General features: G+C 33.8%; 2 long non-coding RNA genes across 9 annotated transcripts; one reads left to right on the top strand and one right to left on the bottom strand.

Moving 5' to 3' along the window:
• Window positions 1-14,537: 14,537 nt before the first annotated feature.
• On the bottom strand, window positions 14,538-36,397 carry LOC148598978 (uncharacterized). 8 transcript variants are annotated; one of them, XR_015918519.1, is made up of 8 exons: window positions 36,318-36,397; window positions 35,227-35,279; window positions 34,819-34,890; window positions 25,910-26,121; window positions 23,139-23,275; window positions 18,230-18,388; window positions 15,746-16,811; window positions 14,538-14,647 (listed from the first exon to the last, which is right to left on the bottom strand). It is a non-coding gene; the product is annotated as an uncharacterized LOC148598978 (long non-coding RNA). The 8 variants fall into 8 exon arrangements; XR_015918516.1 differs by adding an exon at window positions 35,520-35,551 and having other exon boundaries at window positions 14,538-16,811; window positions 36,318-36,394; XR_015918513.1 differs by having other exon boundaries at window positions 14,538-16,811.
• Window positions 36,398-46,878: 10,481 nt separating this feature from the next.
• On the top strand, window positions 46,879-56,636 carry LOC148598977 (uncharacterized). Its single transcript, XR_015918728.1, has 3 exons — window positions 46,879-46,928; window positions 52,874-52,990; window positions 54,358-56,636. It is a non-coding gene; the product is annotated as an uncharacterized LOC148598977 (long non-coding RNA).
• The last annotated feature ends 4,312 nt before the right edge of the window (window positions 56,637-60,948 follow it).

Raw genomic sequence — 60,948 nt, 5'->3', positions numbered from 1 at the left:
CGCTAAAATCAGCAATTCCGTTGATCGAAATCCTACTTTTAAATTTTGATAGCCATGTCTTTGTTGAAACAAATGGGAACTCATCAACAAATTTTGCCAGTCCTACCCTTAAGGATCAAACGAACTTCACTTACGTAAGATCGAGGGGCAATTCTTCAAAAGGAAAGGCATAGATCCCTTAGAAGCCAAACCTTCCCGTGTCTACTTGTTTTTGGTTAGTCGCATGTTCGTATGTTCAATCAAGATAACTGTTATAAAGACGAAACCAGTGGTCGATTTCATAAAAAGCCGTAAACGTTAAAATGATCGCAAGTTATGGCGTCATCATAGAAATATACAATACATATTCAGTGTCATAGTATATCGGAAATATGGGTATGAGGGGTTTCTCGAGGCTTTGCCGTACGATTTACCCCCGTTTCGCGCCGAGTAACCTATATTTCCGATATGCTACGACACTGGTTTTGCATTGTGTTTATCCTGCAAATAAAAAAAAACATTGGTTTTTTTGTCTATTCTATGTAAAATCGCCTTTTTATGTGGTTTACAAAAAGTACCACTATTGCACCTCTAATGACGCAGCGCGAAGTAATATCTCAGCGACAGTATGAGTATGCAAATCCGTGCGAGTCTGCCAATTCACTTTAAAATAATAAATTCGGGAGAAAATGCTTTCTGTATTTGTAACCTTAATATCTTTATAATTGTAAATGATTTTAAAAGCATGAAAAATGATTCCTATATTACAACACTACGGTTGCGGGGCTGAGTTATTCCCTTTTTGCGTAACCGGCGACGCACTTATCTGAAGAAATTGTTGACAATGGGCGCTGAAATGAGTTAATAAATTTATGATTTTTTTTTTTTTTTGTACATCGTGAAAAATCACGTATCACAATAATATAAATGAAAAAGGTAACTGTTTTACACCTGGATAAAAATGTCAACAAGTCTTGTCAAACGCTTTTACTGTATCATTACGTCACGAAACGAGTCATTCATGCATGGAATCCGGTGGTTGATGCATGTAAACATTAAGATTCTGGATGTTCAACATCGGCGACCAGTCCATGTTAAATTGCGATTCAGGCTCCGTTTCACTGTCGGAAGACATTTGTGGACAACTACCGGTCGTCTGATGTGAAATGCGGAACGAGAGGGATAGACCAGCATAGCTATAGGGTTACAAAATAACACACAAAATACTCAGACACCATTTATACACCAGTCATCACATAAAAACAAGTTACGATTTCAATTTTCAAACTATTTATTTCTAATGAGGAGAAATATTACATGCAGAAAACGTACAAAATGTATGACAGATATTCTCAGCGATATCGACACGGAGGCCGCCATATTGTTTACAGTTTCCAAGGCAAAAAAAGTAGTTCCCATGTTATTCTAAAAATAACTGCCCAATATCGATTTACAATATTGGACATGCAATACTGGCAGAAAATGCGTTCCTTGCAGCATAAAATAGTATTGTGGTTCAATACCTCTGATCAATGACACACTTAAAAGTTACATGACAGTGTAATTATAGGGTATGTAAATCTCGTTATGTGACGATTCACGAGAATGGGTCCTAGTCTACCATTCAAAAGCATAGAGGTTTGTCATTTAGAGAGCTTTGAGTTCAGTGTTAAGCGCCCAAATCTTTCTGTGTAAAAAAAATACCGATAAAAATGACAAATAGCTATTTCTACATGAAAAATGTAGCAATAAAAAACATAACCTAGAAGAATTGCATTGTTATACAGCGTTTCGAGTACCCGTAAATAAACATAACATACAGATCGGTCTTCGGTTTTCAATACGTAGATGCATCGGAAATTCCGGTAAAGGAAATGAAACTAGAACGAGACTTACACACCCTAATCTAAAGCAAAAGAAACAGAAAAAAACACATTCAACATACTGACATAAACAAATGGAAATGTCATACATGGAAATCTGGCGGCAATGGGCAACTCATTAATATAAGAGTTCTCTAGTTTTGTTTAAATATGTGACGAATAACGAAAGTAAGTCCACAACTTTATACGCAATAAAGCATTACTAACACAGAAAAATACACCCCTGTACTAAACCAAATTCCGGAGAAAGGCTCATAGAAATTCACTATCAATGGAAACAATTTATGCTCCACTACTCGCTGGCCTATTCCTGCCATCTTTTGAGTCTGACTTTACAGCTGATCTGATCTAAAAAAAAAAATGTAGGAACGTTTTTTAGCCAGACCCTGTTATCTCAATTTATATGTGGATAACGAGTTGTCTTTAAACCATCCTAGTTTTGAGGATCTATTCCAACGAACATTAATTTAAGGACAACGCATACACATTAAAAATAGCCTTATATATTGACCTACACTTATAGATCGATGGAAAATGAAACGAATCCTAAAGTTAAGCCTAAAAAAGTTTCATTTTCGACTGAACGGATTTCAGCAAACATATTTCTGTCATAATGTGGCCGTTGTGTGACCTAATTTTCTATTATATCCAAAAACACATAGAGATTGATGTTAAAGGAAAAACTAATGACCAAACTATATACGACAAACGCGGTTCAACTTTCTCTGGGGAAACATTCCATCAGCACTTGCGCATGGAGTATTACATTTCACAATTCATGCCAGAACTTAACGAAACCTCGCGGACTTTTTGTATCGTGATATACTTCTAACAAATATGCTTCAGGAACAGAGTTATGTTGCTACAAGTTTAAAGTCTTCATTATGAAAGTTGCATGGTCGTTACCATGAAATCGTGTATCATTACGGTGTATCCATCTGCACCATGAAAACCGCTTTGTTAACCGTGTCATATTTTTCTTTATTCTTTCATGTACCCCAGACTTGACATTTTATAAGCAATCCAGCGTATGTTTCTATAAAATCATAGGATGCCTTCCCTACCAGTGAACCAGGTCTATTCACACAATTTTTAGTGGAGTTCAGGTGTCTTACTTTTGTTTTTTTGTACGTGTTTTTTTGGTTATTTCACTTTTGTGTGTGTGTGTGTTTATGTTCCTTGTCTTGTTTTTTATCCATCTATTGAAATATATTCTTTTGGTGTCTGCTTAAATATTTGTTCCCTTAATTACTCTTTTAAAAAATTTAAAAACAACTATTACATGCCCCGTAAACACACAAAATTACCATAGGAAAATGTCCTAGATACATGTACTAGACCAAACTTCAACAGGGAAATATAATCCATGTCCGATCACGATGTAGATAAGCGACGAACCTGAAAAGGGAGACAAAGTGCAAGTCATCGTGAGAAACAATATATCAAATGTCTAAGCATTCTCTTCAGTTGATGCTGAGAAATCTGTTCCAAAAATTTCCATTATGCATGACAAAAAAAATCTACCAAGTCGATTGGTAAACAGGCATGTGCAGAGATAAGCAACGAATCTGAATAAGAGAGACACGGTACAAATCATCATGAGAAAACAATATACCAAATGACCAGGCAATCCCTTCGGTTAAAGCTGCGAAATCTGTTACGAAAATTCCCATTATGCAGCACCTAAAAACCACTAAGTCGATTGGTAAAACAGGAAACGGAGAAGAAAAAGGAAGACACGGTACAAGTCACCAATTAGAAACCAATATATCAAATATCTACGCATTTCCTTTGGTGAAGCTAAGAAATCTGTTACAAACATTTTCATTATGCAACACCTTAAAACTACAAAGTCGCTTGGTAAACAGGAAGTAGAGAAGCAACGAACCTGGAAAGCCGAGACACGGTACAATTCATCATAAAAAACGATATACTAAACATGTAAGCATTCCCATCAGTAGAAGCTGAAAATCTGTTACAAATATATGTAACGAGTGGACTGACGGGCCAACGGTCGGGCTAGGCATTTGCAATATTTAAATGATTGGGTGTACAAAAACATATTCGTGTACAGCAGGTATAAATTCTGCACGAATTGCAATGGATTATTGGGACCTCATGCTTTGACGTGATATCAAGGTTAAGTATTGTTATCGTTAAAACGATAAAGCGAGTTTAATGAAAATGCGATTCATGCCTCACTGATTCCGGAGTTAAATCCGATTTTCGACAAACCTTTATAATATTCAAGTAATTCACCTGTTGAGTCATTATCAACGTTCACGAATGGAGAACGGTCCTCAAAGAATAAAATGCATACAGTTCAGCATTTTCAACCTGAACAACACCGAATGTTCAAAAAGAAAAAAATGACAAGGTCCGTTAATGAAGAGCACTCGATATCGACTGATCCCTCAACCTGAGACAGTTTACGTCGATTCAGCTCGAGCTTGGAAAAAAGTTATTCCGTGGACTCTTAGTAACTTTTGTTCTTATTACTGCTTCGCTCTACATACTGAGAGTTTTATTTCGTTTTGTTTTTCTTTAAAAGTAGGGTGTAATTTTTTGAAGTTCAGAAACAAATTATTTTGTCATGTAACTGCTTTGTATTAAATTGTACTCATAGGTAAAGTCGCCTTTAACATTTGCAATAATACTATTGTGTAGGCCAACTATGATATGTAAGTTTTGTCTCCGTCAAGGGCAATGCACAGGGGTTATGTTAAGTTAAATGAGTATGTAGATTTCGCAAACGCTTAATCTACATATATGATAAGCTGGCGTGTATCGTACATATTCTTAAAAGCAACAATGGGGATTTTTATTTACGTACATACATGTATATAGCATTTACGACGTTATTACAATGTTTGTTTGACTAACGAGTTTGTATCATTCGCCCTTCCAGGAGGCACTATGTGGTAGCTCAATTTTTGTCGAAAAAAAAAGCTGTCAAGTAGAAAATCCTATTTTTCCCCTAGAGGTTTGATGAAGACATATGTATACATTTAATCCGTGGAAGTACACCTATAAAATATTTCGTAAAATATCGAGCACTTGAGATTGGTCGCGAGAGTCAGTATGACAAAGAAAAAAACAAATGCAATGAGACATTGATTAAAACAAGGAGCTAGATATTGACAATCGAAAGGGCTAAACCTAGAAATAAGACACTGCGAATTCAGAAATTGAACTAACACCGAACCTCAAGGGGAAATATATATATAGGAAGAGTTTCCGATACATTGTTAGTTCCTTAAGTTGACCAGTTTATAACATTACGAAAAGGGACTAAAATATTTCGAATACCTCGAATTGCTTATTTACTATTTACTATTAGATGTATCACATCGGGCTAAGTATTAATTCTCTTACTTTAAGCGTTTTCAGAGGGAGCAGTAGTACGAAGTGTAGGAGTCAAGGTCATAAGCGAGAATATGTAACATAAAATTATAGCAATCGCTTGAAACCAAAATGTCTGTGTTCTTTTTCATTTGCACATGCTTATTAATAATGTCAATGAGTTACTTCTTTTATCCTGAGTTAAACAGTTAAAGGTGTCGATTATTTTGTCGGGTTCTTATAAGGTTTGATAATCCTTTGTCATTTCGCAACGTTAAGACCTTGTTCGGTTATAAATGAGATGGGATCCTGTAGAATTCTATAATTATATATATAATTTATTCTGATAAAACCGATGTAGTATAAAGGTATGCAGAAAAACATATTATTACAAATTGCATTGAGTTGTACAGTTGCGGAGGGAAATACAATCAGTTTTTTTAGAGGTCAGAGAGAATCCAGAGTGTCATTTATAATTCTAATGAATTTGCACAATTTTTGTAGTTTTGATTGCTGTTTTTTGATTCATAACAGCACTAAATTTTAAAATATTACATTTTAATATTCGTTGGATCATATTGTGTTATACATTTCAGTGGTACCACGGGAAAGTGAGTTTACATAAGGCTTTGTCTGTTACCAGAGCGGTCGGTTCACGACTGATACCAGTCAAAATTTTTCGACATCTGTTACTGGGTGACTTATTTTCGTGTGGTTTAACGTATGTGAGGATTGGGCTTCCTGACTTCCCTTATCGCTGTTACCTTAAACCACCGTAACGTCCATCGTAGCAAATTAACGGTTTGTTCCATCTTGCCAGATTTCGTCATTCCGCTTAATGCAGCCGTTTTGTCAACACAGCATTTCACATTTTATTAAATCTTTAATTATCAGCTCACGATTATTATATGTTTATCGTCACTTTTATGACAGTTATTACAGATTTAGTCCAACCTGTGTTTATTTTTAGGAACCATTAGAGCTCAACTTTCAAATGGACTGATACAACTAGTTCTTGTGGCAGCACCTTTGTTCGCGCTTTTTGGCAAATAAAATTTACCGAAATCAGATGTTCAATAAATATTGAAAGAGATATGTTTCATTTTAATTATACTTTAAAATGTCAAAAAAGGCATATACCTGTTTTCATTTATAACATATCAAAGTGGTTGTGACACAGGTAAGCTGTTCCTCGATAACAAAAAAATACACATACATTACCACAAGTTAAATCTTAAGTTCGTATTACAAGAAAAAAATCAAAGCACCAAAGGTGCTGAAACTCGGAAGTCGGTTGGCGTGCAACCTGCAAAATAGGTTCCCGATGTTTATTTTTTAAGCAATGTGCTAGAGTGCCGGTCATGACATGGACTAAGGTTTGAGAATGTTTTGTTGTTGAACCCATATTTCCCTTGCAACCTGCAGCAAAACAAAACGAAGGTGTACACAAATATCTTGAAAATAAGATTATTGCATTTGTTTATGTTCTTGAGACCTTAAACTTGAAAAAAAGTCTGCTGATGTTGTTGATTGTGACGCTTCTTGATAAAATGATTTTGATTATAATACCATTCACCGGGCATAGTTAAAATCCAACACCACCCAAAGAGAGATAACTCCAATTAAATTGTATTGGCTTTTAACTATCTTCTTTAAAATTACTACGCGGCCAAGCGAAAAAATAGTTTGGCGTCTCGATTTGCCAGTTCGACAATATTTAGCTGAAAATTAACACATGAAATGTTTGAAATATCATTCATTTGGGATATCGGTGAAATATTTAAAGTCTAAAAGAGAATCACACATTAATTTGGAGAAAGCAGTTCCGTCCGTGACGTTATCTGCCGGAAGCCCTTTTGTCATTCCTATACTTATAATACTCGAAGCCACTGACGTGACTTCCGAGTAATGGTGTGATTAATAAAAGTATCGAACGCTAATATGATGCGCTTTATCTCGGAGGGCCGTTATCAAGTTAAAAGTTAATAGTGATTGATAGTGAATGGCCACAAGTTCAATGTCGAATTAAAAACAATGTACCAACAAATCAATTAATTCAAATTGAACCATCAATTTAAATTATCGGTTACCACTCAGTAATGGCGACCAAAAATACTACAATGCCACAAAGTAAATTGTATCTCAAATGCACCATGAGATACACAAATGCGTAAAAGTAATCAAGGGAACCAAGATTATAGCGGTAATCAAAAGAATGTAATCCTGGGACAAAGACCAGACATGGAAAACAGACATACACAACAAAGAACACAAAGCAACTAAAATCATACATACAAAGTAACAAATGCAAATGAGCAACTCGGGCTCCACTAAAAACTGGGAGCATGGACCAGGTGCACCGGTAGGGTAAGCGTCCTCTGCTTTTCTAGAAACACCCGTCGAGTTGCTCCAAAAAGTCTGCGTAGTTTCGGCAAGCTTTGGCATAACGTATGATTTGTGATATGAACACTCCATACGCAGGTGCTGCAGGGATGTTGCCACAGATGAAAGGAAAATTGACAATTCTGAATGAAAAGTCATCACGTTTGTCGTAATTGGTATTGGTCAATAGTTTTCCTTTACCATCGATTTCTAAGTGTAGGTCAAGATATGAGGCTGACTTCACAGTGTCTGTAGTATCCTTTATCTCAAGTTCTTTGGGGTAGATACGATGTATCAAATCACCGAAATTAGGATTATTTAAAGATAATACGTCATCTATATAGCGGACTCTGAGATTAAAGGATCTAGCTAAACGATATTCTTTCTTTCGGATCAGATCAGCTATAAAGTCAGCCGCATAAGAGTGAAGGAATAGGTCAGCAAGTAAAGGAGCACAATTTGTTCCCATTGGAATTCCGACCGTTTGTTGAAAAACACGTCCCCCACACTGGACAAATATGTTGTTGATTAAAAATTCCAGCATTTTGTAAACATCTCCCTCTGTATATTTGGAAGATGATTTGGAATTTTTTCTTACAAAGTATGAGGAATCTCTACCAAGAACTATATATTTGTATCTGGGTGTACCATCTTTTTGGAAAAACAACGATGTAACATGTTTTATAAGTCGGAATTTTAACTGAGTATGGGGAATAGAAGTATACAATATATATATTATAGGTTTTAATGCTGTTATATTCAGATAATAGTCGTGAACTGATTGTCTCCAAAAGATCTTTGGAATTTTTCAGGATCCACATTGAATTAATATCACTACGGGAGTAACAAGTGTTGTGATAGGACTGCAGACCCTCTCTGACAGTTGTGAGTATAGAAGATACAAGTTTTGAAAAAGGTTTGGTGGAACATTTTGCAGATCCAGCTATGACACGTTGTTTGTATGGATTCTTGTGGAGTTTAGGAATCCTGTACATAGACGGTAAATCACAATTATCGTCCTTGGTAGAAAGACCAAAAGAGGATAGCACAGATTTGTGGTTTTCCACAATCACTTTGGAGAGTGTGGTAGCAATATAGGTCTTATCACTGCTATTATTTTCTACGTCTACCTCTGATAATAAACAATGGATGTAAAACGTTTTGCAGACAAAAACAATGTTGTTTTGGGATTTGTCTGCTGGTACAACATATTTGTCATGTATAGTAGACAATGTTTTTGCTACATCGGGGTCTTTGAAAACTGATGTTACCTTGGCACTCATTGATCTACTTAAAACTTTTATTCGTTTCAAAATCAAAGACCTCACGGCCTTTAACCACTCTGACAGAGAATCATTGTCTTCTTGTTCTCGTTTTATCCATTTTCTTGCATAGTCCTCCACGGCATCCATAAGAACATTAAAGTTACAATTCCAATTTATGGAGCGTGGTTCACGGTACTTGGGACCTTTAGAAAGGATATAACCCAGAGATTCATTTTCGATGATGGTTAAATCTCCCGTAACGACGTGACCGGAAGGACCATATTTGAATGGAGAGTTTTTGCAAGAACAGTCAGGTGGTTTAGCCTTGAAGTCCTCAATCTCGAGGTTTTGCAATAGCCTTTTTATAATTGAAAATTTTGGATGCAATGGGTGAAGTATAGGAATATGAAATAATTGGTATGGATTTGTCTTTGAAATATGGGGGAATTTTGTTGGTAACGTTTTGTGATGGAGGATGTCAGCCAAAGTAATTGCATCTATACCTTTGTTGACAAACGGTAGTGGAAGAAATGATCGTTTTTCTTCATCTTGACTTGACAATTCCGTCGTGGGATGCACAGACACAAATCATCCCTAAAGAGCGATTTATGCCAAATTGACAGCACAGTTTATTGTAAGTGATTTAAACACACTCCTTCCGTTGACTGATTGTTGGTAGATAATTAAGTTGGAACCCTTCCCAACTTGATCGGTTTTAGAACATGCAATTTTGATTTTCACTGAATTGTCAATGAAAGCAAGATTCGAAGAATAATTTCTGGATTTTAGCAATAAGTAGTGGCGTGAGGGGTTAGTTACATGGGTTTCCTGTGTCATATATATAATAAAGAGGGACTTGTAGCAAGTCTTGTCTCTCTGCTTCATAGTCAACGCTACATGTATTCCGCCTGGCTTTCCATCTACGGACTGTTGAATTCATCTAATGTTGTGTCTGTCAGGTAAGACCTGGAAGCTTCATACAAAGTATTTTAACATCATCAGTCATACCATCTCTCATTGAATGAACGATGTGCAGAGTAAGAAAACTATCTTCGCTTTTGATGGGTCTATCCCAAAGCTCCTCGAAAAGATGGTCAATGAATGGAAGAAAATAGGGATCGTTTCCAATTCTGATTAGGGTTCGCTGCCGGAACATTCACACGGTTTTGCTGTCTTGAAGCTCATCGAAGGACAAAGGGAATCACTTCTACACTGTTTCCGATCACAACCGATCGTTTATATATAGAGTCCCACTCAGTGTCAATATCTCGCTTTTCCTGCAATAAAGATACAACGACCTTTCTTCTGAAACTGCTTGGATCAAATCAAAGTCCTTGTTTTGAAGAATTGTAGATAACCGAACATGTTGTACCACAACCAAACCAACGATAAAGTCAAACTTTGTGTTTGAGCAGTAGTAGATACGTGTCTTAGCATCACTATCTCGTTGCAGATAATCCAAAGAGCTAACAACAACAGGAAATGCGAGATCGCATCCATGGATATTTGGTACGCCATGATGACTGAAAACTTCTGTTCCCACTACGGATACTTCTGCAAAAACAAAATGTCCCGTTCCGTACAAAAGCAATTCTGTTCAACGTCGACCTAATTTTGTCAACAGTTCCATTGTTGAAGTCATCTTTCTTTATCATGTCAGTAGATGTTTTCCCTAGGTCGAAATAGCTAGGCCCAGGAAAAGACTCAATTTTCATTAGTTGAGCGGCTTGTAGATGTAGCCATAGAAATTGAAATATCTTTATCGACACTGGAAGTGTCAATAATTTCGTCGGCTTTGGAAGCATCAGTGGATTTATAGATGACTTCTTAAAATAACTGTCGATGTTTCGTTGCATTATCAATTTTACATGTAAATCGTATGAAGTCCTGAACAAAACTGTTCAAGACTGAAGTGAGAAGAATAAGTGCATTTCGTGTGGTCAAAATTGACCATTGATACTTTTTTATGTCTTCATTACACATGGCCGGCATAAATATTTATGATAGGGGCAACAGTACATAAATGATATATATATTTTTTTTTATTTTTTTACCAAAGTATGTGAAAGCTAGAGCTTCCGCCTAGCTACGCGCCTGAAAATTTTTACCGAAGTATGCAGCATTACACAATTTGAACGCTATAGACAAAACTCCAGGATTCATTCCTTATGATAGACTTGGAAGTACCCTTCGGGTCAAATGTAGCTTTTAAAATCGAGATTATGGTTGTGTCAACACACAGGTCCCACGCAATAACTGAATGAATCAATAATACTCAAATTGTATTATCAGCATCACTAGTGTAGTTGTCCCGAATGAGTGTATTGTCTCCAATAACCGTGTTGTATGATTTCAGAAAATGTTATCTTGACTTTTAAGTAAAAAGAAATGATCCACCTTCACAGCATTTCTGTTAATTGGAATTCTATTATGTGTTTTCGTGTCGTTATTTGACTTTTTAGTTTCTTTTGAAGAAGTGTCATGGTTCTGTCACCATTGCCAGAGGCGGATCCAGGATTTGAGTTTAGGGGGCGTTAATTAAATTAAATGCCATGCAAAGCAAGGCAAAAATGTTATGGGGTGAACTTTGTGGTGAATTTTTTTTTTCTTACCGATTTAGGGGGGGGGCGTCCTTGGATCCGCGCCTGATTGCTTTTATTACTTTACTTGTCGGGGCCGTACAGAGCTTACTTAAAGTTGTATTTACACGTATTAACCCTTGAAGTTTTAACTGTTTTTAGGGTTTATACGATGGCAAATTTGTTGTGTTAAATCATGTATTTTCCTTTGTCTATCACAGAAAATTCTGTTTGATCTGAAAGAATAATCAAGGGAATCAATATTCTAGAGAAAATCATGGCATGCTTAAAGATGGTTTAACTAAAGGTGAATATTACTCTCACGTCATTAAAATGACTCATTGGTCCATAAAAAAGTACATAATAATTATAATTACTCAATTGATATTTAAACGCGTTTAGATAAAATATGTTTATAATGATTCTTATAGGTGTTTCTTATAGATATTTTTTCAAGGAAACTGAATAACGTACTCCTTACAATATTATACATTGTTAAGATGTTTTTTCTCTATCTGGGTTTCTCATAAGTTTTGTTACAAAAAAGCAGGTGATCTAAAGGATAATATACATATTTATTCCCTTCGAAAAAAAATAAGCCTCTTATGGCAAGCATTTCAAAATTACTTAAATGTATTGAGACGAAAACGTTAGTCTTCAGTGTAAACATTCTAATTTTCTTTGCAGTTACTGTATTTTATCACAAACTAAATGCTCGTACATTATAATTCATTTAAACAGCGAAAAATGTTATTGAGCCTTTTGAATCTTGTATTTGATTTATACAATTTGTACAAAATTACAGTTAACGTTTTGATATTTGAACGATTCCAAGTTTATGAATAGGACAAATAAGTGCGATAGGAAAAACGGGTTCATTTGATATTTGACTTTATTAAATACTTGTTTTTTCTAAAAATTATCACATATAATGTTTTTGTTATACAGAAAGCGTGAAAATTAGCACCCGTGAAATACATTACCGTGTATTAAAAATGTCATTTGTTAGAACCTGATAATCTTAATTAACAACCTTGGTATAAGCTATGTGGTCATCATAAGAAACATTAAGAACAGCCACATTGAACAAAAAATATTTCCTAAAGGTCAAAGTTCAAGGTCAATTGTCACCAATTCTGGTATTTAACACATCAACTTGAGGTTGTATCTACCCACATGCCAAATATCAAGTCTATCTTGAAAGAAAAATAAGTTAAAAAGAAAAAGCGTTGACATGATTTAAAATAGGCAGGTGGAGGAACAGGCAGATTGAAAGTACTAGGGCATCCGCAATATTTTGATACTAAATATGATTTTTGTAGGTTTTTACTTTACAGGAGCGTAGCTCCCCATATGGCAACACGCACGTCTGTGCACAACGGAGGAAAAAAAACAGTCTTCTATCAATCTCTTCGTAATGATGTTTATTCTGTAACATTGCAATTCCATTCACCATATATGGCGTTAAGAACTGATCTGTGGTAGCTGCATCATCTAGCAAAGCTGTTGTCCCTGAGTCACCTTACCCATATATTTCAAGTCTACGAGACTCTCAGTTAAATTCGGCCCAAGTTAAGATGAAATTACTAACAACAGAATGGAAAGATGTGAACAATTGTGCTTTCCCACCAAGGTAGACTTTTTTAAATATTCACGGAGTTGATTTCCAATGTAAAAATAATTTAAAAATGTGTCATTTTAATGATTTTACCCCATTCCACCACCTGAGGCACACAACCCAGTTGCTCTGTGGGCAGAGCGCCCTAGCCCCCGGCCAGGGTTCTGAGCGCTATTTAGTCGCCTTTTACACCCGGACCCGCACGGGGCATCTACGATGGACAATGACAGATTAGCAGCACTTGCGTTGATGCATATCCACTGGGAATTTCCAGTAGATTTAGGCAAAGTGATGGAGAAGTTTGTTTCTGCCAAGACACGGAGAGCAGATTTTGGACAGTCCTAAGTAACCAAATAATATTTGTACTTTGAGATACTCTTCTTAGGGGCCTGAAGACTTTTGGTAACACCCTAAAGTAATCAAATTGTCCGTCAATCTCACTGCCCTTCGTGCGATAACTCGAAAATAGAGAAATTTCTTTTAAAAAATGGTTATTCCAGCAGTAGTTTTTAGGTCTCATGAAATGGCGAGAATACAGGATTTTGCACCATCTACCCCAGAGCTTCTGGGGGCCTTGAGCGGCCCCAGACCCCGGCCGTAAGGCCACCTCTTCGAGGTGGGCAGGGTTGCTTCCCGACCCTGCGTGCATATCATTTAAAGCCAGCTACGCCCCCTGGTTTATATCTTCTCCAATAATTTTCTTTACCCTTTAAGAATAAAAAAAACAAAAAATAAACACAAACACAGGAGGTAAAAAACACCGATTTCTCAATTTCACACATCCACCAAATCTTGGTTACTTCCTTTTATTGTCATATTTTAAATGCCCAGCATGAACTGCTTTCTATTTACTATATAAGGGTGCATTTAATTTAATAGAAACAAGTCAGCTTGTAGAAAGTGTTATTTAAGGAAATACAGGGCATTGAAATGTGTTAAAACAAAGAGTCAAATATAAATCCTTGGTTAAAATTCAGGGTCAAATACTTTTTTCAGTCATTATTAGAACTTACGCATTTGCTATGTTTGATAGAGTTAAATACACACAGCTGAAAGACATTGGCTTAGATAAGGGTAATTACAGACTAAAGACATTGGCTTAGATAGGGGCAATTACAGACTAAAGACATTGGCTTAGATAGGGGCAATTACAGACTAAAGACATTGGCTTAGATAGGGGCAATTACAGACTAAAGACAATGGCTTAGATAGGGGCAATTACAGACTTTATACCTAATTTTGGATCTTCTTTTGCATGTCTCAGCCATTAAAACCATTTTTCAAGGGAAATTCTACAAAACAAAATGGCGGTCATATCTACACCTTCTTTAATTTTTTTTCAAAAATAATGTTTTGCAATTATAAGTTACTTATAGGACAATACCAGATGCACTTAAGTTTATATGTAAATTGCCAATATCACTTTCAGACGGTTTTGCGTGGTTTTCTCGTGGACAGCCTCTTAAGTGTTTTCTTTAAATACAACAACAACAAATAATATTTTATTAAAGTGTTCCCATCGTTTACATTACATGTTACACATCAATAAAAGAACATAGTTATCATAAGAGATGCCAGCCGATAACAGCTTACAAGACACTACAAAAAAAACAAACCACAGAAAGCAGATAAAAATGTTATATACTATAACACTTAAAACATTATACTAAATGAATGCATATTTTCGTCTATAAAACATTTTATGTACACAACTGGCTGTAATTGGAACCATTTATATATTTGATATTAAAATTCAAGTTTGTTATCGATATCTAAAAGGTATAAGTCCTTATTAAAGCCACAGGCATTGGTGAATAAATCGTCTCATAAATCTGAGTAAAAATTACATTCAAACAACAAGTGTTTCTCATCTTCAATACTATTATTGTTACAATACATACATAAACATTTCAACTTTGAGTTGCATTGAGCCAGATCTGAACAATGACAAATACAAAAAGATAAGAGAACATTTTAGAATTCCTCAATTCATTCGTTATAGTGTATCCATCTGCACCATGAAAACTGATTTATTCAACGGGTCATAGTTTTCCTTCCCACGTTTGTCTACCCGGACTTGACTTTTTATGAGCAACTCGGTGGGTGTTTCTAGAAAAACAGAGGACGCTTACCCTACCGGTGCACCTGGTCCATGTCTCAGTTTTTAGTGGAGTCCGAGTTGTTCATTTGCTTTTGTTACTTTGTATGTATGATTTTCGTTACTATATGTTCTTTGTTGTGTATGTCTGTTTTCCATGTCTGGTCTTTGTCCCTGGATTACATTCTTTTGATTACGGCTATAACCTTGGTTCCCTTGATTAATTTTTAAATCGTTGAAGAAAATTTTGATAACAATAGAACATTTTTTAAGTCCTGTTACTTCTATTTGCTATCGTTTTCTTGTCAGATAAAAGATAACTTGTATCACTGAGGGTGGAGTTTAAAAGTATAGAACAAAAATAGAACAAAGAACGGTTTCTAGATAACTACTGCAAATAATTTACATAAATAGGTGTTTTTAGTACTGTGCTGAGAAGTAAAAGCTTTGAAAGTGCTACTATATGTCTGAAAAGGAAATTATGTAAATGTGTACTGTTGAAGACAGCTAAGAGCTGGGAAAATGGTTTCATATCATAATACAAATTGTTGACATTTCCACGGTGAAATAACTGGTTTTATCTACAATACTTTACTTACACACTTCTTAGATTAGGACCAGTAAGAAATCCATTAGAAATCAAGTACATCTTGTTTCCTGTTAAAGCCCTGAAGGTACGAGAACACAATTGATATTCCCACAGAGCCTTTTTCAAATAAAAAAAATATACTGCTTCAAATAAAATGAAATTTTGGGAGCTGAATAAAACATCTTAAATTACCTCAAACTTCCATATAAAATAATAACTTTTATCAACATTTTTCAATTTTAGCTACCTAAACACAGAGACCACTCAAATTTGACCCAGAAAGGTTTTCAAAAGTAAAACAAGAGGCTCCCTGGAGCCTGAATTTCCCACTTGGTTGAATTTTGTCTTTCAAGGGTAGTACATTGAAGAAGAATTTCTATCATAGTTTTCAAGATATTAGCTGAAAACTGTAAACAAAAAAAAAAACAAAACAAAAAAAAACTCATTTTTCCCTTTTCAAGGGCAATAACTATTACAAGGAATTGTCTGACAAATTGAAAAAGGGCAATAACTCCAACATAGCTGAACTGATTAAAATGAAAATTTAACCACAGATAGATCTCATCATGCTGAACACTTTTCTCATGTCAGAATTAGGCTAAACTTAACGGTTTTAGATATACATCCGAAAAACTACTGTCTTACCCTTATGTTCTATTTTTAGTAACAGCAGCATGTTTTTCAACAGATCAGAAATCCACACAGCATTTCTATGCAAGATACCCCAAGGAACATTCATACCAAGTTTGGTTCAAATTGGTCAAGTAGTGTCAGAGGAGAAGTTTTGAAAAATTGTTAACAACGATGACGACGACGGACGCCTTTGGAAAGGTGAGCTAAAAATTGACCTTATTGACCTCACCAAAGCACACCTATACGAAATTGTTTTTAATTCAACACATTTATTAAATTATTTTCATTTTTCTTCTTTCATTTGAACCGAAGAAACTAAAGGTAAGGTTGTCTAAATAATTTTCTTGAAAAAATATCCTATTAAAATAGGAACTATATTCCTATACAATGCAAAGCTAAGGGCAGATAAATGTGATCTCGCACCTATTCGTTGTGGTTAAGTTCTGAAATTCAAAATAAAGAAGATTTTTCACAATTTTGATATATGTGCTATCATTCTGACAAGTCAAATCTAACAACTTTTGATCCAGCAAGTTGGATTCAAACACACCCATCATGATCCACCTTCTTATACCAGAAAAATGCAAAAATCTGAAAATGACCACTCATTTAAAAACTGCTCTAATTTTTTGTAAACAAAAGATTTTCTCAAAAACTAAAGTGGTAATTATTCTTAGATAATTATGTTATCAGAAATCAAATGTTTTTAACAAAAAAAACTAGTAAGAAAATTAGAATGAATACCTGATTCTTAATATGGTTAAGATATGGGAAAAAAATACAATAAATAAAAGTGAAATTTAAAGTACTTCTTTGATATAAAAAAATATAAAATTTTAATAAAAAAATTAAAGAAATGATACACAAACCAGAGACAATTCACAAATTGCTGACAAAATGATTATCTCTCTGTAAATAAATATTTTTCACAACAGCTGATTTGACCAAATACCCAAAGGCTCAGGATTTAGAAGTTCACAACTTGTTGGCCTTGCTCTACAGGACATTTGCATAATCCTATTTGAACTAATTTATTTGATAAAAGAAATAAATGACTTCATCCTGAGCCTTTCTAAGACTAAACAAACATCAACAGCATAAGACATTCCAATCTAAATTGTCAAAAGAACTGAAAAGTATATAATGTGGCCCTTAGAAAGCAAATATCACATCAAAATTTGGTGCCAAAACGGACTGCAAAAATATTCCAAAATGTTTGCTGATGATAATTCTCCACACAACAAATTTAAATTTGGTCTGAAGAGGAGGTCTACACCTGCTAATTCTCCACACAACAAAAGTAAAACTGGTCTGAAGAGGAAGTCTACACCTGATAATTCTTCACACAACAAAGGTAAAACTGGTCTGAAGAGAAGGTCTACACCTGCTAACTCTCCACACAACAAATGTAAAACTGGTCTGAAGAGGAGGTTTACACCTGGTAATTCTCAACACAACAAAGGTAAAACTGGTCTGAAGAGGAGGTCTAAACCTGGTAATTCTCCACAAAACAAAGGTAAAACTGGTCTGAAGAGGAGGTCTACACCTGCTAATTCTACACACAAAAAAGGTAAAACTGGTCTTCAGAGAAGGTCTACATCTGCTAATTCTCCACACAAAAAAGGTAAAACTGGTCTGAAGAGGAAGTCTACACCTGATAATTCTTCACACAACAAAGGTAAAACTAGTCTGAAGAGAAGGTCTACACCTGCTAACTCTCCACACAACAAATGTAAAACTGGTCTGAAGAGGAGGTCTACACCTAAGAATGTTGGATGGTACAAGAAGTCATACTCCATGGTTGAAATGTTTTGTGTTTGAGAATGCAGTTTCATCAGATGAAAATAATTCAAAAACTTACATCCCAATGAATTTGGCAGGTCACCAACAAGATGGTACACATATTGAAACTGACACAGAAGAACCACATACCATTGGCAACGACAGCTGATTCCAGTCAGGAAATGATGATGATCCTACTGTTGACAATTAGTGAAAGATGATCTTGTGACCATGTCAACTGAAAAGAGACGAGACACAGACAACATTCAGTTCAAATTCTGGCATCATTGATGAAGAACAGATGTTTTCTCTGTTTAATTCAGCATATGAGCAATACAGATTTACTCTATGTACCTGTAAGAAGTCTCAGTTGGAACCCTATACCATAAAGAAATGGGGTTGTGGTGCTATGTACAGACTTAAATGCAAGAACTGTTGGTTTGTGTTTAATGATGTAGTGAAGCTCTACAAAGAAATTGAAAACAACAAACTGGGACCGAATCCTTCAACTACAAATGTTGGAATGGCATCAGTGGGTTTAGACAGTCCAATAGGAAACAGGAAGACACAAGAGATTTAGGCTTGTTTGAATGTTTCACCACCTAACTTAAGTGGCATGCAGAGAAACTCAGACAGAGTAGCAGAGGAGATGATAGACCTGAATACAGAAGACATGAAAGAGAAAACAGAACTAGTAAAAGATGATAACAGAAGTAAAGGAAAGCTTGAAAATCTTATAGATTTGACACTAGATGGACAATATCCTGGTTCAAAACAGGGCTGAATGCTTCCCAGGCACATATGTTGGGGATAGAGCAAAACACAGACAGAAAATGCATTACTGTCGCTGTGTCCCAAAACCTCTTATGTTGGAAGGGAGCATAGTTACAAGGACTTTGTCTTGAAGTCATGTGTACTACAGGCCATAAACGATGTACTGCATCTCACAATAGATTGGCACCTGTGTCAGAATATGAGATGGGAAAGGATGTAGGGAGCCAGCTAGCACTACAGGGTATTTCAATTCAGTATGCTACTACTGATGGAGATGCTAGGTCAGCACAACAAGTTGAAGATGATATACAAGCCTTGGTCCCTTTGTGGGAAGTGCAGAGACTCACTGACCCAGTGCACCTGAGTCAACATTGATTTTGCCGAATTATTCCAAAAAGATTCTTAGTTGATGCAAAAAAAATTAAAATAAATAAAAATTACTTCCTTCTCCTAGCCTGCCACCACCCCCTCCCTTAATTTTCTCAGAAATAATTAAATCATTGTCTGTCATCCTGAGGGCTACTAAACATGGTGGCAATGGGGCAATGTGACCAACACATTCCCCTTTTGATTCACATGCCTGCCTACTGTTGTTAATGCTGTGAGGCTCATCAAATGGGCAACATTACTGAACCTAGTTTTGTGGCACAAGTGAGAACCATAAACTGTGGGTAAATAAGCTGATTGATGCTCTATCATGTATGCTAGCCTGTGTACATAAACTGATTTCTACCTGATGGCACCAGAAAATATACAAGTTATCATCCCATATTAGCCATTGTTGATGCTCCTGTCCATATAATACATTCACAGTTCTGTCCAAGAGCCGATTTATCTTGTAGTTTTTATATATTTCTGGTAAAATGCCATCATTTTTTCAGCAAAGGTGTGTAGGAATTTTCCCCTAAACTTCAATTAGAAACCACTTTTGACAAAAAAATTATTCCAAAGCTTACCCATTTATGATGGATTTTATTTCAGTGTAGGTAATGCCTTTGGGTACTGGAATATGTAGGCAGAAATTTTCTTGAAATTCCGTGAAATTCTAGCCATTTTGGGGAAATCTGATCAGATTTCTAATTTTTTTCAAATTTTTGGCAGTGTATTCTCTTCTGGTTAAATTCATGTTCTATGGTTACATGTATGTGATGTGAATTTTCAAATAGTTTTTCCTGGCAGAAATGGCTACACTCATTGTCCCTAAAAGATTTTTGATAGTCATTCCTGATGATCCTATGCCTTATCATGTAGGTAAGCCTGTGTGCCACCTCCCTTTTGTCCTCCCCATTTCACTACTTGGACCCCACAACCTGACTTGGACTTCCTTACCCCTATACATCCCTTAACATTGCCCATTACAACAGCCTTCTTTGAAAAACATTTTATTAATATCAGCCCAAAAAGCATTCATTTTCAAAAGAGAACGATCAAAGTCAAAGCTAAGCACCAAAAAACATTCATGTACCAAAAAAATTAAAGTGAAAGTACACATTCTCTATAGGCTACAAAGGTGCAATTATTTGTAATGCATTTTCCATATGGTAACTATGTAGTTTGAACATTAATTCTAAGAAAACCAAACAAATTAGGAGGAAATGGGTTCCTGAAACTAGAAAAGCATGGCTTTTATTTGCACTAAACAAAAAATGTAAATGATCATGTGGCAAAAGTTTAAGTAAAAATTTAAGTTTTTATGAACACTTGAAAATTCGGCACAAAATACACTGGAAAAAAAATGAAGCACCTGCATTTCATTTATGAGAAATCATTACAATCCTATAACAATTTATTAATTATTACTAAAATAACATCCATTATAAATGGGTAAAATATGAAATGAAAATAAATTTCAAGCCACATCCAACCAATCAGGTACCACCTTGTACTCAATACTCAGTACCATAATGGGATAAAAAAGTTCCCGGCAGAATGTAAACAAATATTTACACTATTGTATTCTATAGAAAACAAGAAGCGGTTCTGAATCAGTACTCAAGTTACCATTTAGAAAGCATATTTTATTACATGTAAAAGTACAAAAACCAAGTTAGGTGAAAATCTGTTAAAGTTTAGTCGAGATATTCCTTTTTCAGGTTGGAGAGTGATTTTGCGGCCTGTACTGAAAATTTTCCACAGAAACCAAAAATAAAAAATTAAAAATGGAAAAAATATCTTATAAAAATATCTTTGAATTTATTATGACTTATGTTTTTCAATAATTGAAGCAATACAAAAATTTCACGTTTATATTTATAAAAACTAGAGTAAGTTTAGATACGAGTATTACAAACATTTTGTCATCAGGTTAGCGCTAAATAAAGTTAGAATGATTTATTTGTGTTATCACGACTACCTAATTAATATACATAAATGATAACCGGAAGTAACACCCATTTACCATATATGGAAGTGCTACGTCATTGGTTCTCGATCTCCATTTTGGTGCATTGAAAATGTATACACGTGCCTGAAAAAAATTAATATATCTTCAAAGCTTGTATATATAATCTAGAGTGGTCCAATGATCTGTGTATGAGTCCGATAATAGTGTTTAGAAAGTAAGAAGACTAAAGTCCTTCTCGTTTTCTTTCAACTTTTCATTTTTGTACCCTATTTTTAGGACTTGTACAGGAGGGTGCAAATAAAATAGTGACACTGTGTGTATTGTTCTTCATTTGCAGATGGGTTATATCAATTAACAAGCCCGGTAAACTTAATTGTTGCCAAAAGGAAGCTTGGGCGGATTCTTTTATCTTTACATGGTTTGGCGCATCATGACACAGGTGTCGACGCAGGTGTATGACTTTGAGAACTGAAATATAATTGCATTTCTTTTGTCTTATGAATTTTGAAATAAAAAACAATTTACATGGAGAATTTTAGACAATACACAATGTATAATAGGCGACTCTAGGTGAGTTAAAGGGAGCATTAATTTCTAGTACAAACAATATTTTTTTTATAGGTCAGTTTAAATATATTTTAGCAAAACAGATTTGGAACATGAGGAAGCTTCAGCACGAAACCTTTATGGGTTTTCAAATAAAATTATCAAAAACCAATAAAAAATAAACGTGTTCGTATTATCCTGTAGTTGTACTTGCGGGGGAATGGTACACTTGTCAAAAGTAACATTCCACAAAAAGGGGTGAAATCAATATTTTCATTGTAGATCGAGATCGGAACAGTTTAAATCTTAGAATGTCGATTTAATTTACTTTCTGTAAAAAGTTCAATCAAACATGACAGAACATAATGAAGTATTTCTATGTAATCTTTGAAAAGAAGTGGTGTCGTCTCTCTGTGGAGTCAAGTCTTCACACATGTAAAAGTTAAATATTTATGTCATTGTTTATCATTTTCTTCTTAAAGTTGTTTAAATTGATACAACTGTAAGTATATATTCGCTGGCAAAACTTTCGATATTTTCACTCTCATTCGTAAAAATCATGTAAAAAGTGCAGAAGCCCCATGCATTTCAACCATTCGGTCTATGAATTGAGAACCAATGACGTAGCACGATCACGTGTCCACATGGCTAATTAAAATTTGTATGGCTTGGATCATTGTCGACTTTGAATCAATGTATCTTCAATTAAACGACGTAAGTGACTACAAGGGGCTTTTTTACGATATATATTAGGTGTAATAAAACCAAAAACCAAAAATGGCAAAAATATTTTTTTTGTGTCATGTCTCCTTTAAGGGTAGAATCCACCCTTCTACCAGTAAAAATACACAAAAATGGCAAAAATTTGGAAATTTTCCTTAAAACTTTCTAAATTAAGTGAAGTGAAGATGCACTTTCTAACTTTATCATTTAATTTTTATTTGCTGGTGATAAGAGGTACCAGAATGACAGCAACTAATTTTGCTTGTCATCATGATAACTATAGAAGAGCCATAAGATCATCAAATAGCATCTTTGAAGAATTTTTTATGTTTGTTCTCTATCATGTAAAGAGTGCAACGACTGAACTTTTCACATCAACTTGTACTGAAACAAAAACAAATAAAAAATAAACTTGCAAAAGAGCACACCAACACTTATCAAAGCTAAATAATCAGTCAATATTTCAAATTTATAAATTGTCAGGATTAAAAAAAAGAAATAAATAAACTTTTAAATCTGGGAATTTCCCTCACAACAAAGCAATAACTAAACTTTATACAGTGAAAAACAACTCAAAAACACCTAAATACATTAGACTTACAAGGAAAACTCATGAACTGGTTGTTTATGATCCATACACAGATCCTGAGGAGAAGGCAGAGCGGTCCAGTCTTGCAGCCAAGTTACTGCGACCAAAATCTAAATCTGTTCCTGTTGCTAGGAAATCTAAGAAAGGAGCTAAAAAAGGTAGGACATGTAATAATAAATAACGTAATTAACTTACAACCAAACAGTTTATTAATGTAGATTAAAAAAATATATATGCCATATGTGCACAATTTTCCCATTGTTTAGGATAATTTTTCTTAAAATTTGCAAATTTATTCCCAAGAACAGAAATCTTCGCACTTTATCTATTAATTAACCTTAATTAAAGTTATAAAGTATGAGAAATTTAACTGGAAATAAGAACAGTATACATAGATGCCCCCATTAAAAAATCTTTAAATTTAAGGGGGAGATAAATCGAAATTGCATTTGAAATAACTATAGTGTTAGTAGGACATTAAATATGGTTTCTTTTCTAATTTTCAGGTTGAATTCTGATTCCCACATTGTGTTGTGTCTTTTCAAAGCAGAGAACATATGGAATTATGCATTTAGAGAGCATAAGACAAAAAGTCCTGACTGTGATGGTATTCTACTCTATGATAAAGACAAAGAAGAAAAAAAGAGGTTTCTCATTAAGATTTCGACTTATTTGCACATCATGTACATGCTTTTCGAAGATGTATACACAGTATGAGGAACTTGAAACCGAAAGACCAGGGAAAAAAACCTTCAAAACTAACAATTGGTGTACTAGTTGGCCTAAGTCAGACTCCAAATGGTCCAACAAGCTTGCATAAAATCTTTCTAAGTGGCAATATTTCAACTTCAGCAGCCTCTAGCCTACAAAGAAGGGCAAATAAAGTATATAAAAACATTGTAAAAAAAAGACATGAAAAGAAGAAAGGAAGACTTAGTTGAAATAAACTGCCTACGAGGAAAGAAAAACCCACTGTGTATTAGTGTACAAATGGATGGCATATACAGCACCAGACCCTACTCAGTTGTTGGATGCACACTGTTCCAACCAGCTAAACAGGTTTTCTATACATCAGCTGAAAAAGTAACTAAAACAAGAGGCTCCCAGAAGCCTGAATCGCTCACCTAGATGAATTTTGTCTTTCAAGGGCAATAAATTTAACAAGAAGTTGTTCAACAATTTTGATGCAAGAAGACTTTGGTAGGACTATCATAAGGAACATTTCAGCAATTGAAAGTTTCTTTCTATCTATCATAGTTTTCAAGATATTGGCTGAAAACTGTAAGAAAAACCTGTAATTTGTCCCCTTTCAAGGGCAATAACTCTTATAAGGAGTCATCTGACAACTTTTATGCCTGAAGACTTTTGTAGTCCAAAAAATAAGGATCATTTCAGCTATTGAAAGAATTTGGTCAAATCTAACAGTTTTAGAAATATATACGAAAAAATTACTGTCTGACTTCTATGTTCTATTTTTAGTAACGACAGCCATGTTTTTTGACGAATCAAAAATCCCCAAATCAGTTCTATGCAGGATATCCCTAGCAACATTCTTACCAAGTTTGGTTTCAATTGGTAAAGTAGTGTCAGAGGAGAAGATTTTTGAAAGAAATAACATAAAAAATAGCAAAAAACTTTGAAAAAGGGCAATAACTCCAACATGGCTTAATGGATTAAAATGAAAATTTGACCACAGATATATCTCATTATGCTGAACACTTTTATAAATGTGTCAGAATTTAGCTGAACCTAACGGTTTTGGAGATATATGCGAAAAACTATAGTCTTACTCCTATGTTCTATTTTTAGTAAAGGCGGCCATGTTTTTTGATGGATCAAAAATCCCTACTATAGTTCTATGCAGGATACCCCAAGTAACATTCATACCAAGTTTTGTTCCAATTGCTCAAGTAGTGTCTGAGGAGAATAGTTTTGAAAAATTGTTGACGACAATGACAGACGACGACAGACGCCAATGATGGTAATAGCTCACATGGCCTTTGGCCAGGTGACCTACAAACATAATATAGTTAATTTGGTTGACAAAAATAACCTCTGTTCAGAACATTCTACACTAGATGTTGATAATGACTCAGGCCAACTTCACTCTGAATGTACTGATGAATGTAATGCTAATATTCCAATGTTGAAGGGCATCAGTGATGAATACGCTTGGACCAGGGAGTGCATTGAAGACCTTTTAAAAGACAACACAGAAGTAGACTACTTAGTAACTGACCAAGACAGTTCAGCTTACAGAGCTGCAGTTGATTTGTATGAGGAGGGAAAATCAAAAACTGAGCCTCAGCATCTCATTGACATTTGTCAGAAAATGTGCAAAAAAATGTGAAAAAAAGACAAAAGCCTCCTAAAAATCTTGCCAGAACGGACAAAAAAGCAACGCCAAAAGCTTCTGAATAACTTTTCAATAGACTTGACATAAAGGAGTAATTCTGCACTTGCTGTAGGTACTAAGCAATTTGGAGTAATTTGTGAGAGAGTTAAATCAAAGATGCCTCATCCAGTTGATGCAGTTATCCAATACTACATGGGAAAATATGACTTATGTAAGAAACATTCTTTTGTATGTGGCAAGTGTGAGTGGCTCAAGAAGAGAAGTTTACTACAAAAGACATTCAAAATCATACATACTCATGAAAATATGGAGTATGTTTGTGTTGCAGTAAATAAGCGCCACGGACCAAAATCACTTGAGAAGACCAGGCTTAATATGAACACTAACTTTGTCAAAAATGTTAATCGTAGCATAAAGCATTCCTTACCTTCAAACGTAACATACAATAAAAACTATTCTGGAAGGGCGCACTCAGCTATCCATAGTTTAAATTTTGGTCCAGGTGAATCCATCGCTGAGCTGTACAGTGCCTTTCATTGTGAAATTCCAATAGGGAGTACAGCATACCAGGCTCTATAAAGTGTAGGGAGTACAGCATACCAGGCTCTATAAAGTGTAGGGAGTACAGCATACCAGGCTCTATAAAGTGTGCAGAAATTATACATTTTATAAAAGTGGCATAAACAAGCAATTGAATACAAGAACTATAAAAATGAAAAATGTGAAAAACTGTATGAAAAACTGAGTGAAATTATTGCTCATGAGAAAAACATGCTACTGAAAAGTGAAAAAAAGAACAAAAACCTTCACAAAACAAACACATGGACCGTTCCTACGGTGTAAAAAGCAAGAAAAGGAGAATTTCTGTGAGGAAATAGTTTATTATAAACATATATTAATAGTATATCAATAAAATTACATATTAAACAGTATGGTTTGTGGGATATGAGCAGTGGCCTTGATTTTTGCAGTGTATTCTTTCCTGGTTAAATTCCTATTGTTCTATATGGATATGTGATCTGAATTTACAAATAGTTTTTCATGGCAGAAAGAGCTGCACTCATTGTCCCTGGAAGATTCTTGAAAGTCATTCCTGATGATCATATGCCTTATCATGTAGGCAAGCCTGTGGCCAGTCTCCCTCTTGTCCTCCCCATTTCAATACTTGGACCCCATAACCTGCCTTGGACTTCTTTGCCCCTATCCATTCAATGCATCCCTTAACATTGCCCATTAAAACAGCCTTCTTTGAAAAACATTTCATTAATAAGAGCCCAAAAATCATTCACTTTGAAAAGAGAACGATGAAAGTCACCACAGAGTTTGCAGGAAAGCTAAGCACCAAAAAATATTCATGTACCAAAAAAAAGGAAGGGAAAGTACACATTTTCTATAGGATACAACAGTGCAATTATTTGTAATGCATTTTCCATAAGGTACCTATGTAATTTGAAAATTAATTCTAAGAAAACCAAACAAATTAGGAGGAAATGGGTTTCAATTCCTGATACTAGTAAAGCACGACGAGGTACATTTTGATTTTGTATGAAGCTAGAACTATGAAGCTATGATGATAAACATGGCACCGATCAGCAGCTTAATGTGGCGAAGTGATATATAATTATGCAAATCATATGGGAATATAAAGTACTGAAATTGTGAGTGCAAGTAGTCGCTAACAATATTAGTGACTTAAAAACAGAAGTGACTGTCAACAATGTTACAACTCACACATGAGTGACAGTACTGGGCAGAGATCATGTAAATGTTACAACTTACACATGAGTGATAGTACTGGATAGATTCTGTAAATGTTACATCTTACATGATTGATAGTACCTGGCAGAGATCCTGTAAATGTTACAACTTACACATGAGCGATAGTGACTGGCAGAGATCATGTAAATGTTGTCAATTTCTACACTGTTATACATCAGATTACCAAGAAAAAAATACCAATCGGTGTGGCTAAGTGATCTTATTGTCAAATACTATAAGTACAAAAAATTAATGGCAACTTAAATTTTTTCCATTTTCCCTCTAATTTTTTTTATCTTAGGCAAAAGTAATCATATTTGAAATACCTACCTCTGATACAAATCTAATAGAATAAAGTCAGTTTTAAATGTCTCAATAGAATATTGTATAAGTGGGTATTTTTAAAGAGACTGTCCATTTAGAAACCGGACAATCCCTATGATCTGGACGGCACAGAATTTTTTGTTCCAACATACTTTTTTAAAAAATTAACAATTGATGGCTCAGAAAATGATATTAATGTTCCCCAAGAAAGCAACAAAATTTTGCACTCAATAAAAGAGTTATCTCCTTTTTTCCATGAATTTCAATACTTTCTATTTAATCTTTTTCTATCTAACCATTGTGGTTAATTAAAAACCAACATTCAGCTTTGAAAAAGGATGAGTTTGTGATATGAAATAGTTGAACATTTTTTGGAGACAAAATTTGTCACAAATAAAATTTTTAAAAAATTTACACAAAAACTAAAAAAAATAAACAACCTTCTAACTTACTAATACACTGTGAGTATGGACAAGGGTATCCAGTACAGTAAACATCCTCTGTTTTTTTTTTTTCTTAAAACACGTCTTGTTGCTCATATGATTTCAAATCTGGGCAAAAACAAAATCAAAAGTGTTCATTGGTATAAGTGTTCAATGGCTTTAAGAAGGCCTAAACTAGACACTGCCCCTAACAGAATTAATACCCCGCAGCCTCCTGTCAAGTTCATGAAGTTTTTCACAAAATCTAATTCAATTTCTAATAATTGATTATTAGGGACAAATGCATTTTTGCATCAGAAATATTAAATTGGTGATTTGCAATTTAAGTAACATAAATTTCACGACAAATACTGAAGTATCCCAGTACTAGATTGTATAATGTATAGTGAAACCTCAACAATTTAATTTCATACATTCTTTTTAAGGTATGGGTTGCAGTATACAAGAGTGGTGATTTTTTTACTTGTAAACATTGAGGCTTTGAGAGTATAATTGTACCAACAAAGATAATCAATAGTGAGTTGCAGACTATGTTATTGCCCAGTCAGCAAAATTAGATTACTTTATACATTCATGTGTGTGTGTGTGTGTGTGTGTGTTCTTGTGCATAAGCATAAGACATGTGTTTTTCTGTATGTCTGTATCAAGCAATTACTCTTATACACCAAAGGACATGTGCGTGGGAGAATGTTTGTAATCTTTAACAACATACATATTGTACATAATGCATAGTATGATATTACACCAATCCAAAAGGGACTCTTTCTAAGTACAACTATGATAAGTTTACCATTCTCTTGTATTATTTCATGTGCTAGTTTCATTGAAGTTATTATAAAAGCTTTGTTTCATTAAACTTTTATGCAATCAAACTAACCAATACAAACATATAAAAACACTATCTATACATGTACATGTTATAACCTAAAACAAAACTTAGGGTTCACATAACACACACAAAACAAACAAAAATTGCAATACACTCTAAATATCTCTGGCTTCATGGGGCCACTCATACCAACCTACATGTGCGAAAAACTTAAACTACAAATACAAATATTATACTGAGATACTTAAACATAACTCTGTGGTAGATCCAACAGAGGACTGAGATACTATGTACATAATGACAACCGACAATGATAACCAATGATTTGCTTAACTAGATGAATAGCTAATTATGGAAGCGGTAACATACATATGTGTAGTATACGTATCATGCATTCTAAAGGAAGATGCTGGCATTAACTCATGTAAATTCTGGATTGTGATGGATTTAAAATACTCAATATTTCTTTAATTACCCTTAAGGTAAAGTGTGCAAATTTAAATAAAATAAAATGGTAATAATTCAGGAATGCCTGTCTATCCATTAATATCCTCAATTATGTGATGCACACAACAGGTTTTGAGGTTGTGTAAACTATAAGAGCATTACATCCTTGTAACACTAAAATACAATAAGTTAGCATTTAAAAAGTTTGTGATGTCACTGTCATACACATGAAGCAAAAAAAAATAGATGAAAAATAACTTTCTTTATGTAATCAGTCATTTTAAACTTAAAATGATTTTTTTATAATACTACCTATGTACATGTATGTACATTAACATTCATGTATCATTGAGCTATCAGGACCCAAACACGGGTATATCTAGTCTAACTTTTTATTTCAGATGAGCCATTTATAGTTGTCAGAAGAATTGAAACCAGATTGATGTCCTTGTATAATGTGGACGCTACTACATGTGTTTTAATCTTAACACTGTGATGTAAAACACAAACACAGATACATGTACTGTAGTATAGTGCTTTGATTTAGAACCTTTGAAATTGTATTAGTACAAACACTTGAGCATAAATGTAGAATTACTGTCAAACCATTATACATGCTTTGTTTCTACATCAATACACTTTACAAATGATATATGGAGTCTTGCTTAAACCATTTAAGAGGAAACATTTTAAGTCCAGCTTTTCTATTATACTTTAATTGGAAAAAAAATTCTAAATCCAACTTTCCGAATATTTTCTAAGTGTCAAAAATTCTAAGTCCAATTTTCCGAACATTTTCCAAGTTAAAAAAGTTCTAAAGTTCAACTTTCCAAATGTTTTCCATGTGAAATAAGTTCCTACTTTCCAAATATTTTCCGAACATTTTATGAACAAAAAAATTGTCTAAGTCCTCACTTTCAAAACTATTTCCAAATAATACATTCAGAATTCCAAACTTAAAGCTCAGAATTCTAAGTAAAGTTCGGAATCTCTTGCTATGGGGAACCATGTACATATGGGGACCAGTGTGGACACATGATTCATGATGGACACAATTTTTGTGGGGGATTGATTTAGCACTTTTGACACACAATTTTGCTGCCATTCTAAAACACTCAACTACAATGTATCCATCTGCACCATGAAAATTAATATGTTCAACGTGTCATAGTTTACCTTTCCTTTTTCGTCTACCCTGACTTGACTTTTTATAAGCAACTTGGCGGGTGTTTCTAGAAAAGCTGAGGACACTTACCCTACCTGTGCACCTGGTCCATGCTCCCAGTTTCAAGTGGAGTTCGAGTTGCTCATTTACTTTTTTTACTATGTATGTACTATTTTAGTTACTTTATGTCCTTTCTTGTGTTTGTCTGTTTTCCATGTCTAGCTTTTGTCTCTGGATTACATTCTTTTGATTTCCACTAGAATCTTGGTTCCCTTGATTACTCTTCCAAATAGAAATCAGTACTATTTTTTTTTTTGACAACACAATGCCAGAATATGACTGCAAGTTTATTTTACCATAAATTCCTGACAAAAGCATACATCTCTATGGTAATTTAACACTTCATTACAATCCAGCAAGTCATTAAGGAGGAGTTGTGGACAAAGCATTTGACCCATGAATTGATTTTAAAAAAATGCCAACTGCCATCATTTCAACAAATTTTGCCAAAACATAAAATCCTGACAATATGCATATTCAATAGGGTAATTCAACATGCCACCAAGCTTCAAAACAATCCTACAAGTCACTGAGGAGGAGTTGTGGACAATGCATCAGACCAAAGTCATTGAGGAGGAGTTGTGGACAATGCATCAGACCAAAGTCATTGAGGAGGAGTTGTGGACAATGCATCAGACCAAAGTCATTGAGGAGGAGTTGTGGACAATGCATCAGACCAAAGTCATTGAGGAGGAGTTGTGGACAATGCATCAGACCAAAGTCATTGAGGAGGAGTTGTGGACAATACATCAGACCAAAGATTTGCTCAAGTCTTTCAGCCATCATTTCTACTATTTTTGCTCAAACCAATTCTTGACAGCATGAAAATCTCCATGTGGTTATATTTCATCCCATAAAGTTTCATAAAATGCAGCAAGCTGCTTAGAAAACAACTGTGAAAAGACAGACAGAAGCACAGACTGGGTGAAACCTATATAAAAACAAACTTGGTTTGCAGGAGGTATAAAAGAAAGAAACAGAAGAGCAAAGGGCATTGAACAAATGGCCCAGGCGTCCCTTTAATAAAGTTGTGATTTTTTTAAAAGTAATTTTTGAAAATGCCAAAACATGAAAAACACTTAGAAAGGAATCCGTTTGTATACTTTAATATAAATGATGTAACACAATATGTTATTCAATATAAATCGTAACACAATATGTTATTCAATATAAATCGTAACACAATATGTTATTCAATATAAATTGTAACACAATGTGTTATTAAGTATTGTATTATATAAACAAGTGACTGTAATTCCTATTTTTCTGTTCTGTGTTATAATGAAAACTGATATCCAACTTAATCTGTAAATCTCAGGATTCACTACTGACCTATCCTTCTCATACAGTTAAGTTATTTGAGTTGTACTTATGTACTTCTTCGTCTAAGAATCAGGCAAAATGTGTATATAAGATGTGGCACATGAAGGAAAAAAACAGAGATGTTATTACATTAACCAAGTATGTATACCTTGTCTGGTCAATTAGTCCCATGTTCAATTTGTCCCAACCAATTTGTCCCATTTTTTTTTGCCAATTCATCCCAGTTTTGGACAATGTGTCCCACTTAATCAACCTTGAATTTGAATCATTTTATTTTTAAAGATATGAAATAAAATGATAGATGAATTTGTATAAAACACCTTGATAAATTCCATAACCACATTAGTAATTAATTAGTAAAAGTTGACTCATTCATAGCACCACATATATAAACTGTTTGTTTATTGTCCTACATTGACTTGTCAAGACATCCACACAGCTATATTAGCATACGTTAACTGTCACTCCAACATGTGTCATTTAATTATATTCTATGAATGTAATTTATGCCAAAACTATAATCTAAGATGGGACAATACACAATAAAAAAAGCATTTTTGGCACTTCAACATCTGTTCTTTGTTTTAGAAAGCATACACTGACAGATAGTATTTCTATCAGTTTGCAAAAGCACTCACAATGACATTATAATTTTATGAATAAACTTTAAATAGGGTAACAACAATATTACCAAACACTAATCTGATTCCATTGTGGCCTGAATATACCAGTGGTGATTATGCATGCTATTGTCATAATCAGTAAATCAGCGTTCATATCAGCACAAAGAAAATTTACGAAAAAAAAAAAACAAACAAAACAATCATTACTCTTTGTTTTAGAAGAAAATGTGTATTTTTCAACCAAGGCCTGATATCTAAAAAAAGTATTTTGTAAGAGACCTTTTAAGATGCACTTCAGGTGTCTGTTGTCAAATTCAAGATGCAGGTCCAGAAAGATGCAGAACAAGCTGCTTCTGTAGTCTCCTTTATCTTGCGCTCTGGTGGATATACTGACAGTAACAATTTACTACCAAAAGAAGGCTTGTTGATGAACAATACATCATTAATATATTTGTATGTAAAGTTAAAGGTTTTAGCATCTTTTAAATTTTTATTTTTTACGAGATTCTTAAGATATTCAGTCTAGTATGAAAATAAGAACAAATCGGCTGGAGAGGAGCACAGTTAATGCCCATTGGAATGCCAAAAATGTGACAAATGTTATTAATGAGGAAATCAAGCATATCACAAACCTGCTTTTCTGTGTAGCACACTTTGTCCTCTTGCGATGTTTTAGAAGAATATGTGAATTTGTAACAAAGAACAACATAATTTTTACGCCTCAAATAATCGTCAAATTGCAAAAATATGGGATGAAAGGAAAACACAGTGATCAAATTCAAACGTATCTTAACACAATCTATTGTTGTAAATTGTTAAGATTAAACTCTTTGATTTATTTTTAAATTCATCCTTCTGATTACGAATGAGTGTGAAATGACATTTAATATGCACATGAGTAAATATGTCATGCATCGTGGCATGTAGTGTGTCAGTTTGCAAAATATTCAGGTTCAATGACAGTTTACATGGAACACCTGGATGAATTAACACAAAACATCCAACATACTGCACAACTGAACTACAAACAACTAGCTGGCCTTTCCCAGTTTCTAAATTTTCTAGTCGAAATTCAATTTAAAGGTTTCTGGTCGAAACTGTCAAATCATTTAAATATGATATATTAGAAATACCTTAAAAGTGGACGAAACTATCTGCATTTAAAATAAGTAATGGGATATGTCAGTGGGACTATTTTTCTGTAGTAGTGTAGGATAATTTCAGATGCTAACAGGCTTTAAAAATCTAAAGACTCTGGAGACTGCTATATTACTTCTGATCTGCTGTCTAAATTGATAAAAATCACAACTTCTCATCTGGTTTTTCTAGTTTTGTACAAAACAAAAATCCAAAATATTTCCCGTTTTTAAATTATAAATTGCAAGAGAGCAAAACAAAAAAAAACAAAAACCAAACTTCTGGTCTGGTAAAACATTATATCCTTAAACAAAAACCATTTCTAAAATTATGGGACGAACTGACCTGGGCAAAATGGAATTGGGACAAATTGACCAAAAATAGGACAAATTGGAATTGGGAAAAATTGACCTGTATCTTTTTATACCCTATAACCTCCAGAAACAACCATCAAAGTGTTTGTAAAATTTGTCTTTTTAAGATATTGATAGGTAAAATTTAGTTGAAATGCACTGTGGAAAATAGCGGGAACATTTTCCTAAACTTTTTCCTTATATAAGCAGTCAAAAAATGTCTACTTCACAGATGCTACAGGATATATTTGAATAGCTTTGCAGTTGTTTTGTACATGTATTGAATATATTTGAGGCAAAAAAGACCAAATTGAGGAATATGATGTGCCACCCATTGCCTGATTCTTATACAGAATGGTACTTAAGTCATTGATGTTATACTATTATTCTCTATAGTCCTGCAACCAAGCAAAATTATAAAAAAATAAAAATCATCAACATTGTATCAGCTGGATTATCTCCCATTAAAAAATGTTAAACTTTACAGAATCTCTGATGACAGCTTTGAAAATGAAGTTGAAAGGAATATGTTACGATTTCATCTCCATTTCTTCTTCATAAGTAGATAGCAGATTATGTTGAACATTAATTTAAGGAGGTAGAGCTAGGGTAAGGGACATAACTCTTGAAATCAGTGATATGTTTTAATCCTATCCAATTTTACCAAACCCTATCAAGCTTTCATTTTGAACAGAATGAAATCAGTCCAAGTTACTTTGATGCTTACATGAGATTGATGTAAAATGCTGCATACAAACATTCCAATGATTTTAAGAGCTAAGTCCCTTACCCTAGGTCTACCTCATTAAAAAAAACAAATCATATACAAAATTTCAAAACAAAAAATTGTTCAACCTGCTTTGTATAAACTTACAAGTTGGTAAGACTGGTCAGGTTTGCAAAAGTATGTTCCAGTATGTTAAAGGCAGAGCAGAATTTGACAGATCTGAAGTGGAAGAAGTTTTTCATTACTATATAACATCCTAGACAGTCAATAAAGGCATATTAGATGCAAGACTAAAAGCTACAAGAAATCTTTTTTATATACCATAATTATTTGGATTGTTTTCAATAATTCTTCACAAGAAATTAAAAACATATGTCATGAGGAATCCTTAAGTATTACAAGATGTACTTTCTATCCAATAAATGGTTAAGACCTAAAAAAAGAATGCAACACTTAATACAACCTTTTCCTTAACCTATCAACCCTTTTATTTATGGACTCCATGAAAAAAATTCTTATAATGCTAAGTTACATATTACTCTACTCTATACTTACATTTCTGTTGTTTCAACATTTTCAAAAGAAATCTCTGGAAATGGGTCACATACCTACAAAGAACCACATCTATAATGTGTATTTACGTACAGTTATGGTTAGAGCATTGATTTGGAATTATAATTAGGTATTTTGGGAATTATCAAAATATTTGAGTTTCCTTTCCCCATCTGCTAAAACAACTGTGAACAAATAACTTTCCTTTCCAGAAAACATTCACTTAAATTATTTATGAACAAAGGTACATTTGTACCTCTCAATTGTTTATATCAATCTTAAATATAGCAACTTACAATGAGAATGTTCTATAAATATTCTGTGAAGGCTACAATAAATTGAATTCAGTTTTTAGGAAGGAATTCATTTTTGTACAAGAAAAACCTGACAATCAAGTATCTGTGAATTTTATACATGTACATGTATGTAAATGAGGTTTAACCAACAAATCAGAATCATTTAAATGAATAATACAGTGTAATGTACACATGAAAAAAAACACTTATTTGAAAATATACAGAAACTGTATATTTTGTTCAGTATATACTTTCTCATGTTGAAATAGTGAAATGCTAAGTTTTCATTGATTTGAAAAGTAATTACATGTGTCTAGGAATAAAACACTATGTAGTAGCCAATTCATTCCATCAATTTAAGAACTATGTCACTGATCATTATACCTTGATTATGTCAATTTGCCTCCTCCCCTTTACAAAAAGACCAATCTAATAAAAATTAACAAGACAAGGCAAGGTTTACTGAAATCCACAGAGACAGTACTACTTAGTGACTGAATGGAACAACTGATTGGTCAAATTTTAATTAGATTTAAAAAATGATTACACACCATTATTAATGATTCACTCTTCACAAAAACCCTCTACAGAATCTTGATATGACTGGAGGGTATTTTACATTAATAACAACTTAGAACTGGGGAAATTTGGTTTCCGGGAATAAGAAAAAAAATTAAGGGATTTTCTGCCGGATGAAAAATACTGATGGAATCAACGGTAAGTATGATATAGCCACAATTGTACTGCAAGAAAATGTATAGATAAGTATTGAAATAGCAGACATGAATGTACACCTACATATGATATGATGAAAAATGTTGTTTCTCTACTATCGGGTTAGATGATGCTGCTGGAACTGGAATGCAAGAATTATGCAGGAAAATTATAAATATAATCGAAGACGGTTTAGTTTCCGCAACCTCATCCCAGTTGGCATAGCAAAATTACAAAAACGTCCAAACATGGCAGCATAGTCATCACAACAATAGAACCTTACCTTACCTTGCCTATGGGTCAAAACCCTCTTCAAAAAGGACCCGCAGTTACTAACTATAAGGTGCTGGTGCTCTGTACAGTGTGTGTTGGTGTATTTCATATTTGTCTGTTTACATATGTACATTTATAACTCAATTCCCATCATCATTAATACGGTGGATATCCGTTACGGATACTTTTCGGTCAATTTACGTTCCGTCATTTCTTTTTGCACAGGAAACGAGTATTTTCAGCGTTACACGAGGTAAGTGACACCAGCCTGCTAAAAAAAACCCAAAATATTAAAAGATTTATTCAAATATCAAGTTTTCAGGTATTCCACGGAACTTTTGAATATTTTGAGCATAAATTGTATTTAAATTTTAAGTGTGTATTTTCCAGGTTTTTTCACGGCAAGCTTTTTAACATTCATATCGTATCTCAAAATCTGCCACTGAATATAATGAATAATGAATGAATAAATAATTTATTAAAGTGCAACCTGAATTTTCCATGTTCAAATACATAGATTACAGATATATTTTTAGCCAGCCAGATAGGCTTACGAAGCACTGTCATATGTACACATTAAGTTAAGTAGAAAATGAGGGTTCTATAAATTTAACGTCATTTGTTATAGGTGAAATAAGTTTGAATAAGCAAGTTTTTATATAACACCACGTCGTATATCTAAACAGTCTATGATATAGTTTGCAACAATTTTGGAATTATTCGTCAGCAGTTCTTTTAGCGCATCTAAAGGAGAGTCAAAATTTATGAAAGATAGTTGTTGTATAAGTTCATTTCGCCTAATTGCGTAACCAGAGCACAAAAGTAGGAAGTGGTTTTCGTCTACAATGAGGTTAGAGTTACACACTTAGCAGAATCTACGGTCTAACGGAATATTGCGATAGCGGCCTTGTTCCACTTCTAATGTACTGGAGTCCATCCAATATCACCTGTTATTGCTGGAATCGGTGAGGTTTTCCCAACACCTAAGAAAGTACGAATAGCCCGATACTGAAGTCTTTCTAATACATCATATCGTTTCAAACCCCAAACGCCTGACGCATAGTCCATTACGGGGATGACGGTATTTTCGTATATCTTTGCGAATGTAACATAGTCCATGTTACCCATATGAAGATATTTGGAGGTTAACGATCCAAGTGCCCTGCTAGCCGCAACTGAGAGTTCTTTTACAGATATGTTGTAGTCTTTATTTTCAGAGACTGTTAAACCAAGATAGCGATATCTATCAACGAAGTCAATTGCTGTATTACCAAGCATAAACGAGAAATCACATCTGTCAGTTGTTGTTTTACAAACATGCATAATCTTTGTTTTATCAACATTCACATGTAAACAGTTTAATTTTGTCCACTCATGTAAGACGTCAAGTTGGCGTTGCAGACCGTATGGACTATCAGAGATAAACACAATATCCGCATAAAGTAAGCAGCTTAACATATCCTTTCCATCTTGAACGCCGCATGATAAATTGTTAATTTGTGGTACTAAACAGTCAATGAATAACGCAAAGAGCGTAGGAGCAAGATTATCGCCTTGGCGTACTCCTGTATCAACTGAGAACAATCCGTGAGTATCCCGGGAGACAAGCGGACAGCAGTTTTCAGTTTCGAATAAAGACATCTAATAGTATTGAAAATATTTCCATGTATACCTGAACTTAAAAGTTTATTCCATAAAATATTATGGTTGACCGAGTCGAAGGCTTTGCTAAAGTCTACGAAACACAAGAAAGTATCACAGTTCATTAGTTTTCTATTACGCAAAATTGTACATAAGGAATAAATATGATCCAGACATGATCTGAGACACCTAAATCCGTTTTGCTCTTCACTCAATAGATTATTGTTCTCAAGATATCTAACAAGTCTTTCATTCATTATTTGACTAAATACTTAAGCGACAGTTGACATAAGACTAATTCCTCTGTATCCTAATGGATCACGGTAGTCCTTCCCATTCTTTAAAATCGGACAGATGATACTTTGGCACCACATATCAGGTACTATTCCATGTGAAAAACAAACATTATATAGTTCATGAAGAATGTTGGTTAGTTGGTCACTTTTCAAAATTTCATTTGGAACATTGTCGACTCCGACTGCTTTACCATTCTTTAGACCATGTACCGCACGTTTAACCTCTTCAATCGATATAGGATCGTTTATACTTTGTTGCTCAGTATCAATCGTTTCATTTGTATGGTTCAAACTTTCAAATTCTTGTTCTAACTGTGTGTTTAATTGTTCTAATTGTTCAATAAAATCATTGTCCACATTCTGAATATCACCAGAAAAAAGTTTCGCGTATTCCTGTTTCCATCTAGACAGAATATCGTTTGGGTTATGAGAAACACTACCGTCACCCATTATCACGCTATCAATTGTTTTTGTATCTTTCCCGGGTCCAAGTTTGTTTACTTCCCGCCAAAATTCTTTCGGGTTCTTCTGGTTAAACGTTTTAATATTATCAAGTCTTTGAGCCATATATTTACGTTCTCCTTGTCGTAGACGTTTATCAAATTGTCTTCTCTTTATTTTAAACGTGTTTTTCAGTTCATTTTTAATCCGTCTGTCTCCTTTAAATTGTAGGTATTTTTTCTCAGCTTTGTTTCTATCAATAAGTCTCGTAAATCATTGTTCCAGTATGGTTTAGCATTTCGTCGTTTACGTTTGTTCGAACTTGGTGTATAGTCTTTGTAGTCAACCTTGTTGTCCATTTCATGATGAATAGCTTCAATGAATGATTCGTATATAGTGTTAATTCTATCGTCAATATTGCGGATATCGAGTAAAGAGTCGATAACATTTTCGAGACATCGCATGCATCGTTCACTGGTAAATAAGTCTTGCGGTATGTTTGAAACATTATATTTACGTGTTGATTGATATTTTATATTCGTAGCATCAGTGACGTTTTCGGTTGTATCTAATATGTTCTTGTTGAGATGATCATATTCTGAGATTCTAAATGAACAGGTAAGTATAGAGTGATCCGGTAATCGTGCATTCGTCGTAAGTTGAACACCATTTTCTATTATCAGAGACGAAATCAGTTTTACTTCAAAGTTACTAACATTCTGAATATATTCTACATTCGATTTTTTGGTTTAATCAAATATTGTGAAACAAAAACACACTCCATAGTTAAATATACCACTCTTCCACATTTCAACACTAAAGTTCAAGAAAAATTAGCAACTATTGTGAGAAATAAGATGAATCCTGTCTATTTGAAGAGGGAACGGATTTTAATGCTTAGGGAATAGGAATCTTTATGATTCCTCATTTCAGCGGGGAAGTACATATAAGTATGTGTATATGTCCTAGCTTATTCCTTTGTAAATTGTATATAGAATGGAATAGAATAGAATAAACTTTATTTGCCGTTCTGAATCAAGGCGCCCCGAAGGACAGCAAAATCAAACACAATGATTACAATGATTATTAAAAAAAAGACAATAAAATATTTTTTACATAATTTTAGTAAGTATGGAGTATCATGACCGCGACAAAAATTAAGCAAAATTACAGTGCTGACATTTTGTTAATTATTTCAAAAACAACCCGCATTTATATTTTTTCATGAAGATTTTAAAATCATTCCTGTACTTAGGCGTATTAGGGTCATGCATAAAAATATCATCTCGCCTCGGTGAGTTACTATCTCGCCGCTGCGAGTTGTTATTAATCTGATCGTTTAATGAATAGTGCAATGTATACTTTGCGCGGATTTAGATGGGCGTGAAAGGCGTGCGCCCCTAAAAAATCGATTTTTTTTATTTACCAAAAATGACTAACCTATCAAAAACAGCCTTTAAATCCGGAAATCCCAGGAGCTTCCGTCCCCCCCCTGTCGCCCCTTATCAGGGCGCTGCCATGGACCTTTGGGGAATTTAAGCGGTCCTCAGTCACCTCAATCCATTCCTTTGGACCAGGTGAGCTAATAAAAAGTCATACATTGTTTAATGTATTGCAACTTCCTTTTTTTTCTCAACATCATAACCACATTCTTAACGGTCTTTGACCATCCTGATTATGCAATGCAAGTTGTTCATGCCAATATACTTTAACTAAACATGATCCTATGGCAAGCAAAAATGGACAAAAAGGCTAATTTACTATCATAGAAATTAATTTCTAATATTAGATTTTTACAAAACTGTATTGTCCTAAGGTATCTTCCTACCAAATATCATTGACTTAGCACAAGTACTTGATGGCAAACGGATTGGAGAAACAACTTAATGTTGAAAAGTCATGCAAACTGTTAAAATCAACAGACCGTGACTGCAGGGGTATAGACATAAAATGTGTGCAAAACTGAAACAATATTATCCTAAAGTATCTTCCTACCAAGTATCATTGACCTAGCACAAGTACTTGATGCTAAACGGATTGGAAAAAAGAAACTTAACAATTGTGAACGCCGCCGACGACGACGGAATCAGCATACCTTTGTCTCGCTTTTGTCGCAGGCGAGACAAAAATGATTAGAATATTTTTAATATTAAGAAATGATTTTGTAATATCAAAAACATATAAATTTCTAATGTTATTTTCTTCTTTTTTATTAATATTAAAAATGAAAATTTTAATATCAAAAAATGATTCTTTATATTAAAAAAATAATTTTAATATTAAAAAATGATTTTCTTATATTAAAAAAGGTTTTCTAATATAAAATGAGATTTTCTAAAACCAAAATATTAATATTTTTAATTTATGATGCATTATTTTAAGGAAATATCCTTTTTGTCTTGATTGGCTTGCCGTACAATCCAAATTGCCTTTCTATGATTTCTGTACCAAAAGAAGTGATATTTTTTCATTAATTAAGTGTGATTTGGGCCGTTATTGCTCTTTTAAAATGCAATTAATCTAAAAAATCCGTTGCTAGAAAACTCGAATAGATTCCTGTTCCATGATATCTGATCTGAAAGAGTTCGTTCCCTGCCAAATTTATTGTCTTCAAGTTTTCGAAGACTATCACAATATCTTCTTATTTCAATTATTCGTTTTTGGCATCATTATTGTGTTTTTATTGAAATAAGTTTGCGATTGCGTCATTCATTCATTCATTCATTCTTCAATTCCTCAAAATAGAGATTACAATTACATAATTACAAATTAATTAAGACACAAATAGGAAATATTAAATAATAATAATAATGAATTGTATTACTAATTCATATATATACAAGTAAAGTGAGCAAGATATGTTCGTGTACTGGTGACATTACATTGCATTAGCTACAAAAATGTATTGCAACAACGTAAGCATCTTAAATATTCGCCTGTTGACTTTACAATATGGATGTAGCAGAGTCGTCTGAATTCATCTATATCGGAATCACGGAGTTCAGTGGAAGTTTTTCTACCGAGGAGAATTCGGACAAGCGATTCATCATCATACTCGCTTAGTTCTACGTACAGCTCTAGAGGAAAATGTTCAATTATAAGGTCCATTCAAACATTAAACAACTCTGAAGTACTTGTACAGTTTTGGGTAGCATGGACAAGCATATCGGTGAATATTTGATCACATAATTTACATGATTGTTCGATTAGGTTTGGTACAGAGGAAATACATTTCGAATTAACATCACTACCCGGCGATGACTCGTCCATTTGTGCATCAAAAGTCCGTTCCTGGTGCAAAAAGAAATGACGGAACGTAAATTGACCGAAAAGTATCCGCAACGGATAACCACCGTGATTAAGAATGATATAAAAATACAATCCACATCAAGTTAAAATATATACTATTTGTATACTCACTGACTGAGACAATTTTGCGTATATCTCTCTTAATATCCCGGTGACCCCTATTTTTGTCTCTTCAAAATGTTTCAATTCTGTTTCTGTAGTGTAAGAACAAATTTGGAGATTTTTTTATTAATATCAATTCATGTGTTGATTTTTGGACATTTTTAGGCAAAATTGCGCTTCAATAACCAGAAAGTTGTCCGATTTTTTTCGAACATATATACTACAACATGACATGCCTAAACGAATAATGTGCTAAAATTTCAAGCCGCTATGATGAGTAGTTGCCGATAAAAGTTCGACGAAAATTTCAAGTCCTCGGGAAATAGGGAGTTGTAACAGTTGTCGATTTTTTCGAAAATAAATACCATCGAATGGCATACTTACAGGAAGAATGTATACCCCCATCGAATGGCATACTTACAGGAAGAATGTATACCCCACACTTTTTATTTCAGAAACCAATATGTAATACAATATATATTGGAAATAAATCAAATACTCCGAAGCTGGAAGTGGGCTTTCATTTAATATTCAGTTTAATTTATTACCCATTTTCCAAATAAAATGCTGTAAATCTATTTCATTTTCAAATGTAAGTAAAGAATAATTCAAATTTTAATATTTTTCAATTCCTAATAATATTTTTATTTAAGATGTATACATCACTATAATATAAATGTTCTAGTTATAGAATTATTCTAAGACGTTACGCGCGCTGTTCGTACCTACAGTGGTAACGCAACATTACGACGTTTTTGGGGAAAATCAGAGGAAATCTGGACGCTATTGTTCTTTGATAAAAAGCTGTCTGATAAATAACCACGAAAGGAAAAAATCACAACTTTCTGTGACTGATGATCAACCGCACCATGCAATCTAGAATAGCTTTGAAGAACTCAGTCTGATATTTACAATGTATTATAAATTATAAAATTACTTTTATAAAGAAATAAACGAGAGAGCAATACTATTATTAGTAATCCTCTTGAAATAAATTAACATTAATCGTTATTTTATTGTAAGTGACTTTTGTATTTGTGTCATATTCCCATGTCCTTTCTTTTTCTAAAGACATATTTAAAATATTTGTGCCGGTGCCTCATTCAGTAATATTTTTGTTTGATTCTCTCCTGTTGAAAGTTTTCATGGGGAGGAAACACACAAAAAAAAAATGTTCCTGTCATGGTTGATGTGCTGTGTATTTAATATAACATTTCCCCATATCCTTTTTTTCTCATGATAGTTTTTTTTTCACCGAACTAGTGTATTAACGTTATCACTAGGAAAACTGTGATGGTAAAAATAAAAAAAAGTTTTTATAGGCCTAGTTGGGAATATTTTTATAATCAAAAACTTTCAGCAACATACATGTATTTTCTTTGTTTGAATTGGTGTACTAGTTCTGTTGTGTTCTGTGGGACAGTTTTGTCATTGGTATTTCTGGACAATTGCTGGGGAATGAGGTCACCATGACGTCAAAATAAAACAACATTGAAAAAACATGGATATTTGCCATTTAAAAAAAAAATCGTTTTATTATAAAAAAAAAAAAACAAATTTTCTATGTCATTTTGAAATTATTCATGCGACTAAAAATGTTCCCTGGGACAGCTGAACAATTACAGATTTCAACATTTTTAGTATGTATATATATGACTACGGCGCTTTATTTTGACATTTATCCAGCTAAATATATTGCTACACCCATATTCATAATAATTCGATAGATTACTACAGGTTAATTAGTTTTATTGCATTTTAATGGTCGATTACGCCGCTGTTTTGAAACAAGTACGAACAGCGCGCGTTAAGTCCCATAAATTGCTGACAATGACTTTTGCTCAAAATTCCACTTTTTGTATCGCGCTAGAACTCTAACAAATAGACTTCTGGAACAGGGTTATGTTGCTACAAGATTGAAGTCATCACTACAGAAGTTTTATGGTCGTCATCATGAACTCGTGGATCGTTATGGTGTATCCATCAGCACAATGAAAACTGATTTATTCAACGGGTCATAGTTTTCCTTTCCTCGTTTGTCTACCACTTTTTATGAGCAACTCGGCGGGTGTTTCTAGAAAAGCAGAGATCGCTTACCCTACTGGTGCACCTGGTCCATGCTCCCAGTTTTTAGTGGAGTCCGCTTGTTGTTACTTTGCATGTATGATTTTAGTTACTTTATGTTCTTTGTTGTGTATGTTTTCCTTGTCCTTGTCTGGATTACATTTTTTTTATTACCGCTATAACCTTGGTTCCCTTGATTACTCTTTTAAAGCAGTTCCTATAGCAACATAAGTACGTTGTTCAAATTTTTGTTCCCCCCAATTTTTGACATTCAGTATATTGAGCAAGGAAAAAGAACTAAGTAACAAATATTTTTTTCCCATGTGGCCAAGTAATTTTGATCCTTACAGAGAATTGATGTTAAGATTTCAAGTCGCTAAAATGAGTAGTTGCTACGAAATCTCTGACGGAAAAAAAGTGGTACGGAAACAGGGAAACATGGACATATGTACAATGTATACCCCCAATCCTTCGAAATGGGGGTTTAAAAATACTTTCCCTATTTAATATTATACAATCCATTTTGTGAATGTGAACAGAGCAAATGAAGGTATTCATTGACTCAGTATTTCAGTACTTTGATTAATATAAGAAGAAGTATGTGCCAGTTATGCTAAGTACTACAATGCAATGCAAAATATTAAATATATATCATATGCGTTATATAATTACTTTTGAAATTACGAATTTGCATGAAGGGAATAAAACAAAGGTCGATAACGATAGAGAGATCTGAAATACCATGATGTGGAAATTTATCTTTTCTTTTTTTCTCATATGATGGAGATGAACACAAAAGTTTTACTTAGGGAGATTCACAATTATTTCCTTGATTCCACCTTTCTAAGTTTTTTTTTTTTAAATCTACTTAGAACTACTTGTACATGACTTGAGAATACTATTAGTCATTTTTTCAATGTGTCCTGAACAACTATTGCCGCTAGCATCACGGTATATCCGTTTGTCCTGTCTGCTTGGTCAGACCACATCCTTTATAGTGTCCGATGGAAATGTTCACGAATCAGTTTCAACGTTATCATGACAGTTATAAAAATCCTTGAGTATTCTGACAAAATTAACATAAAATATAAAACTGGAGTATATTCAAAGGATATATGTGTTTAAATCAATATATTTGACCGGTAATTTGAAAGTTATGATAGATACAATTGTACGTATGCGTGTGTAGGTTAATCTGTACATGTATCCTTCCTCACAAGTGTTCCGTATATGCATTTATTTATCAGAATTGTCTGACCGTTTCTCAAAATTAAATTGTTTTACCCTCTTCGTCTATTATTTCATATCTCCTGTACTGTTTTCACAACTTCATTAATTATAAGAGTAAAAGAGTAATCAAGGGAACCAAGGTTATAGCGGTAATAAAAAAAATGTAATCCAGGGACAAAGACCAGATATGGAAAACAGACATACACAACAAAGAACATAAAGTAACTAAAATCATACATACAAAGTAACAAAAGCAAATGAGCAAATCGGACTCCACTAAAAACTGGGAGCATGGACCAGGTGCACCGGTAGGGTAAGCGTCCTCTGCTTTTCTAGAAACACCCGCCGAGTTGCTCATAAAAAGTCAAGTCCGGGATAGACAAACGAGAAAAGGAAAACTATAACCCGTTGTATAAATCAGTTTTCATGGTGCAGATGGATACACCATAACGATCCACGAGTTCATGATGACGACTATAAAACTTCTGTAGTGATGACTTCAATCTTGTAGCAACATAACCCTGATCCAGAAGTCTATTTGTTAGAGTTCTAGTACGATACAAAAAGTCTGCGTAGTTTCGACAAGCTCTGGCATAACGTATGATTTGTGATATGAACACTCCATACACAGGTGCCGAAGGGATGTTGCCACAGATGAAAGTAAATTTAGATATTGTTGTAGTGACCCGGAGAGACTCTTGCACCTAAAAATACTGACTTCTACCGAGGCGGATCCAAAAGGGGGGTTGGCACCCCTCTTTTTATCGAAATATTTTAATGTGTTAAATTGACAGAGATAACAAGTAGTCCTAGCACTCTCCTTTTTCTAGGGAACATCGGCTGGCATCCCCCTTTTCAAAGTGGGCCGGTTTCTATTCTCTAACACTGATTACGGTACTCAATCTAAAAAAAACTAAATTTCAATATCTTTTATTTCAGAAATAAATTACGGAAACTCCATTTTATCACTGTTTTACCATTGTTTTAACCTGAATGGTAGCAAGGTTGTTAATAGCCAACCTGTTGTAAAACAATGGAGTTTCCTTAATTTATTTCGATTATAATGTGACTAGCTTCTTATATTTTCGAATAGAAGGGGGTAACTAAAATTATGTCGGTCAATAGCTCAATGAGCTTTGAAGCACGTCATGTATATATGTTTTAGTAGAATCATAGGACAATTTTCAATGCCTCGGACAAACAGGTGATTCCTGTACTGGTTCTCTCTGTTGAACCTCGATTCGGGGTAACGGAAACGTCCGACTCCAGAACCAGTTTTTCGCGCCGCTCGAGGTTGACCCAGTGAGAGCTCAAAGTAACAGCTAATGTCTTCGATAAGGTATGATGTGTAACTGCTAAGGGTGCACTAATTTACGCGCGCGAATGCAATACATTTTTAGCCTTTTAGCTTTTTTCCCCCAGGAAAGTGGAAATTTTTAAGTCAATGATGTGTGTTTCAAATTATGAAATTGGAAGGCAACTTTTATATATATTTTTGCTTGCATGATTTCTTTCCTTTAATTGAAATGAAATACATGTAGTTGGACAGAGGTAATCTAGTTTTTCAGCAGGAGCAGATCCAGGTTTTCATGTTGGAAAGGGCTGGGGGGGGGGGGCTAAACAAAAAAAAAGCACAGCAAGACAAGGCAAGAAAATGTTAGCAGTAGAATTTGTGAAAAGTCCAAATTTAATGTAAAAATAATTATTTTTTTCACAATTTTAAGGGGTGTACAGTAATGTTGGTCATATCTTTTTGTTATGAAGTTTATATTTAAGGAACTGGTCACTCTTAACAAAGTTTGTAGTATAAAAGTAAACAGAGCTTCTCTAGTCATTTGTTAGCTTACTCAACATTTGATTGTTACATACCATTTGGAAGAGAAAATATTCAGGAATGTATATATTTAAGTTCTTAAATTAACAAATTAATAAGACCAAGAAAAAAATGTCTGTTTAACACTAAGGTTACCTTACCTCCCCAATTTTTTTGGCCTTTTCTTTGTATTTTTCATGAGGTGCTGCTAAACTATCATTTTTTAGTTGAGCACCACATAAGTCATAAGTGTCTGTGTAAAATAACTGATTTTTCCTACCTGCATTCCTACCCTATTTTCTCATCCAATGTAACATATTTTCATTGATTATCAGTTAACTGTCCACAGTACAGATTTTCGGAACACCAGACTGGAAGTCAGGAATTCTTGAGTCAGGTCAAAATGGACGGTAAACTTGGTCCGGTCCTGAAATTAGTATGTCATCACAGGTCCTGAAAAATAAAGCTGAACCTTTGGAAAGACTGTCAGTGATTGGGATTAAAATTTTGCCAATGGGACTGGCCCTCTTACCCTTCATTACAATGGGACATTTTCAATTTCAATGGGCCATCCTAAAAAGACCATGGGACTAAATTTGAAATAGCAACTATGGCCAGCTTTGTGTAAATGTAGCAAAAACAAACTTTAATTTTCACTGCAAATAATCCACACATCCCTAAGTTGTTCAGGTGAGAACCTATTTCTTTGTTTTGGTACAAATAGATTTTGCCCATTTATCTTAGAAATGTTTTGTTGGGACTTGAGGACCAAATGACATGACTCCACCATCATCAGTATTTTCAATAGGGAGTTCAGATTCATGTTAAGCTTCCAAGTCAGTTTCTACAACAATTGCAAACAGATGACTTGTTTTGTTTTGGGTGAAGCTTAAAAAAATGTCTATGGTGGCATTTTCAATTTTAAACGGGATAGCCAGAACATAACGTTTCTGATATTAACGTTTTATTTTATTTAAGTTCTTTAAAAATACAATATTCATTGTTCTTTCTTTCAAATGCGTAAATGATGAAGAATATGCAATCTCTACAAATCACAACAAAGTGCCATTTCATTCCCCGGTCCTCAAATCCACTAGAAAATGTGGCGATTAAAAGGTACCAGTATCACATTGCATATTCTTGAGCGGGTGTACGTCTAAACATGAATGCTATTACAGTATAGTGCATTTTCTTTTTGCCTCTCTACAAACTGATGTGACGAAAGATATGAACAATGACTTATAAAATAGAGTAAACATCACACTGTAAGATGACAAACTTTTTTAAAAGAAAATCTAACATGATAACATAAAAATGTTCCAATGAAAATGTTCATTTGATGAGTGCAAAACGAAAGTGAAAGTATAGAAAATGGCTATTTATAGCTCAAGACTGCTTTTCTGTCCGATCTTTGTGGACTCAATCACTCACCCTATTTTCTCCGTGTGGAATTTATTTTTTCACGTGTCCGTAGAAATGCTACATAACTGAAAGTTTTATTGAATCAATTTACATATTTTTTTAAAAATCCTAAAAAATATGCACTTCACTATAGAAGTCTATGGAAAAATTAGTATGATAGTGAGACCAAAACACCCACATGTAGCTGATAAAAACATTGTTAAAAGACATGTTCATGCCTTTTTAACTGCCACAAGTAGCAGACAATACTCCACCATCAATGAAAACTTAACGTATGCACATGATGCGGCACATTAGCCACTCAATGGGCCATTTTGAGAGGATGAGACTATGGTGTATGGCACACAGTAATCCCTATCACTGGACTGATATTAAAAATAGTCATTCAGCCGCTCTTTTTTTCATTGTGATATGTTTATTAGGGTTGTCATTTTGCATTTTTCATGATCATTTCATGTCAGATTTCGGATATATATTTTGTATTTCTCATGGTATTTGAGTTAAAAGGGACTCCTGAAGGGGCAATGCCAAAAAAAAATCCACTTCTTTATTTTTGGTCAGATTTAGAATTTTTTTATGCATGTACTGTACATGTATATTCCTAATGAAAATCCCAGGCTGTCTGTATATTTCTATCAGATTTCATATACACATGTATCTCTTACAGATATCAAGCTACATGTAGAAAGGCCAAAGGTGCCACACCCCCGAAAAGTCAATTTTTTTGTGTTTGGTCTGATTTTGAAATTTTAAAGTAGTGGCACAGTCATAGTCTTCATCTTTGTTGTGTGTAGACACTTCCTTTCCTTGGGGTAACTTTAGTTGTGATTGACGAATTGTTATGAAGTTTTGATATGGTTTTACAACTATTAGAGGAAAGTTCCTATTCAATTTAAAGTTTTTTGCCCCTACCGTTTTAGAAAAAGGGACAATAAAGGGTAAAAAAAGAAGTTTAATTAAAACCCACTTAGAATTTGTATGGACTGTTTTCGAGTTATAAGGAGTTAAAGGGGATACCCCTTAAAAATTGACTTTTTTAATTTTTGGTCTGATTTAAAAATTTGTTATTGGATTCCTTATGAATATCCCTGCCTGTATTTTCAATCAGATTTCAGATATAATTACAGCTTTCAAGTTATAAGGGATGAGAGGGGCTATACTTTAAAAAAAATTTTGGTCGAATTAAGAAAAAAAGATAATTAAATTTCAAATTTTGTGCAATGAAGTGTCCAAATCAGTTGTTGTGTCCTGGATAATGAATTGAAAGACTTTTTGCCTGAGTGTGAAAAAAATTAACAGTGTCCACAATTGCTTCAACTGTTCAGGCTTTGGTCACTGTTGTCTTATCATAATGTGCTCTGCAAAGTTTTTTAATTTAAAATTTGTTTTCCTTATGAAAGTCCCAGTCAGAATTTTTCAATCAGATTTTGGTTATCTCTTGTTTACTTTTAGGGATTAAAGATAAAATTTTATATGGTAAGCGTCTGTAAAGCAGAACTTTTTCACCTTCAGTTGAATTTCAAATTTTGTGCGACATGTATATTGTGTTCTAACCAATTGAACTGTTAGTCCCTACATGTATGTTTAAGTGTGTCAAAAACTAATATTGTATCCATACATGCCCCCAGTAGAGTTCAACTACAGACCTTTCCTTCAAAATCTCAATGACTAGCCCTGGTAATTGAGGATTCAACTAGCCCGAAACAAGAAAAGTACACATCATTTTATTAACCCAAGTCAGTTTGATTTTTACTAGCCCTGGGCTTCAAACTAGTGGCTAATGACAAACACTGCAATTGGCTGTGGCTGTATCACACCAAACTGGCTAAGCTTTGTTATCGTAAAATACATGTATTGCAGATGTAGAGATACATGTACCTAAACCAAGAAATTTCAGTATTCCATAGAGGCAAAAGTTTTTCTGGCTACAATGTATCTACTATCAGTTTTTGAACTATACATGTACATGTAGCTTTTAAATTTTGCAGGATTACACATGTATCATAATTGAGATGTGCAAGGAGAGCCTAAGATTTTTTTATTTTTCATAAAATGTCTAGTGTATACATGTACATGTATAAGGGAACTACCACTTGACTCTTAGTAGGTCTGTGTGTCTATAGGGACATGATATTTATTTTCATAATTTTATGTTAAAAAAATTATTTTCAAACACACCAGACAAACATATCTGTTTCAAGTGTTATGATATCCCCACAGTTATAGTCTATTGACTGAGACGGTCTTCCCAAACAGCTCGGCTTTCATTTTGTCACTTCGGTTCATTTTGTAGGATACTTGGCATGATGCTTTAATCAATGGTATATTGTGTATATTTTCATTAGCATTACTACAAAACACTTTGTCTGTTTCATGCATATGCCCCCACATACACTTTCAAATGTGAACAACTTAAACCATGTGCAACAGATAAGACATATCTCTGGTAATTTTTTTTATTTATAAGCGATTCCAAAGTATGATAATTCTACTATGGATTGTTTTTAAAAAGGAAGATACAAATAAAAGTCACTTTTGTTTGAATTACAAAAAGCAGCAACATTTGTACAAAATTCAGTAGGAAAAAAGTGAAATTATTTCTTTTAGGGAAATTCTCTTAATCTTTAGGATTTATTACAAGTAATGATTCATTTGCTAATTAGAATGTCTTTTAATGAGGTGATGCTTATATGAAAAGAAGTAACAGTTTTATCTCGCCTGTGATTAATGTCATGTAAGATTTTAATATTACTTACATTGGCTTTCATGTTAAGATTTTTATATAAAGTTTCCTAATTAGGTCAGTTTGTTATAAAGTTTCCTAATTAGGTCAGTTTGATATAAAGTTTCCTAATTAGGTCATATTTGGTATGCAGTTGAACTAGCATCACTGTATCCACTTCATACATCTATTATTGTTTATTGACTCTGAAATTAGGAATATCAAGTTATGAACAAGAGAGGTCTATGTGCAACAGATGAGGCATGTCTCTGGGATAAGTTTATTTCATGATAGGGTACATCTGTTTTGTTACTAAAGGTATTAGTGATAAAGCACTGTTTGGCAGCAACAGGTTTATGTGGATATCTCCCAATTGTTCATTTTCTGTACAGAGTCCTTCTGTTGCCTTATTTATTAGTTTGTTTACTTTCTTAGTTTTATTTATGTCACTGATCAATTTAATTAGAATTAATGTTTCTATTGGTTCTAGATAATTTTTTTCTTTATTTTGCTGAAGGCATAATACAATGTATCTAGATCATTACTTGCTGAAGGCTACATTTATTACTGACTTAAAGCTTGTGATATTTGCTTCTTTTGTTTGATAATGAACATACATTGTACCATTTCATTTAGCAAAGATTGAACAGTTTTTTCTGACTTACCTTGCAAAGGTGAAATTTTAATGTGATCTGTGTTCAAGGTATATGATGGGTACATTTGATCTTCATTGTTTATTAAAAAGATCCAGATGAAAAACAGCGTGGAAGGTATAATCCAGATTCTTTTTTTTTATGATTTGGATTTATACCATATATTGCAGTCACCTTGTCTGTAATAGAAATTTTTATAACAGATTTCTCAGCTTCTGTTCGAGGGAATGCTTAGTCTAGTAGATACTTGGTACATGGATGTTACTTAAGCATGATGACATGTACCCTGCCACCCCTTTTCAGGTTTGTTGCTTACATGTATCTACATCCTATATACCATGTGATTTGTAATTGTGAAGGTGATGTGTAATGGAATTATTTGTAACAGATTTCTTATCTTCTACAAGAGGGAATGCTTCAATATTTGGTTTGTTGCTTTTTCTTGATAACTTGTACTGTGCATCTTCTTTCTAGATTTGTTGACATGGCTTGCACCATTTTGTAATTGTGAAGTAAAATGTAGAAAGCCAAACAGAAACTATGTACAAAAAGGCCAAATATTTGCAAAGTAGTTTGTTCAGGTCACTATTCTGTCTCAGCAGTGGAGAACATGCTGTTGGAGTTGATTGGTAAAAAATACATATACTAGTATTAATTGTTATTTTTAATTACAGGAATAGTAAAGGTGCAAGAAAGATAAATGAAGCATGAATAAACTGATGTACTTTTAAGCATCCACATGCAGTTCTGATGATGTTCTTTTACAACTTTAAATGACCGTGTACCATGAAGTAAGTTCAAAGTACATATAACTTCTGCATATGAAAAAAGAGCTAGATAGTGGGGCTTGGAGGATTTTGATTGAATTATAGGTGTTAGGTGTGTATACAGCAAGTAAACTACACTGTTGAATGATAAATTTAGGAAGATAAACCAAATTTTTCTATCAACACAGTGTTCTAGGATTCCCATTACCCGTTGCCTGTGGTAAGTGAGTTTTCAGGTTGGGAAAGTCCTTTGGGAGCCTTTGGTTACCTGTGGGGAAGTCGGTTTTCAAGTTTGGGTATGTTGAAAACAAGTCCTTACTTTCCCGGCCTATTTCAATTATTTCTGAATTTATTTCAGCAGAATTTAAGTTTTATTCTTTAGCAAACGTGATTGTTTTGTTTTGCTTTTTTATTCATCATGATCCTATTGGCACTTGTAATTAGATCTATTTATTTCCATTGAAGTTAAGCACGATCAAGATGGGAAAACATTATTTTTCGATCCGAAAACGGTAAAATAAGGAAATCCAGATTTCAAAGTTCACAATTTTGAACAGATGGATAGGTTCTTTCATCATTATATATTTGTTTGCAAATAAATATCAAATGTATTGAGGGGAGAGGGGTACCTGAGTCTGAGAAAGGTGACTAAAGGGTAAAAAGCCATAAAAATGTAAAAGTTCCAATAAAAGTTTTTATCATAGTTATGCCCAGTAATGTTTCTATAAATACAATACTAAATGTTTGAGTGGTGGGAAATTCAAAATAAATATGGATCTCCATAGTTGTGGGTTCACATCCTTGAAAGAGGTAGAGCCCCACCCCCTCTAAGAAAACAAAACTTGATGAAAAAGAAAGGAATAAAATAATTTATGTTGAAGAAAAGAGAAATCATTCATTTGTCTTTGAAATGTTACTTTCAATGTGGGTAAGTTCATTAAAATCTTGGTAAGTCATTTTTTGGAGGCCACTTACCCGTGGTAAGTCAAGTTGACCAAAAAATTCTAGAACACTGTCTACAGCCCAAGTCCAAAGGAATATAGTTCACTTGGAGCAGCTTGTATCATTTTATGAGTTTTCTCACTGTTTTGGATGTGGATGTGCATTATCAATTACATTTCCAAGTAAAGAAAGATGGTAGTTTAGTGATGGGGTTGTATGGAAGATTATGAAATTGATATTTATGTCAATATTTAAATGAATTTTAAAATTTCAATTTCATATATTTTAAGGCAATATGAAGATGTCTTGTGTTAAATTTTTTTGAATTTTTTTGTTTGGTGAAATATCATTTTTCCTCATCACAGAGATCATATGAAATGTGTGCTGTGTACAGAAGTAATATTGCTTACAAAGGGGTATAATCCAATTTCATGTTTACTATCCTTTAGCCTTGAAATCCTCCTGACGTTGCTGGCAAAGGAAGATCATCCAATTTACACAGTTCAAAATGCTTGAGTTCAATTGGCACTGAGGTTGATATCATTTTGTGAGATTTCTTACAGTATTTCATAACTATTAGTATGTGTATATGTGCATTTAAAACATTTCAAGAAATGTGCTGATATTTTAAAATTATGAATGCCTTGCAAGTTCATGAAACTGTAAGACATGAGTACAAATGACAGTAAAATTTTGTTTACGCTGTATAATACTAATACAAAGGAAAAGATAACTAACGGTAAATTATAATACAAAAATGTATATGCAGTGTTTTCAATAGTAGCCGGAAATCGGTAAAATAAGCCGCCTATCGCTGAGTTTTTTCTGGCTGTGAAATTTCTGATCAAAACAAAATGTTTCGGTCGATGTTAGTAAAAACAGAATTTGATTCCAGATACAAATCTGTGTTTAATCAGTCATGTGTCTCAGCCATTTTGTCCGTCATTGAGGGTAATAACCAAAGAGTTTGAATGTCAATTGTTGTGTTGTTTGTGTGATTGAAAGCATGTGTTTCAAATGATTTGGCATTAAGATCACTTTAGAATTTTGCAATGGCTCTATGCAACAAACATGCAAGATTAGATTTTGTGACTGTGTAGCTTAGACACAAAGAATATGTTCCTGTAAGCACTGAAAATGCTTATTCTCCTTAGAAATTAATAAAAATTCAATTTTAATTTTTTCAAGTAACGCATTAGATAACAAAGTACATTTCTTATTCAGCCAAGGGGCTTGGCCCCCCCCCCTGGGTCCTCTACCAGGGCGCTGCCTTGGACCCACTGGGGGCCTTGAGCAGTCCAGACCCCTTAGGTTTCTTCCTATTCATTTTTAATTTCCGGCTATTCAAAACCTGAGTGAAAACACAGATAAGAGGAGGAGTCAAGTTAATTTCAAGCTGAACTTATGAGAGATCAGAGCCAGGCATCACACTCCAGTGTCAGATGAAACAAAATCTTTTTATGTACCAAAAGGGTCAGATGAAGTGAAGTCAGCCAGTGTTTTTCTGTTGACTGTAGTAGCCATCAGCTGCCATGTTCCCTATTAAAAATACCACTTGGGCATCAATTGTTTTAAATTAAAAACTGGTTAAAATTCATTGAGTGAGATTTAGTTGCTTTCCTTTGTGTGTATATATGCATAAAGCAAGACTATATGTAGATGCTGGCCAAATTGTTTGAGTTAATTGGCACTAAACTGGTCACAAGTATCTCCAACTGTGGTACAACCTTTGCTCAAAGGAGTGTCTTCTGAACGCAGTCTCTCAAGTGACTCCTGAATTTTCGTTTTTCCTGAATCTTCCGAAGAATCTCCTGATAACTCCTGATTTTGAACCTTTGCACCACAAATAAAAAACAATTGTTGAAATATTTTGATTCTGTGTATTCTTTTATTTAGTTCTGATGTTCTTTTTCTAATTGGGATGACACCCTTACCATGAAGTAAGTTCAAAATTACTTCTATGGAATGTTGTTTAATTTGAAGCAACATTATTTTGTGGTTGCGTGATCTCCTACATTTATAGTGAAAGTTTAATGAAACTTGACACATTTATTTAGTTCAAGAAGAATATGTGCAAAAAACATTTTAAGAAATAATTTCTATGTTTTTCTTTTTCATATGACTAAATGTTTGTGTGTTGCAGTATAGATGCACTTATTAATTGGTGGCATCCGTTTGTTTAGGCAGAATTTTGTAGAGAAATTATCTCTTGACAGTACATGGACAACACCTTACTTCATCTGTTAGGCCCTCCCCACCCCTCGTGGGACCCCCGGGGTATATAAATAGGACCCAGTATCTCTGACTGTGTGGTACAACCTTTATCTTACAGGAGTGTCTTATGAACAAGACAAAATGAGGATCTGTGTGCATAAAATACCATGTGTGTGCACATGAAATATGCCAAATGCAGATTCCAGTGGATGCCAGACACTTAAGATGTACTGATTTGTACACGTGGGCATGAAGAGGGGCACCCTTTTTTTCTCAAAGTCAAATGTAAATGTAAGAAAATGGATGACTATACCAAATGTCAAATAAAGGGTAATCTGAGGACAGAAAACACATTGTGAAATGACATTAAATAGACAAAATGGAGAGTATTTTATTTTAAAGTTGTGATTTTAAAGAAATCGAGAATAAATAGCCAATTGATGCCAAATGATTTTACTTCCATGGTATGATAACAAAAAATTAAAAAAAAAAAAAAAAAAAAAAAAAAAAAAAATCCATGGGAGCACAATTATTTGTTGCAGGTTGTGCTACATCAGTTAACATACATGTATGTATAATTTTTATTGGTTAAATAATTCTTGTATTGGCACACTCTTTTGGAGAAACCTGAGATCACAAGAGGGTTTAAGTGGGGTTCAGTGTTACTCAAATACAATCATTTTTCCGACATCTGTGATTTCTGGATGTGCTTTTGTTTTGTTTTCATAGATTACACAGCATTTGGCACTGGTGTATGACTATTTCCTGAAGAAGAAGAAAACCAGAGTTCAAAAGGCGGTGAACTGCAGACTTTGATGAGAACTTGAAACTTTCTTTTGAAATGGATATCTATGTCCATATTTAGCTAAAATGGATTTGGAAATTTTTCCTTTCAAATATTTAAAGGCCATATGAGGATACCTAGGGTTGAAATTTTGGAAAATAGTATTTTTTGTTTGAGGTAATTTAGAAATCGAAATCATATCAACTGTATTTTGTGTACAGAACTGATCTTCAGTTCAAGCTTATAAACCCGAAAGACAGAGTGATGTACATGTTTACATGTATTCCAGGGCTTTACAAACCAGTATGACATGTAAAGTACCGAAATATTGTCAAATGAAGTGAAGTAGGGCAGTGTTTTCAGTACATGAGCTGCCATGGTGCAATATCTGTACTTCCCCATAATTACTTCCATTTTGTTAATTTGGTAATTTAATGGGTTGAGATGTAAGATGTTCCAATATGTTTGGCTGTTTTCTAATTTGTCATGTCTCACAATTAAACAAATTACTTTATTCTAAAACATTTCCTATTTACTGTTTGGAGAAAAATTTGATTTTTATAAAACTTGTGAAATTTCATGCCTCTTAAGTTTTTGAGCTAAAATTTCATTCAAACTGTAATGACTAAATTATCTTTTTCGTCTTAAGAATTTCGAGCGAGTTTTGCATCGTGTGTCAATATTTCGTGTTAGCGCCTAAATAATCTCCTCTTTTAGTACATTGAAAGCAAAATTTGAAGACTGCATGCCCACTTTGTTTTCGTTAATTACTCACCACCAGGAGATGGCAGTCAATGCGTTGCTCAAATTAAAGTTCATTTTCAATATCATTTCAATCTGTGCGAGTCGGAAAAGTATCGCGAGAGGTAGAATACGCGAATGAGCAATGCGGATCGAGGAGAAGTAGTTTCAATCTACTTTTTTATTACTCGTGATCGGTAACTAAATAATGGCGTGAATTGTGTGTTCTATTTGAAATGCTTTAACTTTCAGGTTTTTTAACAGCTTTTATAAATGTGTTTTAAAATGTGGGAGAAGACAAGCAGAAGTTGATTGCATTATTACCACACAGATGGCTGAAGCCTGAACTATGCATGTCTATGAACATCTGGATAAACAAGCATCCACATGCAGTTCTGATGGTGTTCTTTTTCAACCTGGGATGACACCCTTACCATGAAGTAAGTTCAAAATTACTTCTATGGAATGTTGTTTAATTTGAAGCAACATTATTTTGTGGTTGCGTGATCTCCTACATTTATAGTGAAAGTTTAATGAAACTTGACACATTTATTTAGTTCAAGAAGAAGATGTGCGAAAAACATTTTAAGAAATAATTTCTATGTTTTTCTTTTTCATAAGACTAAATGTTTGTGTGTTGCAGTATAGATGCACTTATTAATTGGTGGCATCCGTTTGTTTAGGCAGAATTTTGTAGAGAAATTATCTCTTGACAGTACATGGACAACACCTTACTTCATCTGTTAGGCCCTCCCCACCCCCCGTGGGACCCCCGGGGTATATAAATAGGACCCAGTATCTCTGACTGTGTGGTACAACCTTTATCTTACAGGAGTGTCTTATGAACAAGACAAAATGAGGATCTGTGTGCATAAAATGCCATGTGTGTGCACATGAAATATGCCAAATGCAGATTCCAATAGATGCCAGACACTTAAGATGTAGTGTGATTTGTACACGTGGGCATGAAGAGGGGCACCCTTTTTTCTCAAAGTCAAATGTAAATGTAAGAAAATGGATGACTATACCGAATGTCAAATAAAGGGTAATCTGAGGACAGAAAACACATTATGAAATGACATTAAATAGACAAAATGGAGAGTATTTTATTTTAAAGTTGTGATTTGATAGAAATCGAGTATAAATAGCCAATTGATGCAAAATGATTTTACTTCCATGGTACGATAACAAAAAATTAAAAAAAAAAAAAAAAAAAAAAAAAATGATAATAAAAATTAAAAAAAAAAAAAAAAAAAAAAAAAAATCCATGGGAGCACAATTATTTGTTGCAGGTTGTGCTACATCAGTTAACATACATGTATGTATAATTTTTATTGGTTAAATAATTCTTGTATTGGCACACTCTTTTGGAGAAACCTGAGATCACAAGAGGGTTTAAGTGGGGTTCAGTGTTACTCAAATACAATCATTTTTCCAACATCTGTGATTTCTGGATGTGCTTTTGTTTTGTTTTCATAGATTACACAGCATTTGGCACTGGTGTATGACTCTATTTCCTGAAGAAGAAGAAATTCAGAGTTCAAAAGGCGGTGAACTGCAGACTTTGATCAGAACTTGAAACTTTCTTTTGAAATGGATATCTATGTCCATATTTAGCTAAAATGGATTTGGAAATTTTTCCTTTCAAATATTTAAAGGCCATATGAGGATGCCTAGGGTTGAAATTTTGGAAAATAGTATTTTTTGTTTGAGGTAATTTAGAAATCGAAATCATATCAACTGTATTTTGTGTACAGAACTGATCTTCAGTTCAAGCTTATAAACCCGAAAGATAGAGTGATGTACATGTTTACATGTATTCCAGGGCTTTACAAACCAGTATGACATGTAAAGTACCGAAATATTGTCAAATGAAGTGAAGTAGGGCAGTGTTTTCAGTACATGAGCTGCCATGGTGCAATATCTGTACTTCCCCATAATTACTTCCATTTTGTTAATTTGGTAATTTAATGGGTTGAGATGTAAGATGTTCCAATATGTTTGGCTGTTTTCTAATTTGTCATGTCTCACAATTAAACAAATTACTTTATTATAAAACATTTCCTATTTACTGTTTGGAGAAAAATTTGATTTTTATAAAACTTGTGAAATTTCATGCCTCTTAAGTTTTTGAGCTAAAATTTCATTCAAACTGTAATGACTAAATTATCTTTTTCGTCTTAAGAATTTCGAGCGAGTTTTGCATCGTGTGTCAATATTTCGTGTTAGCGCCTAAATAATCTCCTCTTTTAGTACATTGATGCAAAATGATTTTACTTCCATGGTACGATAACAAAAAATAAAAAAAAAAAAAAAAAAAAAAATCCATGGGAGCACAATTATTTGTTGCAGGTTGTGCTACATCAGTTAACATACATGTATGTATAATTTTTATTGGTTAAATAATTCTTGTATTGGCTCACTCTTTTGGAGAAACCTGAGATCACAAGAGGGTTTAAGTAGGGTTCAGTGTTACTCAAATACAATCATTTTTCCAACATCTGTGATTTCTGGATGTGCTTTTGTTTTGTTTTCATAGATTACACAGCATTTGGCACTGGTGTATGACTCTATTTCCTGAAGAAGAAGAAATTCAGAGTTCAAAAGGCGGTGAACTGCAGACTTTGATGAGAACTTGAAACTTTCTTTTGAAATGGATATCTATGTCCATATTTAGCTAAAATGGATTTGGAAATTTTTCCTTTCAAATATTTAAAGGCCATATGAGGATGCCTAGGGTTGAAATTTTGGAAAATAGTATTTTTTGTTTGAGGTAATTTAGAAATCGAAATCATATCAACTGTATTTTGTGTACAGAACTGATCTTCAGTTCAAGCTTATAAACCCGAAAGACAGAGTGATGTACATGTTTACATGTATTCCAGGGCTTTACAAACCAGTATGACATGTAAAGTACCGAAATATTGTCAAATGAAGTGAAGTAGGGCAGTGTTTTCAGTACATGAGCTGCCATGGTGCAATATCTGTACTTCCCCATAATTACTTCCATTTTGTTAATTTGGTAATTTAATGGGTTGAGATGTAAGATGTTCCAATATGTTTGGCTGTTTTCTAATTTGTCATGTCTCACAATTAAACAAATTACTTTATTCTAAAACATTTCCTATTTACTGTTTGGAGAAAAATTTGATTTTTATAAAACTTGTGAAATTTCATGCCTCTTAAGTTTTTGAGCTAAAATTTCATTCAAACTGTAATGACTAAATTATCTTTTTCGTCTTAAGAATTTCGAGCGAGTTTTGCATTGTGTGTCAATATTTCGTGTTGGCGCCTAAATAAT

The sequence above is a fragment of the Perna viridis genome, chromosome 14 (genome assembly GCF_037379345.1).
Source record: "Perna viridis isolate PV_CMFRI_1.1 ecotype Kerala chromosome 14, ASM3737934v1, whole genome shotgun sequence".
NCBI lineage: Eukaryota > Metazoa > Mollusca > Bivalvia > Mytilida > Mytilidae > Perna > Perna viridis.
The sequence above is the reverse complement of the archived record's forward strand: the minus strand, read 5'-3'. Positions and strand labels throughout refer to the sequence as shown.